Genomic DNA, 72089 nt, shown 5'->3' on the forward strand with positions numbered 1-72089 from the left:
GTGAGGAGGGAAACCAGAAAAGAGAAAAACTCAATGCGATAATAAATTAAAGACTTTTTTAAAAGTTGTGCAACTCTTGATCTTCGCACTATTTGTAAAAACCTTAACTTCATGACTGGATACTTAAAAGTAACGACTGAAGTCCCTTCAGTCTCAGCTAGACTTTTTTTTTTTTTTTTTTTATAAATATTTGCCATAAAATCAAAGTTGAAATCTGAAAATTAACATAATGGGACATTATAGATTTTTTTTTTTTACAGTATTATTCAATCTCCTAATGGCCTTAAAGGTTAAATTACAGGTAAAAAAAGATTTTTTTAAATACATATTGCTGAATGCAAAATTATAGCAACTTTCTGTATTTTTTACAGCAAAAAATAGTTAAAAGTTACTGTCATATGAAAATAAAAAAAGTTAGTCTACAGATATTCACTGTATATTATCTTTTTGGTGCCCAACTTTTTAACTTTTTTAAAAAAAATTCTTTACAATTTCTACTGGTAAGAAAACTAAGTAGTTAACTTAATTTTACATTCAGCAACATGTGTATCGTTTTTGAATTTTCGTTTTTCTTTTGTCAAGTCACATGCAAGAAATCCTGCAGTCGTGCAGGACTCGGAATTGAAGTTAGTAAATCACATGAATCACATAACTAACTTGTCGGGTTGTGCGGCTGCACGCTTTTAGTCCCGTTAACATGCTTTAGGTCATCTGGAACTGGCTTGTTGTGTGTCCCAAGAACAAGAAATAAGCGGGGGGCAGCTTTCAGTTATTATGCTCCTCACCTGTGGAACAAACTACCTGTAGATCTGAGGTCTGCCCAAATGGTCAGCTCCTTTGAATCAGGACTAAAAACACTATCGTTTACTGCAGCGTATTCTTAACTTTAACACTTATCTGCTGTACTCTACTGCCCTTACTTTTTAACTATGCAATGTTTGACTTGTGCTTTTAATTAATTTATCTATTTTCTTATCCTGCTGTATCTTATTTGTATTTTTATTTCTATTTCCCTGTTTTAATTGACTGTTTTTACTGTTTCCGATTGTGTCTTGCCATTTTTAATGTTTATGTAAAGCACTTTGAATTACCTTGTGTTGAATTGTGCAATACAAATAAACTTGCCTTGCCGTCTCAATTTAATCCTGCCTGTGTATTAACCCATTAGGACCCAGACCTATTAATCCTTGAAGGAAAATTATGGGGGATATACCATGGACAAAGTGGACCACATAGAACACATTTATGTTTTTTTTTTAAAAATACTACCCCTGAATGTCAAAGATCTGTGATGTGACATATGTCACATTGGGCGTTATATTTCTTATTTTAAAATAAATAAACTAGACACCTTTTCTGCTTACAGAAACACAAATTTGCCTTTTTCTTTGCTTCTCCACAACATATATCAAAATTGTGACAGGATAGGATTATTTTTTGTTTATAATTGGTCAATTGTAGTTTAAATTCAACAGCAGAGCATATATTAATTTAGAATAATTTAAACAGTGAAAATAATTGAGTGGCTTATTACTATTATTGTTATTGTGACAAATACGTCACATCAGGTTTTGGATTTTTAGGTTAAAAGCTTATGTGACGTATACGTCACAGCGATATTTTTGTATCTTGTTTTAAATTAATTTGTTCAGGAAATATGGTCAAAACAGGTTAAATGCACAGGACATTAACGGAGTAGAATTGTTAAATGGGTTTTAACTTAGCCTAGTAACAAAAAAAACCTTTTTGAAATGAGTTACTCTTTCACATTTCTGTTTCCAGTCACAGCCACATTTTGAAGAAGTCACTTGTCACAGTCACACAGTCTTGCTAAGGGACTTAAAGAGTTAAGGTGACGCATAAAGCTGTATACTGGAGATTATAGAAGATTTTAAGTGTTTGTTACACGCGTGTCACCATGAGTTCTTATGGGTTAATAATGAAGAGCAAAACATATTTAATGGGCATTCTGTCAGGGAAGCTGCTTTTAGTTGGACAGAGAGAAGTTCTTCCATCTGAAAGCAAAGAGTAAGAAATAGTTACTTTTTAAGAAAGACTGCCACGTGTCCAATAAATATGAAACATTTATTTGGTTTGATGTATTATGAGCACACTGAATTATAAAGATATTATCCTGTTAGTGAAAAAAAAGGAGTTATGCAACTGAGAAGTGTCTAAAATAGTAAAACCATGTGCATAATATTGATCTGCTGTTTCAAAAATAATTTCATAAATGTAATTATGCTCTTGATCTCCACACAAGTTTTGGCAGTGAAGTTGAGACGACAGAGCCACAAATCATAACAACAGAGAGATGACAGAGTTGGACATTTGAGAAAACTGAAAAAATTAACTGATCCTCATGTGACAATTCAAATAAGTAAAGTTAGTAAAGTTTTCTCCCCACTATTCATTCTGGCCTTCATGTTTGATTTTCTGTCAAACACCATTTTTAGCAGCTGAACTCGATTCTGTACTGAAAGTCTTGTTGGCTGGAAAACAGCAGAGATGTTCACTGTTTAAAATCCTCCAGTCCACGTCACCACGTTTGGTTTCCTCTAGAACATGACTTGGGCCCTGAAGTGCTTCTGCCTGGTGGCGTTGTGGCTCATGCCCATCTTCAGCATCCACTTAGACTTCATCATTTGAACATACTGCATGTCTCGCTGTTTCTGACCAAAGGCGCCGTTTCCTAAAAGAGAGAAAGAGAGACATGCGTGTGTAAACAGTATCATGATGTTGTTTAGGAGCAGTTTGACAGTTTTCATGTGAAAAATTAAATCCAAACACTAGGGGGAGCTCTTTCTACACCACCCACTGTGGACTGGACACAGCAGTAGGAAAGAAAATGCACTTAAATTAAAGGGACAGTTCACCAAAAAACATATGCCTGTACTCGCTCTCTTACCCGTACTGCCCTAAGTACAATTTTGGTCGAAATTGAGTTATAACTAAAAATGAACTCCTTGATGTCTGTTTTAACTTTGACAAAGTTTAGACAAAGTTTTAAATATACAAATTTGCATTAACTACAAAATACAACTCAAAACCAAATCTGATACAGTGTAGCCTTATAATTTCTATTATTCTTGTCTTCACAATTCAACACAATGAAGAAATACAAGTTTATTTAATAGGGAAATTAAAGTCTAGATAGCGATGAAGTAAAAATGTGAGATAAAATATTAAGACCAAAATATAGTATTACTTTATAACATTAAGTCTAAAATACACAAATCTTTGAAAAGAGTTGAAAAGAGAACACTTGTAAATACACTTATAACAAAATATATTTTAAAATGTTTATTCACTGAAAACTAAATATAAAAGCTGAAAGAAGACAACATTGCAGTTACTGCGCTCAGTTTGTGCATTACTATTTTTTTATTTTGGGGTGGACTGTCCCTTTAACAGCTCAACCCCAACAAGCTGTTTCAGGGTGTTTTTAGTTCTTTTTCATACATTTTACTCACTCCCATGGAGGGAGGACAGACACACAGACACACACACAGACACACAGACACACAGACACACAGACACACAGACACACACACACACACACACACACACACACACACACACACACACACACACACACACACACACACACACACACACACACACACGAAATGTTGAGAATAAAGTCACTTTTTGAGTTGGTAACGTAGACTAATAATATTATATTATTATAATATTAATTAATATTGTGGTTACTGCTCATTTTATGGTTGCAGCTGCAGTAACTGTTTGATGGAAAACAATATTTCCCTGATGACTTTGAATCTATAAATATCTTTACAACTTTACACAACACAAAAAGTTCACTTTATTCTCAACATTTCAACGCACCAATCCTCTTCTGTACACTTTTAACTGAATCCAGACGATTTCTTCTTACTCCATCACCCTGACCAGCGAGTTTTCTCAAACGGTCCAGTCGATTTGGTTTTTACAAATGAACAGTTCATTTTTTGGGTCAGGACAGGATTGAAGCTCCTGTGAAACTCCCCATTGGTCTTTTTATTATAACGTTTTGTGTAATCATGGACTCAGATCTTCTAGCTTCAGATGACATCAATATCTTCTCTACAGCCTTAAAATTGAGCCTGCTAGCCTCTGAAAGAAAACCAGGGGATTTAAGTTTGTCATCTCTTTGCATTATCATGAGTGTTTGATTTTAATTTGACTTTTCTCTCCTTTCCCTTTCCTGTCTGTACTGTAAAGCATTTGTTGTGTTTAAAGTGCTGTATAAATAAAGTTAGGATGACTAGGTAAGTATGACCACACTATAATCTCTAGTTTTACGACTTTACTTTCAGCTGCAGAAACACCTGACACAAATAAAACGTGTGGGCTTTCTTTTAACAGCAAAGATAGTTCATAGAATAAACGAATCAGGTATGAAGCATGAGAGTGCACCCACTCACCCTGCCTGGGACTCTACCTACGACTCCACGCAGCAAATACATTAAAAAGGCTGAAAAGAGGAAGCTGGTGGAACTGATTAACAATAGGAAATAGCATTATCAATAAGCCCAAACTGCCACAAATATGCCATCTCCACAGCACAGAACTGAATAAACGTCCACACTCCGATCCTCAAAACACAGCAGAAAAATAACACAACTGAAAAATTGAGCTCCCCGGGCAAAGAGCTGACAACGACTACGAGACTCAGACTTCCCAAGAAGTGATAAGAGATTCTTCATTCCCCAAACTCTTAAGTAAACACAATAAATCAGAGGTGGGATGAGGCAACACTGTGGGGGTCAGAAACATGTGAACGGAGGAAACTCTGCACCAACAGTACTGAACTTCAGTTCCACTTGGAGAGAATTCTACAGTTTTGTCTTGTTGTGGAGCTTCAGCATGAAGCCTTTCCATGCCAAAGACACACCTGTGAGTATTAGAGATGTTCTGATACCATTTTTTTCCCTCCCGATACTGATTCCGATACTTGTGCTGTGGGTATCGGCCGATACCGATCCGATACCAGTATGTTATAAAAAAAATATCATCCTACACCTAAATCTGAGATTTTAATTTTTTTGCCCTAAAAGCCTAAATTTGGTGCCTCTCGCACATCCTTATGCCACTATTCCATCGTAATTATTGCATATTTTAGATAATTGTTGTAAAGGAGAATAAGGGTTCTTCTATGTTTTATTTAAGGCATCTTATTTTGACAGTCTTCTTGTAAATTCTGTGGTGGACTCTGCTGACAAATCCATGTGCTCTTATTTTGAAAGCTACATGTGTTTGCTTTTATTTTGAAGGCGGGTCTAACACTCGAAGTCAGAACTTGAAAGTCGAAACTTGGAGTCAAAAATTCTGACAGTCGTGTAGACCTTGAACGCACCATTAGCCACCTGACTTTCTATGTGCACTGCAATGTAAATAGTCTAACAGAACATTAATAATCCTGTTTTACCAGCAATGTTTGTCGCTGAAAATGGGGGGGGGGGGGCGATCGGGATCACTTTGAATCGGGGGGGGGCATATCCCCCCTGTCCCTAGTGCCATCTGCGTGCATGCTGGTGGGTGAGATTCCAGTGTGAAATATTGCCACACCGCCGACATGATAGTGCTACTTAGCTCAGCTCCAAACCTCGCGTCAACCTGCTCTGACACACGCGTGTCTATTGTGTCTGTGTTACCTAATCAATTCCTCCTCGTCCCTCTAAAACAGCAGCTGCAGGTTGCAGCACTGCGCCACTGTTTTAATAGCTCATTTAATAAATTACGTGGTATCGGATCGGTGGCTAGACTCCAGTACTCGCCAATTCCAATGCCAGCATTTTCGGCAGTATCGGAGCCATTTTCGATACTGGTATCGGAATTGGAACAACTCGGCCGTGTTCACTACATCCTCCTGTACCTTCGTCTAATGAAAGAACAGGGAAAACTGTAAGTAATCCTCCTTCTTCTGCGGCTTCCTGTGACTCCAGCAACACCTCAAAATGAATAGGAATACATTTAAATTTAAATGAGGATGGAGGAGTGTGTTTGATTATCTCACTGTGTGTGTCCCATTTTTCACAGTTTTTTTACAACTTCCTCCCCAAGAATGTGTGTTAGGTATAAAGAATACTTAACCCTTTCAACCCCAACTATATATTTCACTGCAATGTATAAAACCTGTAAGTCCTGCAGCTCTATGGAATCAGCATAATTATGGCTAGAAGTGGGAAAACATTTTCTGATTCATGATTTGTATAGATTTTTTTGTCTCGTGACCAGGCCTGGAATTTCATCTTTTTAGGGCAAGGCCTCTTGGCCTTTTGTGTTGTCAATTTTTTGAGGGCACAAAGGCCAAAAGCCAGGGCACAAGGCCATAAAATAAAACAATGATTTTAAGTCCACGTCCATAATGAAATTAATTTAAGGACTAGTAATGACGTTTCTGAGGAAGATTGGAGTCTCAGTCAAAACTGTCAAGCTGGTAAAGAAACATCTCCCTGTAAAGTAAAATGCATCAATCTTGTGCTCTTTGAGAGCTAAATGAGAGCAAACACCTCACAACATTTTTCACAGTCGGTAGATACCGTATTATAGAATCTTTGTTATCCTATACTGTGTCATTTTTAATTGCTGTCAACATGCTTTCCACTAGGACATGGAGTGGCCAGTGTGGAAAAATATTATTATTTAAATATATAAATATTAACCGTGTGTGGGTAAATAAAGGTGTGAGTCCTGGTTGAATCTTACCTCCGTCTCCTCCCCAGCCCAGAGCTTTATATTGCCGCAGGACTCTGCCAACAGCGTTCCTGTTGTGGCTCAGCACCACTGCTCTCTGAGCTCCGAACCGCTGTTTGTAGTACCTCATGAGGGATCGGTGACCGATCCTCGCACCTGAACAAAGACACAACAAACAAAGACACAAAGAGACGACATACAATCTGTAAGAATATGAACAGATTCACCGTAAACTGTAAATCTATAACATTTTTACACCAACGAATGAAAGCAGGGAATTTATTTGAACAATAAATCTTAAAAATGTTACTACTATATAGATTATACTATGAGCATTTTTTTCCAATGAAAGCATGTATAGAATATAGAAGCTTTCCATAAAGTAACACATTTCCAGTACACAAGAAACTAAATTTTTTTTGTCAAAAATAAAGTGGAACTTCATCCAGTTTTTAAGTAAAAGGGAAAAAAAGAAAAATTACATTTAAATGTTCATTGTTGGTGTATACTGTAGCTTGAATGACACTAAAGTCTGAGTTTTTGTATGGAACACTCAAAGTATTTAAAAGACCAGGTTTCATGTTTACTGGGGTTAAAAAAAAACTTTCATAATCATCAAAAATATGCTTCTCTTTGTTTAAAGGATCATCACCACATTTTAATATAAAAAATAATGTCTACCAAATAGTAGAGTGCAACAAATTTTCATGATTAAAACTACTTTATAGTAATATTATAGAAGAAAATAGTAAAAATGTTTGATCACAGTTTCTCATGTCTTTGGATTGTTTGTTTTTATCTGACTTACAATATGAACACCCAAAATATTAAATTCAAAATGATTTGAGATAGGGAAAAAAGCAGCAAACCTTCACATCATGGAAGTTAGAACCAGATCATTTCTGGCATTTTTGAAAGAAAAAAAAAAACGATTACAAAACTGTTCACAAAAATTGGTGTGTTGTTGTCGTGTAGAGTACTACATCACAACCGGCTTAGCGATCTATCCAATCAACAACCAGGCTGTTTCAGGGGAGAAAAAAGACCCTGCTCTTCCACAGGGACGCCTGGTTCCTGATTGGATAGATCGCTAAGCGGGATGTGACGTAGTACTCTACACGACAACAACACACACCATTTGTTGAAGCCGGCGAAGCAGTGTTCCCAACTTTGTTGCTAAATTTAGCGACTTTTTAGCTACTATTTTTCAAGAAAGCGACTGGAGAAAAATACAGGAACTCCTTCTTACTCAGCCGCTAACGAGCCGGAGGTCGGCTTGTTAAGAAGAGCCGCCGTTAGCGGCAGTTAGCTACAGTTAGCTCTCTAGCAGTACAGTGTGTATGTGCTGCTGCTACAGGAGGTGTTCACTTAGCGATCTGTTTGTTTACAACAAGCACCAGACACTGTGCACAGATGCCATTAATTCACAATCACTATGTTTATGATCAGCGGAGACTCTGCATAATTAGCCATGCAGCTTTCAGCTGCTGACATTGTGCACAGTTGGCGACGGTGAAAACCATACGTCACCTCCAGAGTCTCTAAATCCCTCTGGGGGCTAACTTGTAGTGGAAACACGCAGAGTGAGCGGACTTTTGAGAGGGTGTGGCCTGAGACTTTCCTGGTGTCACAAAAAAACAACGGATGGAAGCGTCGATAAGAGCATGGTTGTGTTGCGATGCAACAAGGAATTCACATATCACCGCATATCGAGCCTCAAGTATCACCTCAATGCAAAACATATGTCAGCTAGCGGCTAGTGTGGTAGCTAGCATGAATTGTGTTTTACTTAAAAAAAAAACAGTATTATAGTTTACAGAAGGTCTACCTACCTACACTTAATGGCAAAAATTGCACTGGTCTGTTGGACTTGAACAAAAATAAACAATATTTTTGTTGCTTAAGCTTATGTATTCAGTCATTATTCAATGGTATATTAATAATCCATGTGAAAAAAATTACTTCTCACTGTTCTCAGGTCAAATATTTATATGCAGTTAAAATGCGATTAATTAATTACAAAGCCTCTAATTAATTAGATTATTTTTTTAATCGAGTCCCGGCCCTAAGTTTAAAGCCTATTATTGTCTGTACTTTCCAATATGTTCCACTCTTGATATTTGCTGATTAGAAAACTCACCTGAAGGGAGAGTCAGCTCCAGCGTGTCGTCATCGTACTCCAGGTTCTTGTCATCAGGCAGCTCTTCCTCGTCCATCTCAGCATCCTCTCCCTCCTGCCTGTCTGGGTAGCTGCTCCTGTTTGCAAAAAAACAAAATGTTTCAATCAGAAGAACAGCCTAAACACCATCGAGTTGGCTTTAGATATCATTATATCTGAAGGAGGAGATATAAATTGGCCACAAAATAAGGTTAAATTAATCACGTTATCAAACATGTTGAGCAATTCTTTGAAAAAAATCACTTTATTACCTGAAGTCGTAGAAGTCTGCAAACTCCAGCGCAGCATCTCCGTCTGTGAACAGTTTACAGTGGCTTTTGTCTGTCATGTGACTCTGAACCGCCTCTGCCGAGTAGAACGAACGACCTTTCTCGTTACACCATAAACAAACGTTTCCAGCACCAACTTTCTCTCCTGTAACACAAGGAAACCTCATAAAAATCACATTTTCATCCATATAACATGAGCAATACAAAGCACCTTTACCACACATTAAATATTAACAAAAAATATTGTTTTTTTTTTTTTTTTTAAATCGGGATGGCAGAAGATTGTTTTGGTTCAGCAGAATAAATAACTAAATCTAAGCTTAAAATAGTCCCATTTTGTTAAATATCAATAAAAAACATTTGTCAATGTAATAAAAATCTGAGTCCATTGAAAATGCATTAACACCAAGCACCTTTAGATTTCAAGAAGCTATTGAATGCACTTGTGTGTCATGGATACCTCGTTTGTGAAAAACGGATGAACGGTTCAAAAGTTAATAAACATTCAACTTTGACCTGTTGGTGGCGCTAGAGCTCTTTTTTTTTTTTTTTTTTAAAAGATTATTTTTTTGAGGGGAAGACATGCGGCAAAGGGAGCTCAGGCCGGATTCGAACCCGGCTCCGCCGCAGCAAGGACTCCGCCTTAGTGGTAAGCGCTCTACCAGTGTGAGCCACCGGGACGCCCGGCGCTAGGGCTCTTGAGCTAGAGTTGCCTACACAGTATCACCACTTGAACCCAAGTAATGGGTGGTCTGCTGTTAAATTATTACAATATTGGGGAATTATTACATTATCAGGACTTGCGAAATGAAGGCTAACCTGATAATGTAATAACCTCCCATTAATGTAATACTTTATTACATTATTGGTAAAAAAGTGTATTACATTATTGGGAAATGCACTTTATTATATTATCGGGTAGTTATTACATTATCAGGTTTTATTACATATTCAATGGACTCAAGTGCAGATTTTTATTACATTATCTGGAATTTATTACATTATCAGGTTCTACAAGCCTTCATCTGCCTGAACGGCGGCTGGAGTTTCCTCACATGGACTCACCGAGGTAGCGGACCAGGCCCTTGACGTCGACGAGGAACTCCACGTCGGGGATGAAGAAGCTGTGCACTTTGGTCATGTGGGCGACGTTCTTCATGAGAGACTTGGAGTGGTGGGAGCAGAAGAGGCAGTCAGTGACGGGGATTGAGCCAGGCAGAGCAGCGGGCAGCGATGCAGCCGCAGAGTCTCCTTCCTCCTGATCCATCGTCTCCTCTTCATCCTCCTCCTCCTCCTCCTCCATCTCATCGTCTTCCTCCACCTCAACATCCTCCCACTCTTCTGGAAGAGTGTTATCAGAACATTATTTAACAAAACTAATAATAATAACAATACCAACATCCTTAACATTAAATGCAGCTCAATCCATATAACATGAGGGAAAAAAAACTAGGACCGGGACTTTAACGTGTAAATTAAGATTAATTACACAAAAATGAACGCGTTAAAAAAATTGACACATTTTAATCACACTTACTTTTGCACCGCGGAATGTTTCTCACTGGATGAGTTTCAGGCGGACCGATTATACTGGAGCACCAACTAGCGTTCATGAGTTCAGACAACAACAAACCATTGTGAACATGAAGGAAGAAGCTGATGAGAGCGCTTTGGTTGGCCCCGTGGATGATGGGACATTTTGTTACAAAAAACCAACGGATGGAAGTGTCGATAAGAGCATGGTTGTGTTCCTATGCAACAAGGAATTCACATATCACCGAAGCACATCCAGCCTCAAGTATCACCTCAATGCAAAACATACAGCAGCTAGCGGCTAGTGTGGTAGCTAGCGTGGATTGTGTTTTACTTAAAAAACCAAAGTATTATAGTTTACAGAAGGTGTACCTACCTATAGGCTACCTGAATTTCCGAAATGTACTAAAAATCCATGTGAAAAAAATTACTTCTCACTGTTCTCAGGTCAAATATTTATGTGATTAAAATGCGATTAATTAATTACGAAGACTCCAATTAATTAGATTATTTTTTTTAATTGAGTCCCGGCTCTTAAAAAAAAACAATAATGCAGATATTTCATTTTTGATGGGAGTTTATTCAAAACCTTTTGTGCAACCAAGCCTTAAGGAATGGTCTGAAGTAAGGCCTGACCCATTTTTGAGGCTGATACCAAGGCCAATTTTAGAGGAATAATGAAATGATTAATACAATACATTTTTAAGCTGGAATGAAAATAGACCTTTTCGATGTAGATTTTGCATTGATATGACTCTGAAAAACGAATCAAAATTCTGCTTTCTTAAACAAATAACTTTCTTAAAGCTATTGAACATCACAGAATATTATACTGTTCATTGTAAATACAATGTATCACAAAAAAACTTGACCATTTCAACTTTTATTTAACAACTGATGAGTTTCTATATTCCAATTAGTCTCCTTTAGTGTCGGCTCCTCTAAAAATAAGTCATTAACAGCTTGCTTTCCCTCCTCAGCTGAGTCTTTTAGCTCAGCAGAGGAATAATGTGTTAACTTGGCTGGGAAATAATGCACCTGTAATGTTGATGACAGTACAGTGGGAAACAATTCCTTGGGCTGAACATAAATTATACATAATACTGATTTATTTCATAATCACCTAGCCTATATGGGAGTTCTCTTTACATAATAATAACTTCATATAGCACCTTTCAAAAACGAGTTACAAGGTGCTGTACAACAGGAATAAAACATATTAAATAAAATTAACGGACAACAAAAAAAACACAAAAAGAAATGACATTGGACCTCAAATATTTAAAATCACCATTCACAAGCAGGTAATCATACAATGATAATAAAAGGAAATTAAGAAGAGGCCAATGGATAAAAGTGAGTCTTTAGAAGAGATTTAAAGTAAGCCACTGAGCTTGCCTGCCTGAGATCTCCGGGCAGGGAGTTCCACAGCTGTGGAGCACGGACAGCGAAGGCCCGCTCACCCTTTAATGAGACGGGACCTCGGGACCAGAAGCAGAGCTGTGCCACAGGATCTCAGGCAGCGTTCAGGCTCGTAGGGTAAAAGCATCTCATTGATATAGGCAGGAGCCTGACCATTCAGGGCTTTAAAAACAAGTCATAAAATCAGTTGGGGTCGCGAGATGATTTCTGGGGGTTGCCAAATCATTTTGGAAGTCAGCTCTGTCTCCACTGTGTTAAAGTGTTCATGTGTTTTAGTCTTTTTGGTAATTTTGTGTCTTTTTTTGGAAATTTTTTGTCTTTTTTGGTCATTTTGTTTCCTTTTTTGGTCATTTTGTGTCTTTTTTAGTCATTTTGTGTGTTTTTGGTCATTAGGGACCGAGCACTGAAAGTGCGAGGACCCAATTGTAATTGAAGGAATTATTATTAGTGACCGAGCACTGAAAGTGCAAGGACCCTATTGTATTTGGTCCGTTTGTTATTATTATTTTTCTGACAAATGAATCGCCTTTTTGGGGCCTTTATCATATTCAAAAACTCTCCATATTTGGAATATACATCTAACCCCCGTGAAATTTACATATGGTAGTGTTCGCAGGAATGGATGTGCAAAAATGACTCACTAGCGCCCCCTCAAAAATTTCAAAACAGCCTCACCATTAAGGATTTTTTCACGTAGCGAGACAAAATTTGGTACATACGTGTATCAAGAACTCTAAAACGTACAGGAAGTCCGCCATTTTTCATCCAAAATGCCATTTCCTGCTGTTTTTGCCCATTTCCACGTCGCATACTTTAATGAACGCCTCCTACAGATTTCTTCTGATTGACTTCAACCTTGGTCAGTACCATCACAACGCCTTTGGGATCAAATGTTCTATAAATATATATATATTTTGTGTCTTTTTTGGTCATTTTGTGTCTTTTTTTAATCATTTTGTGGTCAATTTGTGTCTTTTTTGGTCATTGTGTCTTTTTTTAATCATAGTGTCTTTTTTTGGTCATTTTGTTTCTTTTCTGGGTGATCTGAACTGTGCGTGTGAGATTGTATTCAGTGCGCGGGGGTCGCGGACAACATGCATGTTAAAATGGGGATCGCAACTCAAAAAGGTTGAGAACTACTGGTCTAATCTTTGAGATAAAAGCATGGACAACCTTCTCCACGTCAAATGGCACCATCTGAAGAAAACTATCTTAAGAACAAGCAAACTTTCATTGATGTCTTTGATAGTTTAATTCATCCTCCTTACCTTCCACAGCTGTAGCTCCCTCTTCTTTCTCGCGCCTCTTGGCTTGTTCTTCCAGCCACATCATCCTGGGAGGTTTCTCCATCTTCTCCACCTTCTGCCTGCTCGGTGCTTGTGGCATCCTCTGCTGCTCTTTCAGCGCCTGCTGCAGGGCCTCGTTCCTGGCGTCGTGATCCACCTTCTCATCGCCGAGCCCCTTCTCCAGGTTCTTCTCGTTCATCTTCTCCACTTTCTTCTGGGCGGCGAGCACGGCCTGCTTCTCTGCCTGCTGGTGTTTGTGGGACTGCAGGTGGTTCTGGTAGGCATTGGTGCTGGAGAACCTTTTGTTGCAGACCGCACAGCCCTCGGTGGCCGCTGTGTCACTCAGCTGCTGCTCAGCGGCCACTCGCTGTGCCAGCACGCGCTCCTGAAAGTTCTCAGCAGTGATCGGGGGCATGTCAGCCACCTTGCGCTTCAGGTTGTAGCGGTGCCAGTCGGTTTTGTAGTGCGCTCGCTGCACCTCGCCATCTGAGAACGCCACACGGCAGCTGATGCAGGTGTAGGAGGCCATGCCAACCTGAAGATAAGAGAAAATCACATTTTTTTCAACTCGGAGGACTTTACAATCCAACAGGGTGATTCTCCTGAACATGGTACAGCTCATAGCAAAAATCCAAGAGCATTGAATACATATTTTCTTTGACCCATTATCACATAAAATCTAGTCACTGTTTAATATGAACTTTAAAATTTTAATGTATTTTCTGACATTTTTAGAGACACTGTGAGCAAAATTCATTACCGTAACACATTTTTAAATAGAAATGTAAAAAAAAACAAAAGGTTTTTTTTTTTCTTTGGCAAGCACTTAAATATGCTCAAGGGTAGCTGGTAACACCAAAATGTATTTTATTAAAATATACACATTTAATGCAAACAATTCTATCATTACCGTAACATTTAACAATTTTTTCTCATCCATTTTCATTCAGATTTTGTTCTTGATACATGTTTGATTATATTCTGTTAAATTATACAAATATAAACAGTTGTATATTTATTTTATAAAGTTTATTAAATATTTATTGTATACAAGTTTGGGGAAACCATGAAATTCTTATCTGGACGCATTACAGTAATGAATTTGTGAATCAAAAATATGTTTAGGGAGGCAGACACACTCTTTATTTAAGAGTAAACTTAAAACTTTCCTCTTTGACAAAGCCTATAGTTAGCGCTGGCTGAGGCCCAATGTGTCGGGGGACACCATACACCGAACCCTTCTTTTCTTCTCTCTCTGATGTCCCCGTAATAAATGTCATAAGCTTTTATTTTCCCAGAGTCCTTCACTTTTCTTTGCTCTCTCTTTCACAGGGTGTGGAGCTGTGGTCCTGCTCGGCATCACTCAGAAAAACCCCGAGTCTCCCCCATACCAGGATGGTTCGACCCAACCTGTCATATGCCACCTGGCATCACCTGTCAATCACTAGAAAACTCAAAGATGGAGTCGTGGTTGAAGCGTAGCAGTTATAGTGTTAAATGGTTTTATGCTCACTGTTTTTACTACATTAGTTTCAATCACTACATTTTAGTGATGAGAAATATTGGCAATACATTTAGTCATGGATTATTAACATTTAAAATGTTTGAATTGTATTTATTATTTATTTATTTATTATTATTAAAGTGTTTATCAGTTCCAAAGTTTAATAAATCAGACACTGATGATGCAGCGCTTCTTTTTTTTTTTTTTTTCAACCAAAAATCCTCTGCCCTGGTTAGGGGGTACTTGGCTGAAAAAAATTGTTCACAGGGAGTACATCACTGAAAAAAGATTGAGAACCACTGGTCTAGAGCATTCAGAGGACGGATGGCTTACCACACTATAGTGACAATAAGGTTTCTCTGCAGGCAGCAAAACACAAGTTCTCGACATAGAATAGCACAAAATACACAATTCTTAAATGTGTGCAACAAATGTTCTGAACCCAAAAACTGGTGCAACACCTTATGAATAGACTTCGGAAAGCCAAACATTAATGTTCTGAACCATCATAGACCATAATGGGTTTTTTTTACTGATTAATAGTAATTAATAAAAATAGTCATTTTTATTAGAGATTTACTTGACACACAGTGCTGAGCTGCATCTCAGATGGATCTTCGTGTTCCAGCTGCCCAACTGCCCACTAACCCTGATTCTCTATAAAGGGGTCAGAATGATGAGGGTGACCAGTTAAACCGTAACACCGGTAACGTTAATATCGTCTTTGGGTCGTTTGTTAGCCTAGCCTAACCTGGTTACACACTAACTCGCTTCACTACTAGTCAGTTACGTAATAAACCAGTTTTAGAGCGATGCCTACCATCACAAAACTTAACTTAAATTAAGTAAACTTAATAACGGTTACATCATGGTGCTGCGCCAGTGTGCTAACATCGGCTAAGAACTAGCATTCTACTGTAAACATCTGCTAATAACGGCTGAAAACTCATGAAGGGATGATGAACACGACGACAGAAGAAGGTTAAACAAGCGACTGACTTTCACATCTTTACCTTATTATTCAGCGAACTGTCTCCTTTAGAAAATGTGTTTAAATCTGTTTTTTGGTGAGTTGTTTTCTGGTTTTCTGTCACAAACCAGCACACGAGGGTAACCCGTGAACTTTGAACTTCTTCTTCTTCATGACGTCTCCCAAGGCGGTTTGCAACCAGTGTTTTATGCGCGGTAGCGCCACCCACTGCCTCCAAATGTTTTTACAAGACATTACCCATTTATAGGGTTGTTTTTATTTCTATATTTCTTTATACTTTTTTTTTTACAGTGTAAAAAATATTTTTTACAGCCAAACCCATTGAAGTATAATATAATCATCGATTTAAATTAATATTTTATAGAATATTAGAATATTTCTAACTCTATTGTGGAAACTTAGTAGGTTTATATGGCTGGGCTTTGATCAGGGCCAGATTAACCCTTTGCTGTACCCTTGGGCAACAATATTCAAGGGCCCCATCATCACAACCCCAGAATCACCATAATCAAAATACAGAATAAATTACAGTAATATACAGTAAATATACTTAATACATCAATAACTTACTGTCATCAAGTGCATTTTCATGTACAGATGTGCAAACGCTCATAGAACTACAAATGCACCACTATGTCCTCTTGTCAAGGCCACTCACTCACATATGATGTTATGAAAACAAAACACATCAGCATCATTATAATCTGGCTAGATTGACCCACTACATAGATAATAATAATAATAATAATAATAATAACTAGAAAATTTCCTCTGGGGGAAATTTTGAAAGGGCCACTGGGGCTACTGCCGGTGTGTGTACACTATGATGAGATTCTTCAGAGATTTCAAACAATTAATACTAGTAATGTTATGATACTATTCCTCTTCAAGTATTTATTTATACAGCAACCTATGCCCTTTAACCTCAAAATGTGTGTGTGTGAAACATTTGTATCTGGAGGAGTGTGCACGCTTACGCGCGCATATGTGTGTGTGTGTGTGTGTGTGTGTGTGTGTGCGCGTGCGTGTATCTTTAACTGTTATTACATTAAATGACCAGTGTGTGTGTGTGTGTGTGCGTGTATCTTTAACTGATATTACATTAAATCACCATTGTGTGTGTGCGTGCGTGTATCTTTAACTGTTATTACATTAAATGACCAGTGTGTGTGTGCGTGCGTGTATCTTTAACTGTTATTACATTAAATGACCATTGTGTGTGTGCGTTCGTGTATCTTTAACTGTTATTACATTAAATGACCAGTGTGTGTGTGCGTGCGTGTATCTTTAACTGTTATTACATTAAATGACCAGTGTGTGTGTGTGCGTGTATCTTTAACTGTTATTACATTAAATGACCAGTGTGTGTGTGTGCGTGCGTGTAAAAATGTAATTTACGTATTTAATTACTGTGCAGCCCAATTTATATATGACTATGTTCAACAAAAGACAAAGACTGCTCTTAGTATTTTAACTCCTTACTATTGCTTGCTATAGTTGTTCTCGATTTTCTGTTTTGGAAAGCATCACGAGCTGATGGTCAAGTACAGATGCATACTTGTGGCTGTAGTAATCATATTTTTGTTTATTCACTTTGCTTTAACAGCTTGCAATTAATGCTAAACTACCTGAAAGGTTGTATGTGTCATGCTTGAATGACAATTTGCATGCTTGACCTGAATTAACAGCAGCAATTTTGAAGAAAAAGAACAGTGAAGTCAAAATAAAAAATGAGAAATGTAAAGAAATGAATGATGTCTAAGAATCTTGTAAGGATTTTAAAGGAAAGCAAGAAGCTGTGGAAGCTTCATAGTGAGTTCATGAACACATCAGAAGTGTTTTGAAGTCGATATGTAGAAAAACAAGTGAGTTATTAAAAAATAAAAGCCTTAAGTATGAATAGAATATACACGCTTATTGCTCCTTATATCTAAACAACTTGTAAAGGTTTTGCTTGAAACTAAAGGGTTGTGACTGATTCAAACAGCTATCAAATAAGAAAGGCCTTATATATGAAAGAACTATACACACATATTACTTGTGCCTTTAAAAAAGGGGGTTTATTGAAAATAAAGGGTTGTGGGAAATCCACAATGAGTTCATGAACACATCAGAAGTGGTTTAGTGTTGATATCTATAAAATCAATTGAGCTATTACAAAATAAAAGCCTAAGATGTGAAATAATTATATATACTGATTACTTATGCCTTTTAAAAAAATTGAAAGAGTTTTTAATGACAATAAAGGGTTGTGGGAAATCCACAATGAGTTCATGAACACATCAGAAGTGGTTTGGTGTTGATAGGCTATCTATAAAAACAAGAGAGCTATTACAAAATAAAAGGCTTAAATATTGTACACACTGAATAAAAGGAATTGAAAAGGTGTGTATTGAAAATAAAGGGTGTGGGAAGTCCACAGTGAGTTCATGAACACATCAGAAGTCGTTTGGTGTTTATTAGATGAATTTCCAGTGAGTTATTAAAAATAGAAAAGAAAGACGTTGCACTTTTGCGACGGTCCCTAAGCACTCTGGCTGCCGTTGGGCACTAGGACGTATATTCGGCCCGGTTACTTTAATCTTTCGCCAGACTCGCTGATTTTGGGGAGTTGATCAAGCCTGTGAAATGTCAGTCTTAGTTTTCTGTACAAAATAAAACCATCCTGGGGGAAATTGGTGCGGTTTTCGTGACGCTATTCCAGTTAGAAGGCCGGAAAATAGGCGAATATCGCTCCTCCATTGCTCCTCTTCTTTCGTCAGTATCTCGGGATCTCGCAAAACTATCTCGGGATCTCGCAAAAGTAACTCGGGATCTCGCAAAAGTATCTCGGGATCTCGCAAAACTAACTCGGGATCTCGCAAAACTATCTCGGGATCTCGCAAAAGTAACTCGGGATCTCGCAAAAGTCCGTCCTTTTTTTTTTTTCACCCATCATTTTTTTTTTTTTTCACCCATCTTTTTTTTTCCCCCGTGTCCCCTGGGGGGCTCCGTAAAAAATAGCTTTGTTAGAGCGATCTTAAAAAACAGTTAAATCTCACTTTTTCCGAAATCTTCCTGCGTTTTTAATATGGGACCCAATGAGGCTGTTGGTGGTTTTGGTGGCGCATCTTTGCGTCGTACGCCCAAATTATAACTCTGACAGCTTTACCAGAGGATTGTGAGTGAGAAGACAAATTTTCTACATTTCTATGTATAAATTATTTCTGTAGAGTGGAATTTGCGGCCTGGAGTGCAGTTTTCAAAATTATTTTTTGACAGTTTTACCTCTCCCTCTACACTCTGAGCGATGACATCACACACTCTGACACGAACATTCCGTGCAATACACACCCATTATAATCTCAGAATTTCTCCAAAAATTATCATGGTCATTGAACAGGGATTGATAAAAAACTATATGACCTATCGAAACGCAAAGTAATACACCAATACACAAGACTTGTGTCTACTGTTTAAAGTTTAAATGGAGTCTCTAGGTGAAATTATGCCGGAGAAGTAGACGTCTGAAAATCTTCAATTAATGTTCTTTTTTGCTCATTTTCTTTCGGCCGTCCCATTCATTTCAGTGCTTTGCAGGCTTTGCCCTATTGCTGTATGGGACCAGTGCTCGGTGCGATTGCCCCGAGGCCCTAACTAGAAAATTTCCTCTGGGGAAATTTTGAAAGGGCCACGGGGGCTACTGCCGGTGTGTGTACACTATGATGAGATTCTTCAGAGATTTAAAACTATGCCCTTTAACCTCAAAGTGTGTGTGTGTGTGTGTGTGTGTGTGTGTGTGTGTGTGTGTGTGTGAGAGAGAGAGAGAAACATGTATGTGGAGGAATGTGCGCGCATACGCGCGCATTTGTGTGTGTGTGTGTGTGTGTGTGTAGCGAAAATCGCATAAAGTTACCTGTGTGTGTAACTAAAATCACAAAGTTACCTGTGTGTGCGTGTTTGAAGCAGGTGTATGCATGTGTGAGGAGTGTGTGCACTTACGCGCATGTGTGTGTGTGTGTGTATCTGTAACTGTAATCACATCAAAGATCAAAGGCAATCAAATCAAAGCAATCAACTGAATTAACTGACACCACCTGTTAAAGTTCCGAAAGAGTGACAGCAGCCAGAGGTGGACTGGAATTTCTGGCCTCGAACAGAAAGCATTTTTGGCAAAACCATAATACCTATCATTGATTCGACTTCACTTTGAGCGTCCTGAGTTCTTCCTGAACGTCTACATATGTTTTTATTTCAGAAAAATGAAAAAATAGCTTTGTTAGAGCGATCTAAAAAAACGTTTCCATATCCCTTTTTCAAATATCTCCCTGCGTTTTTAATATGGGACCCAATGAGGCTGTTGGTGGTGTTGGTGCCGCATCTGTGCGTCGTACGCCCAAACTATAACTCTGACAGCTTTACCAGAGGATTGTGAGTGAGAAGACAAATTTTCCTACGTTTCTATGTATAAATTATTTCTGTAGAGTGAAATTTGCGGCCTGGAGCGCAGTTTTAAAATTAATTTTTTGACAGTTTTACCTCTCCCTCTACACTCTGAGCGATGACATCACACACTCTGACACGAACATTCCGTGCAATACACACCCATTATAATCTCAGAATTTCTCCAAAAATTATCATGGTCATTGAACAGGGATTGATAAAAAACTATATGACCTATCGAAACGTGGATTAATACACCGATACACAAGACTTGTGTCTACTGTTTAAAGTTTAAATGGAGTCTCTAGGTTAAATTATGTCGGAGAAGTAGACGTTTAAAAATCTCCAATGATTGTTCTTTTTCGCTCATTTTTTGTCGGCCGTCCCATTCATTTCAATGCAAAATTTTGAGCAGTTTTTCGCGACTTACGTCGCAAAAAATTCATATTCTGTAGAGAAAAGTAATAGCACACCGATCCCGATCAAACCGCACGTTTTGATATATAATTTGTCCTGCAACTCTTTAAGTTGTAGGACTAGTAGCGGGACGAAATTGCGTCCGCAAGAGGAATAAGAAGAAATCCACAGTATAACAGTTAATTATTTTCTAGTTATTATTACTACAGCTATTGCTGTATAGGACCAGTGCTCGGTGCGATTGCCCCGAGGCCCTAATAATAATGATAATACATTTTATTTGGAAGGTGCCTTTATTGGCACTCAAGGACACCGTACAAAAAGATAGAAAGAACAACACCTATTACCAGCAGCACAAATGTATTGAATTGATAGAGCCATCACAGAGGAAGATAAGACACAAACAAAAATCTAGAATCAAGTAGCATTTTGGTCCTCAGCTCATTTTAAAAAGAAATCACCTGTCACCTCAAAATTCATTTTTGAGCTCCAATGGACAGTTTAACAAATAAGCGAGAGATAAGCAGATATTTTGCTTGTGCCCACACTTGAGGCCGTGGGCCTCTGGGCAATTGCCCAGTTGCCCATATGGTTAATCCGGCCTTGGCTTTGATCCATTTACTCAAGTGAAGTATTGGGTTAATAACCCAATAGAAATAAAAATAAAAATTTGTATTATTTACATTACAAATTTATTTTGAAATTAAATTATGTTTAAGTTGTTTAGCCTATTTTTGGTACATAATTGTATCATGTTATAAGTAAAAAATGTGACCTTTTAAAGTTGTTGCAGTAAGATGGTTTCTTTATGTGAAAAAGTAACTTTTTCATATTCCTGGTACCACAAAATCTATAGAGATAGGGCCCCGTTTTTGTATCAAATTGTACAAAATAAATTAAATTAAGTTTTTTGCTTTTCCTTTCCCAAAACAATCCTTTTGTCATCGACCTTTTTTTCTACATTAAAACGATCACCGTATAATTACGTCTCTCTATATAAAAACCACAAAGACCAACTGAGGAATAGCAACAGAGAACAAAAGCAAAGCTCCTCCAAAGTGGTGTAGCACTCCCAGCTGGGCCTTTTCAGAAATTGCGGCTGATGTTGTCAGATTGGAAACATGTTCTGAAGCATCATACTACTCACATCTCTTTCTATGTCAAATGTTAATACACAAGTACAATGTTTGTTTTGTAGTGAAAAGTTTTAAGGAGTAGCAATAAAGTGGCAAAAATGTAAGTATACAAGTAAGCACTTCAATACTGTACTTTTCTTTTTGTGTATGAGTAAACATACTCCGTAAAATCATACTTACGCAAAAAAAAATCTTAAAGAAATCAGAAGTGCATGTTTGAAGCAACAAAAACTTGAACCCTAACCTTAAATCAAGACTTAACACTAGAATTTAATCATTTACATTCTCAAGACTTTTGTCCCCAGAAAGTTGACAAGTCCCCATATGTCAATGTGCAAACCTGTGTCCCCACAAGTCAGTGAGACATGTTAGCCAACACACAATGCGGTCAAATAAATGACGCTGTGCACTGCGTTACAACATTTTATTGACATTCTTGAGTTTAATTACATAAAAGTACATTTTGTTAATAATGCATTTTGGTTCTGACCCACCAACATGTTGGTTTTTTTTTTTTTAAACTAATTCAAAATGAATTTCTTACTTTGAGACAAATGCACTGGAGCCACCATGAAATCAAAAACATCAATCATCTTAAAGGTCTGGATTTAGTGGAGCACGAACCTCGAAACATTTTGTTTTAAACAGTTATCACATGTGAGCTAGAATTTAATGCAGCCACTACAACATCCTCTTAGGCACTGATGAACAAATATTTCTATTGTCACCTTTACTAATACAAGGCATTCATGATTAATTCAAGAAGATACATCATACATTGCTGTGTCTTTATTATAAAAAAAACAAAGTCTTATAATGTACAAGGCATGTTGAAGGAAACAGTCTTTCTTCATTTGGTGAATCCACAACTGATGCTTGTCACAGCAGACCGCCATACTTAGGTGCATTGCTAAATAATAATTAAGGTGCATTTGGGGGTACGCCATCGCATAACATTTTACTTTCAGCACATTCAAATTTCATTTTGAGCTTAATTTGGGTACAACTTGAGGATCTGATTTCTTTATGGGTTCACATGGGCCGAGACTTGACTTGAAAGAGGGACAACCTGACAGCTTCCCAAAAAATGAGACCAAAACATTTGCCCCCTGGCTGCAGTACAGGTTATAAATATATATAGTCAAACTAAAAACACAAAGTAGAGAACAAATAAATGTTCCCCAAAGATGTTTTTTGTCATTCTAGGCCGTTCCTATCACCGTGATATTTGTTCAGGAGTTTTTTTTTTTTTTTATGTGTTTGGTTTTAATTTGTTATTTGATTCTATAAAACCGGGTTGTGATGTCATGATTGACAACTGTAACTGACTCCTGATTGATCAGACTGGTGTTTGGGCAGGAAGTTGATATCTTTGTCACTACTGCGCAGACTGGCTCCAAATCACTCCACCAGAACAAGATAGCAGTGGCTGAATTGGGGATATTTCTAGAGATGCTCCGCTCATGTTTATACAGTCCTTAAGCCAAAACCGTTTACAACTATAATTCTCCTTCACCGTCATTGTTTAGATAAAAACGGGGCACATGTGCAAATTCTTGGGCTGGAAGTAAAATGTTTTAATGTTTAAATATATTAACGTCTCAAAATGAGATTTCCATGCATAGTATTTTGAGACCTGCTGCATGTTGTTATAAAATAAGTCTCTCGACTACATACATGTTTCATGAAAAATAAAACCTACATATAAAATAAAATAATAATAATAATACTAATAATAATAATAATAATAATAATAATAATAATAAAAAGGTTTCCTACTTTGTAATCCTCACAGTCAACTATCCAAACAGTAGCAATATTTCGAGCCTTAAAGGTGTTTTGATTGCCGAGTGATTGTCAGCTGATTTGATGTCTTTGGAATTCTGGGAAATGTTGGATGATTCAGCGTCAAAGTGAGGTTTGTGAACTGTCTACATTGTGTGTGTGTGTGTGTGTATATATATATATATATATATATAGTTATCCATATTACCACCTCACAGGTTAGTGGTAAATGTAAATGTATGCTGTCCTTGTTTGCTAATAACTAAGTAATAGTATGTCACCATCTACATCAACAAGTGTTTCTATGCTGTTTATGTTAAATTGATTTCACCATAAAATGTGATGAGATTACAAAAGTTATTTTTGAAAAGACCACTGTTACCACAGCAACTGATTAAAACGACCAGTACGACTCCTATTCCTCAAATCATCAACACATCTTTACGCCAGGATCAGACTACACAATATTTCTTTTTTCATAAAGGTCACTGTGTTGGATTAGACGGTCACAGAATCCGAAAAAAAGGACATTTTTTAATTAAAAATGTCAGCAAATAGGAAGAGAACGGACCTGTGATAAATATGTAGGGGGCGCACTACAAATATATGTTCATAAATAAATAGATAATTAAATAAATAAATATGCAGGTTGCTTGGGCAAAAGCACTCCATGTTGAAATGTTTTAGTAATACCTTCTGCTGCTCACACCAACTAGGTGTCATCAAAATCGGCGACAACCACGTCGTGTTGTTTGTACGGCAGATTATTACAAGCTATATTTATGTTTGTAGTCAGCGGCGCCCTCTAGTGGCCTTAATAATCATGAAGGATGCCAATGCAGAAGTGACGAGTGTGAAAGCAAAGATTGAGTTAAAAGTTCATGTTCCATGCAAAAACAAAAGTCAAATATTTTATTTGAGCTGCTTCACTTCAGTAATTGCATCAGCTTTGTAACTATTATAACTTTATTATAACTTTTCTAACCATTGCCTCACCATGTACTTTTCTTCCCTGACTTTAGGGAAGTAGTCTGTTGCCTCAACCTAATGAAACCACAGATTTTTCACAACATTAACACTGTGTTTAAACTACACAGTAATGTATGAAGACATGTTGATCTCCTTACCCAAGAGGTAAGGGCACTATTTTTAGAATCACCCTTGTTGGACATATTTCAAGGAACACAGACATATGAGGTTGCAGGTTTGGAGGACTTGTCGGATTAAACAAGACACCCATTTCTGTCCCCTCGTCTGTCGCGTGAAGTCATCATCTGGCTGATATTGTGCAGTCCGATCTCGGCATTAAGCTCAGAAGATTCTCACTTTTCAGCTCCATATTTGACAAACTGGTCAATTTTTAAATGTTGATGTTAGCTCTACAGAAAAAAGTAAATGGAAACATAATTTTCTTATAACCCCAAACAGTCTTCTGTGATCACACCACCTCCATCTCCCCTCCACATGTCCTCACTAACCCTGCCGACCGTCCTTTTCTTCCATCAGTGGCGTCTCAGGAGTTTGGAGAAGAATCCAGAAGAGGCTGGCTTGTCGCTCTCTGTCTTCTCCTCTTCTTTGGCCTGGACCTTCTCCTCTCCCAGCCCCAGCTCCCCCTCCAGTTGCTCCAGCTCCGACTGGTCCAGCAGCTCAAAGTCCTCCACCTCGCTGTCCGACTCCTCGGCCAACTCCAGCAGCCTGGAGGATTCTGGGAGTCTTGACCGATCCAATTCCCCGCTGAGCGCCGTGAAGCCGACTGCCGCTTCTATTCTCTCCTGGATGGCGGCCGTGACGGCGGCCGCGATGACGTCACCCGCCATCTGGTTGACTAACTCGAGGGCTTTATCAGTGGGTTGGTCTTTGTGAGAGGAGGTATGCTTGGATTTGATCGGCAGCTGAGGCGGAGGGCAGGGAAGACCGAGGCTGAGGTCGTCGTCGTCGTCGCCATTGGTCGTTGCGCCGTTATCAAGTGAGGGGAATTCTGGAAGGCCTCCTGTAAACGCTTCTTCTCTGTCGAGGTCTGTAAGAAAAAAAGAAAGATTTTTTTAAAAGCTATGGCAATTACACTTTGATGAACAGAGGCCACAAAAAGAACAGGGAGTGTAGAACCTGATAATGTAATAAATTCCCGATAATGTAATAACCCCGATAATGTAATAAAAATCTGCACTTGAGTCAATTGAAAATGTAATAAAACCTGATAATGTAATAACTTCCCGATAATATAATAAAGTTAATTTCCCAATAATGTAATACACTTTTAACGTAATAAAGTATAACATTAATGGGAGGTTATTACATCATCAGGTTAGCCTTCATTTCGCAAGTCCTGATAATGTAATAATTCCTCAATATTGTAATAATTTAACAGCAGACCACCCATTACTTGAGTTCAAGTGGTGATACTGTGTAGGCAACTCTAGCTCAAGAGCTCTAGCGCCACCAACAGGTCAAAGTTGAATGTTTATTCACTTTTGACCCGTTCATCCGTTTTTCCCAAAGGATGTATCACTGGAAACCTTGGGCCAATCCGAGCTCAATGGGGTTTTTCGGCCATATTGGATTTTCCGCCATCTTTGATTTGATCAAAAACCTTCCATTAATGTTATACTTTATTACATTATTGGTAAAAAGTGTATTACATTATTGGGAAATGCACTTTATTACATTATAGGAAAGTTATTACATTATCAGGTTTTATTACATTTTCAATGGACTCAAGTGCAGATTTTTATTACATTATCTTATATATCTTATATTATCTGGGTTATTACATTATCGGGAATTTATTAAATTTTCAGGTTCTACAGGGAGCAAGAATAAAATAAGACATTTAGTATAAGCTATTCATTTTCCTTAGTCCTCATATCAAAATTTCCAACTTTTCTAATACCATTTTTGATATTTTATAAATTCAACATTACTGATACTGTGAGCAATGAAGGTACAGAAAATGGCGGGGATAAAAAATTAGATTTTGACAAAAGATAGAAAATCAAGTAATAAGCCCATTGTGCTTGAAACTAAATGTATACAGTAAGAGGTTAGGGAGTCTGGAGGTTTATTATTTGTATTTGCAATATATACCAATAAAACCTAGGGACAGCAAACACCGAAACATTCATGCCAAAATAAACATGTTTTTAAAAATTGTTGCATTAGTAATCTGCATCCATTAAACAAATGGTCAATTAAATATTTCTCTCAAGTGCAGGTGAAATAAATTGCATGATAAGATTTCTTATACTGCGAAAACTGTATCGCCGTCGACAGGAGAGGAGGAGAAAACGTCTCTCAATCCTGCCAGTTATGGCAAAGTCTTTTCCTGTACCATAATTCGAGAGCAGAAGAAGAAAAAAACGTCCTGTCATTGATACGAAGGTCCGAACTATAAAAAAAAGTTGTTTTCACACTGCAAAAGGTTCGGACCTTGGGTAGTGTGGTCCGGTCCGAGACCAACTCCTAAAGTCCAGACCTAATGAGATAGGTGTGAAAGCGCCCTTAATTACTCAAAATATAAGGTGAATAAAAATCGCAACCACATTTCAGTTTTGGCTGGTGTTTGGCTGTGCATGTTGAGCCCTGATAGGTGAGGATAGTTGAGCTAAACCCTCAATATTTTATGTTTTAGTACGTTGTCACACCCATCAAGTAAGACACAGCTTTTCGTTCAGATACGCCTCCATGTTTCCATTCTCAAAACGAACATCTTTATTTTAAGGACGATGTGGAGCTGACGTACCCTCTGAGTTCTCCGTCTGTGGTGTGTGTCCCTCTGACAGGTTGAAAGTGCCGTTGTCCGTCCACGTCACATCAGACACCTCTGTGTCCGATACAGACATTTCCTTACACACTGTGGAGTCGAGCTGAAGGAGGGGAAACACATGGACACTTCAGATTTTAGAGAGCCAAACACAGGCGGAGCTGACTGCCTCAAACTTGAGTGGGTTAGTTATCTTGCAAAAGGTAAACAACTAAAGAAATTTAAAACGGCATAAATGTGCATGTCACACTGTTTTTAACATTACTGCAATAGGGCTGTTTCCACTATCGGGTAATACCCGGACAATACCCGGAATGAGGCGGGTCTCACTTGCCGAAACGCCCCTAATTTGAATACGAGCAGTCAGGACTTTTTTAGTCCATGTAGACGAGCAGGATCTTTTTTCTCCCCTGAAACAGCCTGGTGACTGATTGGATAGATCGCTAAGCGGGATGTGGCGTAGTACTCTACACGACAACAACACGCGTCATTTGTAAAAGTCGGCAAAGCAGTGTTCCCAACTTAGCGACTTTGTTGCTAAATTTAGCGACTTTTCAGACCCCCTTAGAGACTATTTTTCAAGGAAGCAAGACAAATCCAGCGACTCCTTCTTACTCTTCCAAACAAGCCGTGGGGTCGGAGGCTCTTTAAGAAGAGCCTCCGACCCCGCGGCTCATTAAGAAGAGCCGCCGTTCAGTTAGGCAGTTAGCTACAGTTACAGTGATCTCTGTTTGTTTACAACAAGCACCAGACACTGAACAGTTAGCGATGTTGTTAATTCACAATCACTATGTTTATGATCAGCAGACGTTCTGTGCATAATTAGCCATGCTGCTTTCAGCTGCTGACGTTGTGCACAGTCAGAAACGGTGAAAACCATACGTCACCTCCAGAGTCTCTAAATCCCTCTAGGCGCTAACTTGTCGTGGAGACATGCAGAGTGAGTGGACTTTTGAGAGGGTGTGGCCTGAGACTTTCCCGGTGGCCACTTTCCCCTCCTAGTCGAAATACGGCTTTTAAAATGCTAATGAAAAAAGCCCAGATTAGAAAGAGAGATGCACTTAAATGATGACACTACAACAGTAATTTCAACTCTTAGATTTAATCTCAGTGCAACAGTACTGATCATTTCTGGGGATAAAGTATAAAAGAGCTGCCATGTGTAGTCTGCTGTGTGGAATTAGCAGTTTGACACACGTTCTTAGCACAAGGTCGATTTACTGGAAAGTTTCTGGAATAAGTTTACACTGGGGATGGAAAAGTACACAACATTTATGGTTCAGCATGTGCCTAGTTTTCGGGTCATGGTTTGGTACTTTCCCAATAAAACTTGCACTCTATAACTTCTGTTCTGCGTGTGTGAGTAGCAGACATACACTGATTATTTAGACCCAATTGTTTGGGTCACAGGACATACCAATTGAAGGATGTTGCATACCATTCCAAACATCTTGTACCAAATGGTTCGGGAGAAATGTAAATACCATTTCACCCCCAGTGTGCTCGGTTTTGATCAAAATACATCTGCTGATAGAGTCTGCAAGATGAATTTTAAATCTCAAACAAAATAAATGTAGTCATAGATATGTAAAGTAAGTGGAGCTTTGTTTTCCAGTCTCAGGTTAACATGCAAGTCAAGTTTTAGAGCAGTCAAATAAAAATAAAAAAATGTTGTTGCTTCAATCTGACGTAAATCCATACCTATATTTTCAACCTATACTCATGATAACTCACTGCTCTTAATTACACCACTTTAGTAATACATTTCTCAAATGCAGGACTCAACCTTGTGACTTTTATGGGAAGAACACTCAGTGAATTTAATCTGTAACCAGGTGTTTGGCTTGAAAAGCAAAATCTCTTTGGCCCAGGCCTTGATGCTGATGTGGATCATGTGCACTGAATGACAATTAGCTTAAACTGAATTCTGTCAGTAAACGGAAGCATCATTAAGAGAGAGAGATAAGACGATCAGCCAACCTTGGGAAACATGGAAGAGAGGTCTGACTCGATGCCCTCTTTCTCAGTTTGAGCCTGCATCATTCTTTTCTCTGCAAGAAAGAAAACATGAATGCAACTTATTTTGTTTTCTACTCCAATATTGAGTACAAGTAAGAGAGAAGACACTGTATGTTAGGTTTATATGGGATTAGAACACTGACATAAATCACACACTTGTGGGGCGCCCCGGTGGCACACCTGGTAGATCGCATACCATAGAGGCACCGTCCTCGTAAGCGGGCGGCCCGGGTTCGAATCCGACTTGGAGCCCTTTCCCACATGTCTTCCCCTCTGTCTCCCCCTTTCACTCTGTTTCTCACTAACAATAAAGCCTTGAAAATGGCCCAAAAAATATCTTTAAAAAAAAAATCACACACTCATAATGAGACCACACGGGTCTCATGTTTGCTTGTAAGCAAAAACTGCATATCGCAGTACAGATATCCCAGTATCACTGCGGTACTGAATAATAAAACTCTTTTCAAAAGGCTAAAGAGCCTTTACATCACGGTTTACGTCTCAACTCAACTCAACTCAATTCAACTTTATTTGTAAAGCACTTTAAAACAACAACAGCCGCAACAAAGTGCTGTACATAAACAAACAGAACAAGAGACAATAAAATAAATAAAACAGGAAATAAACACTAAAATAAATAGATTCATTGCTTTTTAAAAGACAATTTAAAAACAATAAATAAAAGCAAACCATAAAACATTAAAACAAGAGCAGAGTCTCATGCGTGGTTAAAAGCCAAGGAATAAAAATAGGTTTTAAGATGACTTTTAAAAATGGACAGTGAGGAGGCTTGTCTGATGTGCAAAGGCAGCTCATTCCATAGTTTGGGGGCTGCAACAGAAAAAGATCTGTCCCCTCTGAGCTTCCGTTTAGACCTCGGTACCTCCAGGAGCAGCAGATCAGCTGACCTGAGGCACCGAGCAGGAGCGTAGGGGTGGAGGAGCTCAGAGAGGTACAGTGGGGCGAGACCATTTAAAGATTTAAAAACAAATAAAAGAATCTTAAAATGGACTCTAAAATGCACAGGCAGCCAGTGGAGGGAGGCCAGGATGGGAGTTATGTGCTCCCTCTTACGAACTCCAGTTAAGAGGCGAGCAGCCGCGTTTTGCACTAACTGGAGCCGTGCGAGGGAGGACTGGCTGACTCCAAGGTACAGTGAGTTACAGTAATCCAGCCGAGATGTAACGAAGGCATGGATTACTGTTTCAAAGTGCTTGTGCGTAAGGAAAGGCTTCACCTTAGCCAGCTGCCCGATATGAAAAAAGCTTGACCTCACAGCAGCGCTAATCTGACGATCTAATTTAAAATCACTGTCCATCTTAAAACCTAAATTTGACACAGTTGGTCTTATAAAATCTGCCAGAGGGCCCAAGTCAAAAGGAGGGGTCACACAAGAGCCACTAGGGCCAAAGACTATCACTTCTGTCTTCTTCTCATTAAAATTTAAAAAGTTCAAGGCCATACAGGCCTTGATGTCTTTGAGACATGACAGGAGCGGTGTGAGGGAGAAAGCATCTTTTTTCTTCAGTGGCACATATATCTGACTGTCGTCAGCGTAGCAATGGAAAGGGATGCCGTGCTTTCTCAAGATGGAGCCCAAAGGCAGTAAATACAAAGAAAAAAGCAGGGGCCCTAAAATCGACCCCTGTGGAACCCCATACAGCAGTGGAGCGGGGCTGGACTCCGAGGTACCAAGGCTTACACTTAAACTTCTGTTGGTCAGATATGACTTGAACCACTCTAGCGCAGTACCACCGATGCCCACTAGGTGGCGTAACCGAGCCACTAGGGTGCTATGGTCCACGGTGTCAAACGCTGCAGTCAGGTCCAACAGAACAAGAATTACATGGTCACCGGAGTCATTAGCCAGGAGGATGTCGTTAAAAACTCTGAGTAGAGCTGACTCTGTGCTATGCATAGTTTTAAAACCAGATTGAAACACCTCCAGGACACCATGTACATCAAGAAAAGACTGTAGCTGACCATATACGACCTTCTCCAAGACCTTAGAGATAAAGGGCAGCTTGGAGATAGGCCTAAAATTGGCCAGCACGCTGCGATCTAGGCCAGGTTTCTTAAGTAGGGGCTGCATCACTGCATGTTTAAAACCTCGAGGAACAAGACCAGTAGACAGGCTACTGTTAATTACATTTAATACAGACTGCCCTTTACTGGGGAAAACCTCTTTGAAGAAACGAGGGGAGACAGCATCACAGGTAGAACCTGATGGTTTAATATGGCCAACCAGGTCCTCTAAAAAAGCCAGAGACACTGGCTCAAAACCATGAAAAGCTGCAGAACAAGGAGCAGTGACTGAGGGGTCAGATGCAGGAGCAGAGATGAGGGCCCTAGCAGTAGCAACCTTGTCAATAAAAAAGTGCAGGAAGTTATCACACATTTCAGGAGATGTCTCCAAGCTGACAGGCTGTGGAGCATTTAGAACAGAGTCAATGGTTTTGAATAACACACGCGGGTTGTGGTGGTTGGTCTCAATGATGTTTGCCAGGTATTCTCTTTTAGTCTCTTTAACGGTTGTCTGGCACCTCTCTGCAAATACATTGACAAGAACGGCAGACTACGTCGTCTCTTTATAAATGTTGCTCCTGTCTTTATAAGCCTGCATTGGCACCCAAACACGACATGTACAACACATCAGTGCTTCTCACCTTGATTGCTATGGACGGCGATTACATTCTTATTAACACTGAACGTAAGATCTTAATGTTGACGTTAACGTTAGTACGCTACCGCTAGCCCAGGATGAGGATGAATGATACATGTTTTAGTTTGTCTCTCGTAACAGCACTGAGTTGGTCTTGTTGGTCATGATTATCATGCTTCGGGCTACTCCTGGGTTTGGGAGCAGAACAAGTTTGTTTTAGAACAAACCCATAAAACGCAACTCGAAACTGCCGATATTTACAAGCGACATTTCAAAATAAGAAGCCCAAAGTAGCTTATAATAAGCAGACCTGGCGACTATAGCTGCACTTTGAACCCGGCTTCAGTTACAACAGTATGAGAGCGTGAGTGGAGACACAACAGGGATTGGATCACCTGCCTGGACAGGTGCGCGCGCGCGCACACACACACACACACACACACACAGTGGCCTGTGAAGCATCAGTGCAAAATGAATTGCAAAACCGAAAACCTATGGTCCATAAGGGCCTATTGTTCTATGCAGAGCGGACCAAAATGTTCTTTATTTTACCGCGTACTGCGTACCATCCCTACTATACAGGCAAAATAAGCAATATTTTTTTACGTTTAACGACATGTAATTCAAATATTGCCACCTTAAATACAAAGACAAAGCTGTTTCCCTGATGTGACGTTTAGAAAGTTAAGTGTCAAGGATGCAGATAAAATAGAAAACATATAACATGTTTTATAGTTACCATGGTTCTCTTTGATTTTCTGAAGGAACTCCACGATGCCAAAGTCCAGCTTCTGCAGAACTGGCTCCAGCCACAAACCAACCTCTTGAGATGAAATCAGAGGCCACAGGAAAACACCCAGCACTGCACAGAGAGAAAAAATTAAGGCAAAATAAATATTTGTTTTCTATCGTTTATCTGTATTTTGTTTGCTCACCATGTTGTAATATCTGATGGGATGTAATATCTGATGCTATTTGTGGCTATTACTTATAAAATCTTAATGACAGCCTCTAATAATTCATCGTTATGCTGATGACACACAGTTATATCTCTGATTTAAGTGCCATGACTCCGAATGTAGACACTTCTTAAATTTTAAACTAAAGTTTTTTTCCAATGGGATAAAATATACCTGGTTGCCTTCTATGAAGACACAATCATGGAATCATGTCTTTGCTGGTGGTGACTTTTCCTTTACTCGCCTTTGGGAGACCAAAGTCTATCCGTGGTACATTTTTTGTATTTGCCAATAGATCACTGCTCTGACTAAAAAGGTTAATTTAACCAAAACCAGGATAATAAACATGCAGCAACCCTCCAGCTGTACTGGATCTACTTATCTAAGCATATAGGTCTTATAAGCATCATCGAAATTTTCTCATCATGTGCAAAACTTTGGTTTACTCACCTAGAATATATGAGATAAAAATCCCTGGAATGTAGCGTCCTAAAACAGCAAAGAAGGTGCACAAACTGCAAACCAGCAGGCAGAACTAGAAGAGAAAGAAAGTAAAGCACCAAAAAAAGTTAGTATCAGTTACTTTCTTAGTAAAAATTTAACTGGTGATGCCCAGAACCAAAAATGTTGAAATAACATTTTTCTTTGTGTACAGATTAGATAAATTGATTAAAAGCATTGAACTTTGGAGCGAGCCAGGCTTATTTATACTAGTTATTCAAGTAAATCAAGAACTTGGTCTTGGTCAACCTCTGTAAGTAGAGGATTGCAACAAAAATAGTGGTTTCAGTGCCATGGCTTCTTTTCAGCCAAATCTGCTCACTGTCATGTAAAGTCCCAGTGAGTGATAAAATCTGTTTGGGCCAGATGCCTGAAAGCCTGACAACCACATGCTTCTCTGCTCTGCTGTGGTAATTCAGTTGTTGAGATTAGTGTGAAGCCATTGGCTGACTCTGCCTCACCTTGCCAGGGTTCTGCTGTTTGAAAGCCGACGTCTCTTGGAGGAAGAGTTTGAGAGAGTCGCTAAGCTGAGGTCCGGTCCCAGACTGGCTGTCCTGGCCTGAGTCAATGATCTCCCAGCTATAAGATAAGACGGGCAGATGCAATGTTAGTCACCTTTAAGGTAAATCACCTTGAAAGTGTGTACTGCTACTAAAAGTCTGAGGTAGGAGGTCAGGTATATGGAGTGTCTCACTAGTTTTGTTTAACAATGAAGAAAATCTTTCTCTATTTAAGTAGTTTTAGATGCTTGAACTTGAAACTCATTATGTGCATTTTAATTTTATTTGTGACTTTATAAACAATCAATCAATTAATCCAAAAAGTAATTAATTGTGTACTAAACAATGAAGATAATCTTAAATTACAGCGATATGTTCGCTATGCTGATGACGCTCAGATTTATCTTCAACCCCGACAACAAAAAAATTGGGACACTATATATAACGTGAATTAAAACACTGCTTGGTTTACAAAAAAACACCACCTCATCATTTTGAACATTAAATAATTCCCTTTGTACTGTTTTCAGTTGAATATTTGTCAAATTTTTAACTTCTGTTTTATTTACGATGTTGCCCAAACTTCTTTGGAATTGGTGGTTTGTACTACTAAACCCAAAAACTGCCCCTAAAACTGGAAAGATTTGAAGAGTTTCCAGTGTTTAATAGTGTTATAGTGCTTGGGGCAAATTTCAACTCATTAAAATAATTTATTATGTCACTCTCCACCTCTGTTTCATCTCTTTTGAGTCTTTTCCCGTTCTCTGAGATCATCTGACCTAAAGCTGTTGTCGCTTGCTTAGTCTATATTTTATTCATATCTCAAAATTTTATACAGCTGTGCTTTCCAAATAAAGTGAGTTGACTTGTTGGTATCTGTAGACGGTCAGCATGTTATTGCTGATTTGGTATGCAGTGACTCCACATTAAAAATAGTATCAACATTTGAGAGAGACTGGAGACGTTTATTTGGAGGCTTAGAATTCTTCCCTTTGAGAGTCATTGATAAAAATTAGTCCAAGAAAAAGCCTGTCCAATGCAAATGTCATAGTCTAAATTAAGAAGTCTAGAATAAAACAGGCCAGATGACTAAACAGACAGGTGGCAGATGGGAATAGGAACGTGAAAGTCCTTTCCATGCTGTGCTGCTGCTGGGAATACTGGGGATACCAATGGCAAAACACTGGAGGTTTGCTTCAAGATGATGTTACAGGTGGTACATGTACTGTATGTTCTACTACTCAGGCTGAACAAGGATATAACAAATACTAATTTAAGCATTCACAAACAATCTCACTTTTATCTGCAGCATACCAATGACTGATGTGATTCAAACAAAAGAGGCAGTTACCTTGTGACAGGGACAAGGTAACTGCCTCTACACCTCTCATCAGATAAAATGACAATGTACTAAATTTAAGTCCAACACAGGATGGAAACATGTCCCTGTGAGTGCAGCTGTCCTGGAAACAGCTGGTGTGAAATCACCATGGAGATCTGGTTTCTGCCTGTTCACACAGCTGTGAGGTTCCTGTGCTAATTGGAAAATGTGTGATCAGTGGACATTTCTTTCTATAAGAAAGGGTACTTCATTTTCGAAGAGTTATTGACTTACTCAGAAAAAAACGGGGCAGCAGCTGGGGGTTGGATAAGCTCCAGACATACATATTACATAAACATGTCAACTGTCATACATTTTGCTAAATATAAACCCAATTAAAATCATAGGATGTCAATGTTGTGGTAGGAAAGTTGGTTAATCACCAGTATTATTAGAGTACATCATCTGAGAACCATAAATGTAAACCATGCACTTTATTTTTGGGGCAATCGATTTAGTAGATGTTGAGTATTTGGGCTATTTGTTTTTGACGCCTTATCATTCTGCCTGTATACACTTAAAAGTTGTTTACCATGCCATGTTGGTGTATTGTTTTAGCACAACCTCACGTATATGACCTGATTATTATTATTTTATTTTGACAAAAGAAACAAAACAAAAAAAACCCCATCAACTTAAAATCGGATTTAAAAAATGATGTCTTTTTTACTTTAAAAACACAATCATGCTCACTGAAGAATTCTAAATGTGGGTTATAAATATAACAAATAAGAGGTAAACATCTAGTTTTATATTTCTATACAAAATATATTTTACCTTATCACCAGGTTTACTTGGCCTATCATCATCAAATACAAACTGGCATGGAGTTTGAAGTCAGAACTTTAGAGGGAAGCTGGTAAATGATGGGAATAGGAAAGTGAAAGTGCTTTCCATGCAGGTAAACACGCTGCTGAAATTTATTACAGCATGACGTCATAAAAGAGTAAAAATGTGCGTAAATTGTAATGTTTTGAAGACCCCACATCCATTTTATCCGCTGAACCCTGAAAACCTGATAATGTAATACACTTTTTACCAATAATGTAATAAAGTATAACACCAAGCACCTTTAGATTTCAAGAAGCTGTTGAATGCATTCGTGTGTCATGGATACCTCGTTTGTGAAAAATGGATGAACGGGTTAAAAGTTTATAAACATTCAACTTTGACCTGTTGGTGGCGCTAGAGCTCTTGAGCTAGAGTTGCCTACACAGTATCACCACTTGAACCCAAGTAATGGGTGGTCTGCTGTTAAATTATTACAATATTGGGGAATTATTACATTATCAGGACTTGCGAAATGAAGGCTAACCTGATAATGTAATAACCTCCCATTAATGTTGTACTTTATTACATTATTGGTAAAAAAAAAAAAACGTTATTACATTATCGGGAAGTTATAACATCATCAGGTTTTATTACATTTTCAATGGACTCAAGTGCAGATTTTTATTACATTATCGGGAATTTATTACATTATCAGGTTCTACAAGACCCTACATCCATTTTATTCCCTGAACCCTATTTTACTCCCATAACCCCCTTCCAAACCTCCCTCCCTCTTAATTATGTGTCTGCCAGGCTACAAGGAACAAGCACGAGAGGCCACGAGAAGCTACAGTATCTGATATACACCCGTCACCCCTCCCACCTGACCCAAACACCCAGCCTTGTCTCATATAACCCTTATGACGAAAAGTCAACCGCTGCTACCCTCTCGACTTCCAGGCACATGCCCCCCCGTAGGAGGCTGATTTCCAGGGAAACATGATGGGTTGAACATGTGACAGTGATACCGTGAAGCAGTAATAGCAGTAAGGGATGGAGAGGATATACATTTCTCCATTCCACGAAAGACAGACATCTCTCTGGAAATGGACGCAAGCCTTCTTGGATAAAGTACCATAAAGTTTCACCACATCACAGATCACTGGACTGGAGGAGTTTGTTGGGGTTGGTTTTCTCACCAATGTAGAGACTTTTCTTGGAGGTGACAAGGTTCATTTCCATGGGGGAAACATTTCCCCAGCGGATGTTTGTTTCGTCACTTTATTTAACCCTCTAGAGTCCACGAAAGCACCTGCACATTACTTCTTCATGATGTGAAGACATAAAAATGAAGCAACATTGAGCCTTGCCATCAGCTTCCCTCTAAAGTTCAGGCGTGAAACACCATGCCAATTTTTTTTTGATGATTTAGTTAAACTGGAGATAATGTCAAATATATTTAGTATAAAATATTGAACCAGAGATTATCCTCATTTTACCTGTTATATGTTATATACGCAACCTGTATTCATATTTGCAATATTTAAAATTCTGTGTTTTGAAACATAATTTTCAAGATCAGATTTTATGTTTTCCTTTGTTTCTTTTGGGTTCAAAATTTTGTTCAAGTCAAAGTTAAAAATTAATTATCAGGACATATAGGTGAGGTAAAACTGAAAAAACTGATACCAACATGGCATGGTGAAGATTTTTTAACAGATTTTTTAACAGACATAGCCGAAGATTTCAGAGGATTAACAAGTAAAGGTGCAGGGCAAGACGTGTGTTCATGTTAAAGCTCAAGCTAAAGTGAATTGTTGTTAAAAGCCTCTCTGCCTATGATAGAACACCGACTGCTTTATGCAAGACTCCATTGAAGAATCTTAAAGTTTAAAGTCTTCATGCAGCTCAACAGGAATCAGTGCAGTAAAAATGCAAGCTAACATATTTATTGAATCAACTGAAATCTTATTCCGGCATACATATAATCTATTAATGAGCAAAATTTTAGCCTGTTTCAGGTGGGACAGTAGAGTTAAAGGTTTTAAATGACAAGGTTGAAAGTTCAATCCCTGATTCTGCATGTCAACACTGAAGCCAGACTTGATCCCAATGGGGCTGGCTAGGGCCGCTGCGCCACCATCAGTGTGTGAATGTGTGAAGGAAATGCAAATTGTAAAGAGCTTTGAAGCTTATGTAAACAAATTATATTCTGAAGAATTCATGCAAAACTTGGGTGTGCCACCATGAAACCAAAACAAATACAAGATTTGATTTGGTCTCGAAGGAGAATGCAGGACAAGTGATTTATGCTGTAAAGAACTAAATATTTAGACTCTATGTCAGGTGGATTTAAATATCTGTTTCCCTGACTGCCTCTGTCCTCAGAGACTATCCACTGAATTACACCTCACTAGTTAAATCCAGAAAAATTTGCACACTTGAGAAGAATAACTGTCATCCGAATCCAGAGGGGGTGCAAATCCTGACATTTTTCAGCCCTCGTGTCACATGCATGTCTGAGCTGCATCAATACTCTGGATACTGAGAAGCGAAATATATCAAATTTCATTGCTCCAGATCATTACAGACCACCATCACCACCCACTGGCGCACACTTCAGTCGTCACTCCAGCAGAAAATGTCCAACTTTCACCAGTGAAGTTGTCACGTCAGAGGCCCGCAGGTGGGGCAGGAGGGCCGGGGCACCACACCAGCAGCTGTCACACAGATGTCACTTTTTACCCAACAAGTCTCTCTGAAACAACACAGGGAGTAGCATGTCTGAGCTTCTAACGAGCCCGTTGATTTAAAAATAGAGCGAGACGAACAATGCGAGGAATGGCGGCAAAAACATCCCAGCTCAGACCCAGCAGAGTTGTAAATAGGTGTAAATATGTTTACCCACCTGTCTGTGTGGGTATACGCCACAGAAAGTCTGAACTCTGACCTAGGGGTGTGCCATATTGTATCGTTCACCATAATATCGGTAATTTTTTTTTATGGTTAAAAAAATGCATATCATGATATTGGCAACGTTCCTACTTCTTGATGTAGTGCTTAAATTTGTTTTAATCACAAAAAGCTACTTACTCCCTGTCTCAAAACACATGCAGCTTTCAAAATAAGAGCACAGTGTGTTAAGAGAATCCACCACAGAATTTACAAGAAGACTGTCAAAATAAGACGCCTTAAATAAAACATACAATAACCTTTATTCTCCTTTACAAAATTTCATTAAAATATGCCCCCGGAACCCCTAAATGGTTATTTTTATTATTTGCTCATACTCAAGAGTCAAGAGTACATTTTTTTGTATGTGGCAACTGTTGAGATTTGCACTTCAAACTACATTTTAGATTTTTAATTATTTATACAGACTACAAAAAAAACATATTTTCTATTTTTTTAAGTATTTCCTAATATCGTCAAGAATATCGTTATCGCAAAAATAGCCTGCAATATTGTGATATTCTTTTAGGGCCATATCGCCCACCCCTACTCTGACCCAGCTAATACCTGTTTATGTTCTGCGTACAGCCACGTATACAGTGAACTGACATTTACAGGGTGGGAAAAAGCGGAGTCCCAGCTGATTGAGTTTACAGTCAACGCCAGTCCACCCAAGACACAAAGCCAAGTACAAGTAACATAAGACTCCAGTGATACAGACACTGTGCAGTGATGACGCAATGATGTGTGCCGTGTTGTTGATCTGTTTATAATGAAATTGAGAAATGTAGTTCTCATTGTTCAACATACTTTCCTCGTCAAAGTACATTAAACAAACAAAAACAAAGACTGCAGTCCTCTCTGTGATACCTTATTAAGTTGCATTAAAAGCCATAAAGGACCTGTTCACTCAAACTTCCAAATAAAAACAAAAAAAGATAGCATTTGTGTTTTCTGAACTCCATCTTCACATAGAAATAACCAGGGGTAGCAGGGACATATTCAATTATTCAAGAATCAAACAAAAATGTCCATTCCCATTGTTATGGCACAGAAGATATATTTGATGCATATCTGCAAGGCAAGATACCACAAGAGTTGTGTAAGAAGGTATTTTTTGTGTGTTTTCGGAAATGTGACACACAACTTCAGTCATACCTGAGTCCTGCCCCACGATCTTCAGGAGACATCTCAAGAACTTCGAGTACCTTCAGAAGGTTTGATGACGCAATCAAAAAGCAGGCAAACACTGGAGAGTCAAGATGATAGAGACAGCTAAAAAGTTGTCTTTGAAGAAACAAAAAATGAAATAATATTTTTTAAATGCCAGTACAAACTCAAGTTTGAGGCAAACTCAGGTTTTACGTGACAAACGGCGTGAGAGCAGCTTGTGTTTATCCTCAATGAAGCCCCGGTTGGAGTATTTCAAGTGGTCCGGTCTAAAAATAACCTGGTCACACTACATTCCTACTGGCAGCCATCAGGAGGACAGAGGGACGGGGTTTGGGGGGTGTAGAAACAGCAACACCCTCCACCACCACCAAGCCATCGCGCCTCCTCTTGTGTCGGTGACATGGCGTGGACAGCAGGATGACAGAGGACATGTGACTGATGAGGACAGTGTTTCTTTAACACTCAACATTTTTGACTTTTTTGATCAGACATAGATCACAAGATTGATATTACTCTAATATTAGTCTGACAAATATCAACCTACTGCCGGCAGCTGCCTAACTTAGACTGGAACACATTGCAAAAAGTCAGCTCTTAAAAAAAAGGGAAAAAAGTACAAAAAAGTACATAAAAAATAAGCAAAAAGTAATTTGCTTAAAAATAGCAAAATTGTCTGCCAATGGAACAAGAACATTTGGCTTGTCAAGACTTTCTAAAACAAGTAAAAATATCTAATCTCAATGAACCCAAAAATACCTTAGAATTAGTGTATTCTTACTAATAACACGTGCTTTTTTCTTGATTCTAATGAAATACATGTGACCAATTTTCTCAATATGTCGAAAAATATTCTTGAATTAATAATAAGTAAATGCTAGAGCCATCATCTTGACATAATGATATGCATAGGCATTACATTTCTTGAAACCAGCAAAGTCAGACTAATAACTAGTGAACTTTTCTTGATATAGTTACAAAGATCTTTATCTGTATGTAGAATATTTTTCAAAAAATTCTTAAAATAAGGCAAAAGCCGTGGAATCTTTATATCAAACAAGTGAAACAGTCTAAAATAAAAACTGCTTACTAAGAAGAACTATTTTATCAGACAAAAAATAAGCATATATCCCCTTAATCCAAGATATTTAATCTTACTTAGATTTCAGTTTTTGCAGTGACGCCAACCTGACTATACAACTATTTCTTGGTACTTCCATTCTTAGCTATTTTATCAATCTTCTCAACATATTCTCAGCAAGAAAACAAATAAGCATTTTTCCTGAATTAATAGATAATAAATAAGCCAACGAGAAAGAAAGCCAAAGAAAGGTCATATTATGTAGTAGGTATAAAAAACACCATTATATGCATAATTTTCAAAGACATTAAATACTTAAATTTACATAAATTATCACAGCCCAATTATTCAATTGAGTTCTATATAATTTAGTACTATGGCTGCTTATTTTCCTTAAAAAATCTCAAATTTATCAGGTCACTTCTGTCTAAATATACGAATATCTGTCCTAAACTTTACTACTACTTAAAAAGTAGAAAAATCAGTATACACCACTTAAAACTGTTTAAATGCCATGTTGGCATATTGCTTTTTCAGCACAACCTCACCTATATAACCTAATAATAATAGATTTTTTATTCCGACTTACTGGATCAACATTTTGAACCAAAAAGAAACAAAGAAAAACCAACATAAATGTGATCTTGTGATTGTGTGTGATCCTGTCATTCACTTTTTGGTAATTTCGTGTCTTTTGTTGGTCATTTTGTGTCTTTTTATAGTCATTTTGTCTCTCTTTTTGGTCATTTTGTGTCTTTTTTTAGTCCTTTCGTCCAACACAAAATGTGATTGTGAATCTTTTTTTAATTTCAAAACACTATCATGCTCAATAAAGAATTTTAAATGTTGCAAATGTGAACAAAGGTTGCAAATACAACATATAAGAGGGTTACATCTGTGGTTACAATTGTGATTGTGTGTGATCCTGTCATCCAACTCAAAAAACTCAAAAACAACTGGTTTTTATTGCAGTCATTTTGTGTCTTTGTGGTCATTTTGTGTCTTCTGTGTTATTTTTGGTCATTTTGTGTCCTGATTTTTTTCTTTTTCGATTGTTTTGTGGGTTTTTTTTGTCATTTTGTGTCTTTTTGTCATTTTGTGTCTTTTTTGTGCCTTTTATGTCATTTTGTGTCTTCTTTTAGTCATTTTGTGTCTTTTTTGGTCATTTTGTGTCTTTTTTAGTCCTTTAGTCCAACATAAAATGTGATTTTTAATCTTTTTTTTACCTTTCAAAACACTATCATGCTCATAAAGGAGTTTCAAGCCAGAACTTTAGAGGTAAAGGCTCCATGCCACATAAAACAGCTCACAGGGATGTGATTTCTTGCAGACCTGTCATGACAACTATCTTTGTTAGACTAATATTTTGTTCCATAAATACCTTTCATAATAACAGTGACTACTAAAATCTACTAAAATAATAAACACTTTTTGATTACTTTTTTTTATACATGACTTGCATTTAACTGTGATGAAACACTCGTTGCCGGTTTGTTGTTTTGTTTTCTACCAGTCAGCTCTGTCCAATCAGAGGCTTCGCTCTCAAGCACACACCCCTCTGTGTCAACTGATGTGATTGGCTTGGCCGCTTCATGTCACAGCTCTGAATCAGAGGGGAAACAGCTGAGTCACACACGTACACACACTGCCCTCAGGTTTCACAACTCTTAAGACACTTTGTGTTTGTTGTGGGAATAAACAGCAGCAAAGCCAGAAAAACAAAATCCATTTAAAGTCATGTGACGAACGTCTTTTCATATTCACACACATTCGAGAACAAATGAAAACAATCACAATCTCAAGAAGTCAAAACAAAACAACATTTTTATCATTCCCAGAAAACAGAAAACAATACGAGCATCTTCTTATCTGATCACCTGCTGTCCTAAAACAATCAAAACTATAAGATTATAAAGTCATTAAAATAATACGTTTATGGTTAAAATGTAGTTGCAAACAAAAGCTGCTGGGTCAAAGTTATTGGTCACGACTAAAAGAAAAGAATGTCTGTGACTGCTGAAAACACAGGATGTGAATAAAAACAGATACATTATCTGATCAAAAACAGAAAACTCTTTTATTTTATGCTATGCTTTAGACTACATCCACCACACACACACACACACACACATACACACACAGAGTTGGCTCACACAGCCCAGCTGTCAGCTCGCATTTTGGGTCAGCAGCTAATCTCCCACAAGCCTTTGCCCCGAGACTTTCTCTGAGCCTGTTGTACAACTACCCACAAGAAGCCTCTGACAGACAACAGCAGGTGACAACAACACAATCCAAAACACCCTGCTGGCCAAAATGTCACAGAAACAGAGGCAGAAAGAGAAAGAGAAGGAGGCAGAGGGTAAAGAGAGATTTTTAGTGCTAAATATGCTTCTGTTGAGTTATTTACAGTCATTTATTGTTCATCCCCTTCCCTCGTTCAGACCCTTCAATACCTGCAATCTGCTTTTGATGTGGTTCAATCCCAGACAGACAGACAGACAGACAGACAGACAGACAGACAGACAGACAGACAGACAGACAGACAGACAGACAGACAGACAGACAGACAGACAGAGAGAGAGAGAGAGAGAGAGAGAGAGAGAGAGAGAGAGAGAGAGAGAGAGAGAGAGAGAGAGAGAGAGAGAGAGAGAGAGAGAGAGAGAGAGAGAGAGAGAGAGAGAGAGAGAGAGAGAGAGAGAGAGACATTCTTTGTTTTTTGTTCAAAGATGCAGACATAGTGCACTATGGCAACCCAGCAAGTGCATGTAAGCATTCTTGTTTTACTATAAAGTTCATGCATTTGTTGATGTGACACGGCAAAATTAGTCTCAAGGAAAACTAAAACTGCACCAATATGGAAACATTTTTGGATGAAAAAGGCACTCTTCTTGCTCTTCTTCTGTTAATTGGCAGTTTGCAAACCAGCTTAGTGGTACATTCCCGCCCCTAAGGAGAATCTGATTCAAATCAGATTCCTACTCAAATCCGGCTGACTGTCCACACTGTTTTTAGTCCAAATCGGATATGGCTCTGTTCAGACTGGGCCACATTATTGACTGATCTGACAGGTTGCTGTAGTAACGGTGTCAGAGCGTCTGACGTCATACAATTGCGACAGCGACAAGAACATCAGATGCACCTCGTGCCGCATAGAGTCGTCACGGACAGTCAAAACCGATCTGAGTGTTTGGAGTGGTTCAGAGTGAGACGCATCTGTCCAAATGCGATTTGAAACTACCTCCCGAAGGTGGTTTTGATCCGGTCTGCAAAAATCGGATTTCATGTGATTTGTGACTGTTCGGACGTCAAAAGAGCCATCCAGTTCCAATCTGGATGGGCTAAAAATCTGATTTTGGCTGGCAGTCTGAACAAGGCTCAACTCTATCTCACAGTTTCTCTCATTATGTTCCACTGATTTTGGCTGCTGAGTCAAGTGTGACACCTAGTAGTAAAATTCGATATACCAGTCCTGTCCTAGGAGTTTGGTTTAATATCAAAAAATCTTCCTTTCAGTGTGTTTTCATTTCATTTTGGCAAGTTACATACATAAACTTTACCCTGAAATAACTCAATATCAACTCACAGTCCTTCAAAAAAAGCATATTCACTCTGTCAAGGTTAATAACAATGTGAAACCAGTAGAAAATCAAGTGTCTATTCAATGAATAAACAACTTTAGTCAGTCTCTCTCTCGTGACAACTGAACAAATTCAAATTACTGATGAAAAGACTGTAAATATGCCTCAGTTTCTCTGTTAATATATTTTTACAATAACTAAACCTCTTCCTCCATGCAGGCTTCCTTAATACTGGCGACAGGCAGTACACTGTAAAAATAATTTTGTTTTAGCGGTAAAAAAAAACAGCAGCTGTGGTTGCCAGAACTTTACCTTAATAAATACACTAGAACTTTTTTTAATATTATGGTAAAAACATATTGGCACTGTTGATTTCACGTTTAAGATTGCCATTTTATTAAATTTTTTATTGTAGAAATAAGAAGTTTTCCCATCAAAAGAAACGTTGTTCTGCCATATAATTGACAAGAAAATACTTTTAAGATTTTACCATTAAATATTACTGTATATTTTTGTTAGAGATATGGTGTTTAGTACATTTAACAGTGAGAAAAGTTTTTTTTTTTAAAGATAAATGCAAAAATGACAGTGGTGGCTTGTTTATATATATTACATTAAATACATATTACAGTGTATTTTACAATGGAGTAATGTATTTTATCTAAAAACAAAACTGTAAAAAATACTGTTTTGGCTGATATATACATTTACAGTGTTTCATTGTTACTGAAACTGAATTAACCCATTTCTCATTTTACGGTCATGGTTATCTACAGACATTTCTTACAGTGTAGCTCAGTTCTCCACATTGCATTCATTTTTTCTGACCCTGGTCATTGGTTTTATTGTGAGATGGAAGCAGCTCGCTCCAGTCTTTATCATGCTGTCGCCCCTGACCCGCACTCAACCGCCTCTCAGTTATATAACTCAGATGTGTTGCATCCAGCCTGGCGCCCACAAATCCCTCTCACCTCCACTAAATCCTATGAGCCTTCAGGGTTGGCGTCGAGTAACAGGCAACCTCACACACACACAAACACACACACACACACACACATACACACACACACACACACACACACACACACACACACAAACAAACACAAACACTCTGAGAATGAGGGTAGGAGTGTAAACCAGGTTTGCCCCACCTTCTCCTTGACCTCCTAATCAGAAACAGGACTAAGTAAGGCCAATTGGGTCAGAAATGAGCTACATGGATTGCTGGATTACAAAGTATAATAGTAACATACAGTACACTGGTGCACTACAGTGCTTCAAATTGAGACTTGAGTTTTTGTTTGCCTGTTTTTATATTAATATAAAATGAGATATTATCTCTCCTGCCCTCTCCTCTCTGCTCTGTGTAAACAGATTTTCATTGGATATTTGTCACATGACCGTTCGTCCCTGCAGAATCAATCATGGCTTCACACTAGTCATGTTTCCATCAACAGGGTTCTTGAGAAAAGCTTGATGGTAACACTAAAAGTCGATAAAACAAAAAATGTACATAAAAGGTTTTACGCTCGCTTGAGGTGTTTTTTTCTTTTTCTAAAAATAGTTAATGCACTAAACAGGAGATTGAAACGCTTTTTATGAATATGTTCTGATGTAGCCAACATTTAACTCACATGAATGATCAGCTGTTTTCTCTGAGAAAAAAGAACAGTTATAAGTTTCCCAGTTGAATCTAATTCTTGAAGACATATTTCTCTCATGGTTGGCCAAAGTTGTCCGATTAGCAACACCTTTTGTTATTGTATTTTCTCTCTTGCTCAATCTCTTCTTCTTCAGTTGACTGATGGATTAGCCTACAGCAATACATTACACTGCCATCTGCTGACCAAAGTACGATACTGCAGCTTTCTTTATTTGCTCTGAACCAGCTGATGGACACTCACTAATTCTCTTTTTCTTCAAAGGAACATTTACATTTTTTGCTTAAAAATGTATTTGATTTTAATGGAAACTGGCTAATGTCACTAAACAGCAAAATTTAATATTTTTAACAGGATCTGGTTTGTGCAAACCCTTTTTTTAAGAAGTTTTAAATGACACATGTAGAATAAAATTATTTGGATTGAAATATCATTATTTTAAAAGCTGTCATGGTCTTTGTTATGGTCTTCAAAATCTTGAGATATGACCAAAAGCTGTAAAGATTTGTTTGGTCAAAGTGATATTTCCAAGTTCAAGAATTAACTTTCATGCTCAAATGAAGGTTTCTTTTAAAGGCAATGAACCAATATTATATTTATTTATATTTAACTGCATATTATTAACCATGACCTTTCCCAAAATAACTGACTTGGCATTTTGATCCTGTGTTGTTATCATAGACTGTATATAAATAATGGACGTAGTCACCGTGACGTCACCCATTGGTTTGTGGACTGCCCGTTGGAAGCCTCGAGTTAAGCGTTATACTCGTCGCCATCTTGCGTCGCCATCTTGTTTCCGATACGCGGAGCAGACCATATTTGGACTGTGGCGGAGCGCGAGGGATCTGACGACACTGACTACACGCCTCTCTACACTGGCAACCCGACTGGGGCATTAACTGGGATGTTAGTTTTGGCTATCAAAAAAACCCAAAACAAAATGTATCTTTCTTATCTCAGAAAACTGAGCAGCGACTCCTTGGAGTGTCTGTTAGTCCAACCAAACACTGAACAAGACATTGCTACTGAACAAAACGTTCAAATAAACTGTCATTAAGTGAAAATACAGTGTGAAAGGGTCAAAGTTATGAGACCAAATCGGTAAACATCCCCTTTTCTATCCATATAACGTTATATATAACTTTATTGACATGTTGCCGTGGATACGCATTGCTCTGCTTCTCTCCTGGTGAAGGCTCGCCTTGTCAGTGACCTGTAGCCGCTCCCCAAATCATACGATTCTATATCTTCTATTTTCTTCTAAATGGGGCCATTATTAGAACTATTGACATCAAATTGTCTTGAAGATGATGTTTTACTAGCGATTGAGACCATAATGTTGTCCTGAAAAAAATTTCTGAGGTAATAAATCAAGTGAGAAGTTTTCAAATTTTGCACTGAAATGAATGGGCAGATTCTTTTTGCAGCCAAACTTAGCACCCCCTACTGGAATTTTTGGTGAATTGCAGGCTCAATGAACTTCCTGGTTGGCCTCCATGCTCATGCATGGAGATTGCCGCCTGGTTGTTATTCTAAAGCCCCTGCTCACCCTGCTGTTTAATTTTATGTGGGGGGATTTGTAAACTCTTTCCCCTGAACAGACTGAATGTGCTCCGGCTCCACCAAGTGGTAACAGTTCAAATGTCAAAGAATGACAAGCTCTGTCTGTTTGTTTGTTTCTCCAGGATGCATACTACTGGGAAGCTTCGGGACGTGTCTGTGCGTGAGGAGGAGGAGGGGGAAGAGTTAACATTTGATTGCCTTTCATCTCATTTTCAGAGAGTCATTAAGTCTCCAGGCTTTAATCACTTTCCAATGCCATGTCTGCACTATTTGCTCACTGCTAAAACCCAAAACTTCAGGTCAGCCTTATCACTCATCTGGCACTGACCGACTGCTCTCACCTATTAGGGCTGTTTCCACTATCGGGAAATAACTGGAAAATACCCGGAATGAGGCGGGTCTCACTCGCCGAAACGCCCCTAATTTGAATAGGAGCAGTCCGGAACCGGCTTTTGTCGGGACTTTTTTAGGCCCTGTAGAAGAGCAGGGTCTTTTTTCTCCCCTGAAAACAGCCTGGTTACTGATTGGATAGATCGCTAAGCAGGATGTGACGTAGTACTCTACACGACAACAACACACGCCATTCGTAAAAGCCGGCAAAACAATGTTCCCAACCCCCTAGACTATTTTTCAAGAAAGCACCTGGAAACAAAAACCCTCCATCACCTCCAGAGTCTCTAAATCCCTCTGGGGGCTAACTTGTAGTTGAAACACAGAGAGTGAGAGGACTTTTGAGAGGGTGTGGCCTGAGACTTTCCCGGTGGCCACTTTCCCCCCCTAGTCGAACACGGCTATGTAGTACGACAGAGTAACAAAATATTACAATTTTATTCTTAAAGATCTCACATTTTTCACTGTGGTGTAACTAATACTCCATCACAGCTATCACAAGGTGAGCACAGTATGTGATTTGTGACTGTGAAACTGAGCCGTCACATGGTTCGGCCTCGGAGAGGATTAGATTAGACAGTCATGTGTGACCAATCAGCTGTGCAGGGCTGCAGCTTGTCTGCAGTCTGGTGCACATTTGGGATGAGTGTACTCTCAGAAAAGGATGTCATGTTCAACACATCTGTGCATTCAGGACATGTATCTCTGATGTAGTTAGGAAAATTCAGCATTCAAATTCTAGAGAGCAAGAAACAATGAGGACAGAAGTTTATTCTTCACTGTAAATTTGCATCTGCTTTGTTTCAAAGACTTAGACTTGTGTCCGTAAAAAAGTACAATATCCAGAAGACTTGGTGTAGAAGAGTCATGTAGAGCTGCAGCAAATTCAGAAAGCTTCTTGTTGAAATAAGGAACAACGCTGCATCAGAGCAGCTGAACTTATCCCACATTGACCCAGAATCTCTCAGGAGTGTAATCTTTCAGCTCACTGTTAGTGCCACGTTTAACTTTAAAGCTATGTAATCAAATGTTCCTTGAGGAAATATGTAATGGACTAATATTGTTCTATTTTAATGTACACAAACTTTGATTTTTTTCTCAAATAAATAGATGTTTCTACATGCTTCACACTGATGAAACATGACTTATTAAGTTAAATGAACTGATTAGCGAGTTTGAGTTAGGGCTGCTTGATTATAGCAAAATTCCAAATTGCAAATGTTTTGGTCATTATTAAGATAAAAAAAACACTTAAGAATGGATTTCTTTAAATTTAAATATAATTCAAATTAAAAAACAATTACAAATTTTAAGGAGGAAGGGGATAAATAAAGATATATTTCAATAAATAATATAAAAAATAATATAATAATAAATAATGAAATAAATAAATAACATCAAGTGAGGTTCCATAGCCAACTTAAAAATGCTAAAAAAAAAAAAAAAAAATACATTTCAAATAAAAATAAATACATAATAACATTATATTAAGATAAAACTATTGATCAAATGTGTGATAATGCACTGCCACAACCAGCTTAAAAACTAAACATATACTCAACATTTTGGTCAACAATATTCAACATATTCCTTTCAGTAATGCAACGAAAACTGATCGATTATGTTCTTTTCATAATCGTTGAAGAACAAAATTGTAAATGGAAACTACATTCCATGAATCGCCCAGCCCTGTACTGACTTCAACTTACCCCTCTAGCCGTAGCTATAAACTAGAACAGTGATGTAGCCTGTAGTGATGTAGTGATGTTACCTCTAAATATTTTGGTACCCCTAATGGAGGCAATGTGTATCTGAACCAGTTACCCCTACATTATTATAATGTAGGGGTATCTGCTTCAGATACACATTGCCTCCAGCAGGGGTACCTAAATATTTAGAGGTAAAAGCTAATTTAGGTCAATTTTGCTATCGGAAATTGACTAAATTAATATTTAATACTTTAAATGAATTAAAGTTACTCGATGGGGCACCACCTATTCACTTAGGAATAGGAAAAGATAGCAAATCATAGTTAATCAGTCTCATAAAGTTAACAAATTATCAATTTGGAACATTGATTATTAATTATGAATATAATTATAATCGAATTACCTTATTAATATTTAGTAACGGTTGAAGGAATTTTGAGTTCTTCTCATAGCAGAGGTTTAGCAAATCATTCATTCATGTGCAACATTAAAGGGAGAAGCATATTAATCCAAAAACATATTTATTCTAAATAAAACAAAGCAAACAGAACACACAATAACTAATCTAAAAGACTATTTACAGTGGAAATGTGAGTGAGGAAAAAATGTGTAACAAAATGGCTACCGAAAGGCGGTCATTTAAATAAATCAAAATGGCGGAAGCCCTTTTGTTCTTGAAGAACAATAGACCATGCGGTCTTGAAGGTCTATGTGTTGTTGGAAGCCAGATTAAAAGTATATTTCATGTGGATTAGTGTGTGAGCAAATCAAATGAGTTATAGTTAGTTTACATGTACAACTTGAGATATGTAGAGCAACATTAATCATACAACTTCAAGTGATCTAGCTACACAAAATATCCCAACAAATATACTTAAACACACAACGGATCAACACCATTGATTAAAGCTTAACAAACTTGTTCTTGCTTACTAACTGCCCAGTACTGTACCACAGAGTCCAGAGTTGAAAGGGAAAGCAGAAATCCTTTTGGAGAAGAATCTGGTTCCTGGTTGGGTTTTGGTGGTTGTAGCGCTGGTTGCTGTTGGCTCCAGAAGCTTGGTGAGGGTCTCTGTGATTATGTCCAGTATAGATCACAGGCAGGAAACTTAGAAGCGTGGTGGTGGGCCCACTTGGTTTGGGTTTTCACCGGCCTTCCCTTAGAGCTGGAGACAGAGGGAAGATGTCTGATCTTCCTCCTGGAAGATCAGACCAGGACAGCAGACATGCTGTTCCTCAGGGAGTTGAGAAGAGAAGAGAGAGAGAAGGGGTGGCTGCAGGACACTTTTGTGTCTCAACCTGGAAGTTGTATTTCCTGTTGGTATCAGCCAATGAGACGCCTTTAGGTATCTCCAGATACCTGTGGGGGTGGGGTCGTTTGTCTTTGTTTGGAGGGGGACAAAGAACGACCTCCATCTTGAAGCATGGAGAGAATTTGTTGACAATAATAATCACTGCATTCAGTCTTTAATCCAAATGAATCTTCTGGAGTAGCTGTGAGCCCTACAGTGATTACCAACAAGGGGGGCGCCAAAGATCCACGGGGGGTCGTGAAGTCCTCTTGATTTTAAGGGATGTAATTGTGGAGGGGGCGTGGTGCATCAGCTGCAGGAGAGAGGTGTAGAGAGGGCTCAGGAGAGCAGCGCCAGGTGAGAGTGATTGACACAACTGCATGGCATTAGCTAATCACTCTCTCCCTTTTAAAACACAGTAGCGTGCTGGACCTGGGAAGGAGATGACTGGAGCACACACACTCCAGAGCGGTGTCAAGCTGACAGAGCACGGCAGCAATAAGCCTGTGAACGGCTCTGTACTATTGTTGTAGTCTGTATTTAATAAAAGTAATCTGAACTGTTATTGTACTCCGTGTCATACCTGCTGAGGGGAAACTCACGGTGGCTCAAACCACGCCACAGTAATAAATCTAATGTGTTAGATATAGATGAGTCAGCATTTAATTAATTAGTGGGACAAAAACAACTAAATAAGGGCTACATTAAACGTTCATTCATTTATTTAAATAGAAAAATCACGATAGAAAAGTTTAAAAATAAAGGCTATATCGCGAGAATAAGGACATGTGTAACATCCCTCCTGCAGTATACACAGGTAACCTCACCTAGTGGTAACCTCACCTAGCGGTAACCTCACCTAACAACAGAAACACAGAGCTAATTGAAAAAAAGCGTCAGGGAGACGAACATGCTGAATACCATGAAAGTCACATTGAGTTTGGCTTCATAGAAGCAATGGACAATGGGGGGCTCACCAAAGTTCATTTTGGTAAAAATGTGGGTCCCTCAAGAAAAAGGTTGGGAGCAACTGAACTAGAAGATATAAAACAAGCCTGACTTTCAGGATCTTCACTGTTCAGTTGGACTAAAAGGTACCTTGAGGCGTCAGCTGGTCATTTAGAGGAACGATGACATAGCATGATGTCAGCTACTGATAAACCATAATCCAAGATGCCGAGGGAAACGGTGGACTGCCCCCCCCCTGGGTGGAGAGAGGTACTGTCTCAAGCGAAGGAGTTCAAGTATCTCGAGGTCTTGTTCAGCAGTGAGGGTAGAACGGAGCGTGAGATGGATCTACGTTCCAACCCTCACCTATGGTCATGAGTAGGGTTGTCAAAAGTATCGATACTCAAAAAAGTATCGATACTAAAACGTTGTATCCGGATACAATACTCATTTTCAAAAGTAAACAGAGAAAAGTCGACCTGCAACCAAACAGCAACACGCACCAACACACACACACAACAAACATCCTGTTCAGATGCACTTCTGTGTCCTACCTTGCTGTCATGCTGCGCCATAAGTGAGCTCCTATGGGAGAGAAGAAATCTATTATTCAGCATCACTGAGGAGGTCACGTCACTGGAAAAGGCATAATAATGAGAGTGATATGGCTAATAAAAATACAACTGATGTATAAACAGATAATGAATGACAATATTGAAAAAGACCTGTAATAATTGTTGACAAAAACTGCTTTAAATGGCTTTACAGCGGCTTAACAATGATGTTATACCTTCATGTTTATGCAGTGCTTATAAATACGGTGGCATTAACTACTGGAAGCACACTGTATGCCTGTAGCATTAATATTTAGAGAACTAAAAGGCCAAAACCATTAAAACATTCTACAGAGGGTTCTTAGTCGACTAACGCTCATATGATTTTTTTCACTAGATCTATGAAATTGAGATTTTCCACAAAGAATCACAGAGATGCTGCAGATTGCAGCTAGATGCAAACTGTGGCTGCAACGTGATCTGATCTGCTGTGAGTGTAAACGTAACTCTCTGTGCTTCACACAGATAATCATTTTGTCCCACATCATGGTTATATATCAGTGGAATCAGGCCTCAAAAGTATTGTTCTGGTATTGACAGAAACGTAAACATTTACTGTTAATGTTTGAGGTCACAGACATAAGCCCAGTTATTGAATTTAGATTTTTACTGTTTGAAAAACTGGACGTGGCAGTCCACAGAAAGAACGAGAAATATCATCCTGTGGTTGTATGCCTTAACCAACTACACAAGTTGTAGTTTACATCCGCCTCTGTGCAGAATTATATGAAACCATGACGATGCTACCAATTTTGATGTTGCTTCAAAGAAGCTTCAAATTCTAAAAACTTGGATGCTTCATACACATCTTCCACACAGCATCTAAACAATTCAGTATCTGGCCAAATCATTCCCCGTCTGTTCCTTAGATTAGCTATTCTCAACCTTGGGGTCCCGACCCCAATTGGGGTCGCGAGATGATTTCTGAGGGTCTTCAAATCATTTTGGAAGTCAGCTCAGTCTCCACTGTGTTAAAGTGTTCATGTGTTAATGTGTTTTAGTCTTTTTGGTCATTTAATGTCTTTTTTTTGGTAATTTTGTGTGTTTTTGTTGTCATTTTGTGTCTTTTTTGATCATTTTGTGTCTTTTTTTGTCATTTTGTTTCCTTTTTTGGTAATTTTGTGTCCTTTTTTGTCATTTTGTGTCCTTTTTGGTCAATTTGTGTCTTTCTGTGGTCATTTTTTGTCATTTTGTGGTCAATTTAAGCCCTTTTTTGCTTAATTTTATGTAATTTTTTGGGTCATTTTGTGTCTTTTTTTTTGTCATTTTGTGTCCTTTTTGGTCAATTTGTGTCTTTCTGTGGTCATTTTTTGTCATTTTGTGGTCAATTTAAGTCCTTTTTTGCTTAATTTTATGTAATTTTTGGGTCATTTTGTGTCTTTTTTTGATCATTTTGTGGTCAATTTGATTCTTTTTTGGGTAATTTTGTGTCTTTTCTGACAAATCCCAAAGTATCAAGTTTTTACTTTCCAAGGAGTCTATGGCTTGAGGCTGACTGTTACACACTCAGGAGGTCAGAATGGACCTTTGAACTTATAGCAAAGGACTTAGATTAAAAGTAACAATAAAACAAAAAAAAACATATATAAATGCACAGACAGAGAGATGTTTTACTTGTTGTCTGCTTCATTATTTGTCCAAAATTCGTCATATCAACTGAGTTTGTATGATCTGAACTGTGCGTGTGAGATTGTGTTCAGGGAGCGGGGGTCGCAGACAACATGCATGTTAGTTTGGGGGTCGCCATTCAAAAAGGTTGAGAACTACTGCCTTAGATAATGTTTTTGCAAAACATTACTAGATTCTGGGAATATATGTTCTTATATAAGGTATTTTGGTGTTATTTATTTATATATTTAATCTTTATTTAACCAGGGAATATCCCATTGAGATTAAGAACCTCTTTTTCAAGGGAGCCCTGGCCAAGTGGCAGCACACACAAAATACAGTTACCTGTGGATCTGGACCAGGCGATGTCTCTGGCGGTTACCATGACGACCAGCAGAGCCAGCAGGACGGCCAGGAGGCTGTAGGCCCGGAAAGAGCTGAAGGCCACAAACCTGAAGAGACAAAACAGAAGATTTACTCACATCAGACACCAGTATATTACAATTATATGTTCAGTTTGTGCGGAAAAGTAAAGCCAAGGCAGAAATCCCAAAAACTACAAATCCTCCATTGACCACTGGAGGCTGGCTCCAAAAGAGTCAATCCTCATGTTCAACCTTTTGGAGTTTTAGGCTATTTTGCCAATTTCCTTTTCATTCTGCCTGTATACACCACTTAAAAATGTTTACCATGCCATGTTTGTATCATTTTTTCCAGCACAACCTCACCTATATGAAAACTGTGTTTTTTTTACTTTCAGAGCACAATCATGGTTAATGAAGAATTTTAAATGTTTTTTTTTCAATGTTGTTGTTGTTGTTGACGATGTACAGTTATGGATAAACAAACATTTTTGTAGTTTACAGTATTTAAGTTTTTTTGCAGTAACTGTAACTGCAGTAACAGACTTTGTTTACTGATCATGCGAGCCTTTATCTAATTAAGAGCTATATGACTATTGACTACTAAAGAGGTGACAAAGAATTTTAAATGTTGATTACAAATATAACCTATAAGAGGTAAAATGACGAGTACATCTAGTTCTATATTTAGATTATCTCTGGTTTTACTTGGCATATAATCATCAAACAAAAACTGGCATTGAGCTTAAAGCCAGAACTTTAGAGGGAAATTGAGGGCAGGAAACACAATGTTGAAGTTTTTATGCCGTGACTTCATGTATAAGTCATGACTTGACCACGTCGGCATGATTGGTGACTGCAGAGGGTTAAAATGCCCAATTTATGCCCATTTACAGTCTAGTGCAAAGAACAGTTTGGATCTCTGTAGCGCCCCTTCCTGGCAACTTTGAGGAGTGAATTTTTATATAACTCACCCATTTAATTTATATCAAGTCCCAAAGTTATGCCTCATTAAGGGCGTGGTTGCTTTGAGTGATTCACATGAAGCTTGCTGCTGCATTCGCACCAAATAAAACAAATATGGTATTTTACATACTATTTTCTAGAGACTTGGAAGTGTTAACATACTACTGTATTTAAAACATGTAAATGTTTTATGGCCTGATTGCAGTGTCAAAGTATTTCGTACTTGCCCATAATTGCATTGTTTTATTACCCACAGTATGGGATATAATATGTATAGAAAACTGAATGTAATCATCAGCAGAGTAAATAAAAATGAAAAAAATGTACATTCTTTTCAAACATCTGATTTTTCAATGTCATTGGAATATGACTTATAATAAGATGTAAAGAATATAATTTATTTTGTGAAATGTTATAAAAGTAACCCCCTCCCCAAAAAGTAATTTACCCTTACAAAATATTGTAGGGGCCTTTATACTAAATAGTTTAAAGAAACAAAACCAATATAATATCTGTAAAGCGAATTAAGCCTTATCAATACTATTGTGAGGTTTTGCTGAGGTTTGGGGTCAATCCAAAGTCATAATAATTTGTCCTGTAATGAGCAGGAGCTGTGATATCCCTGCGTCATGATGCCTACCAGATCACCGTGTTGGCTGCAGCAAACAGGGCTGAAGTCCTGCAAGGTCTCTGCCTCCAGCTGACCAGGCCGGTAAGACGACACCCTGCCCGGCCGGAAGGCGCCTCCATCCGGCGGTCTTCCTGGCTCAGCGGCCCCGACGGCCCGACCACCGCCTCCCCGTAGCCCGCGGTTCCCGTTTCCCGGCTCCCCAGCATTGGAAAACGACCGGGGCCCCTTTCCACTGTGCCGCTCCGCTCCTCCAGCAGATCGGTGTCAAGTTAGCCAGGTTGTTTACAATAGTACTTCCGGTGTTGGATTTTTCAAAGTAAAGGTAATCGCCTTTGAAAGGACAACAGCGACTGTGTCTACAAAATGTGACCTAGTTTTAGTGATAGGCCTACTAAGTAGGTAAATGTTGACTGATCAATGTAATTGTTATTAGAGCTGCAACAATTAATCGATTCATTGAACAATAATCGATTATTAAATTAATCGTCACCTATTTTGATAATGGAATATTTGGTTTGAGCAGTTTTTAAAGACAAAAGTCCAAATCCTCTGATTTCAGCTTCTTCAATGTGAATATTTCTGGTTTCTTTGTTCCTTTATGACAATAAACTGAATATCTCTTTGGTTAGTGGACAAAACAAGAGATTTGAGGACGTCATCTTGTGGTTTGGGAAACACTGATTGATATTTTTCAACATTTTATTGACCAAACAACTAATCGATTAATCGTTTAAATAATCAACAGATTAATTGATAATGAAAATAATCGTTAGTTGCAGCCCTAATTGTTATGAATGCGGTCACACTTTGAAGATCATGCCCACAGGGATGACATGGCAATATATAACCAACCAAGGGCTGACTCTCAAAATTCCTGTTTCTGGCTAAAACTAGTAGACTTCACCATATCATATAATTATTTAAGCATTCTTTGTCTACCAGAAATTACAAGTTGTTTGTTAGCAAACTAATGATGGCTATATATGTTAGGGATGTGCATTTCAGGCAAAACTACGATTCGATAATTGTGGGGTATTAATCGATATAATAATCGAAATAATACAACTTTTTTTTCCAGATATGATGAACAATTAAATTCTTTTTATGAATTAATGACTATTCGAATATTCGAAAACTGATGCCAATCCCTAATATACATTATTGCTACATGAGCATTACTCAACACTGACAGCCAGAAAACAAACATCTATGGTCCATTGTCAGTTGGATTGTTGAGACAAATAACATGATTTCTTGTGTTGGTGGTTTAAAAATTAGCTATGGCAGAACTTACTATATTATGTTATGATCAGGAATTTATAAGCAGGGAGCCTTACCTAGCAGTAATGTAGCTAGCACACTGGCGAGTTCGTAAGCTAGCAATACCTAGACTTGGGTCATTTAGCTGAAATGGCCGTCAAACATCCGGAGGAACGCTACCAGACTCTACAGAGCAAAAGAAAAACAGCCCTACTGACGGAAAAGGCAAGAGCGGTAAAGAGAAAGAGTGACAGAAAACGGAGCTAAAACAAGAATGAACTTTGGATGAGCTAACGTAGCCAGTTAGTTATATTATATACAGTCTGCTAGCTATCGCTGCCTCACTTCCCGCCGTTGGGACTCGGTGCAGGTGTTACGGTGTAACTGGTGACCCTGGTAACTGGCCGAAGAGAAGTATTTGATACAGTCTATGAAGAGAACATAAAGCTGTTCTAAATTGTAGTGTTTAAGTTTTTCATTTCAGCAGAGCCGTCCCAAGCCTCCATGGGGCCCTAAGCAAAATTCGAATTTGGGGCCCTTTATTTCTGCCATTAATATTGATTGTTGATCATTCACACACCTACTATGAACACATTGCGACAGTGGCAGTGTTGTTTACATTATCCTATTGTCAGCCTGATGTTTCTTCACACAATTGAGGGAGTGGTCCAGTTAATAACATAAATAATACAAATGCAATAATAATACAAATAATACCAATTAATTAATGATGAATGATGTCCAGGGTGCCACATATTATTTTTAATCTAAAATGTAGCACATTCAGCTACAAGAGCAACCTGGGGTTGATTTACACAACATTCCAAATGGTTTTTATTTTTATTTATCGCCTACTACCCCTTCTGGGGCATAGGCCGCCAACAAGACTTCTCCAAGCATCTCGGCCCTGGGCCAGCATCTCAAGCTGTCCCCAAGTGTAGCCCATTTTCTTGGCATCCGCCTCCCAGTCTCTGCGCCAGGTGTTTTTCCAAATGGTAATGTATAGTATTTACTGTAAAAGAGTAATTTTTTGCTTCAAAAAACTGCAACAGCAATGTGCACAACATAAGTTGGAGTGCAAGAACAACAATAAAGTGTATTGTGGTGAATTGCTGGTGTGGTTTGCACTTCAGGGCCACCATACTTTGATCATATAGAAATCATCAGTCATACATGCAAAATATAAAGGAAAATATATATATACGGTATATTTTTTTCTTTCTCTTGGGGGCCCCCTAGTGACAATGGAGGCCTATGCAGTCGCTTAATTTGCTTATGCCTTGGGCCGGCTCTGCATTACAGTGTCAATTCAAAACATACCTTTCTGATTAGTCTTTTCTTTGATTGAACAAGTTTTGAGTCATGTTTTATGGTGTTATGGAATACAGGAATAGAACAATTTATTCTACCTGCGAACATCAATCTCTAAAAAAATGTTCTAGATCAAACTATTTGTGCATTCTGAAAATGTTTGATATACAATCAATTTACAAAACAGATGATAGACAGCCTGATATGCCTTAAGAAAAGCTTTTGCAATTTTCCGTAGAGGAGGCGTGGTTTATGATCCTCCAGAGCCGTTTATTGGGCGCTATGAATGTCTATCAAAATCGTCTGTACGTAGCTCTTAGCCAATCGTATCAGTTATTCCAGATGACGTATGTCAAGCGACAGAAATTGATGTTTACATATCCAGACTAGCCTATCTCTACTTTGAGACTAAAATGCTCAATTCTTCTTCTGCAACGTTTTCTGCAGTATGTTCTGACTCTGGCTGCTCACAGTCTACCGGCAGTGTTGGTGTGTGTGTGTGTGTGTGTGTGTGTGTGTGTGTGTGTATGTGTGTGTGTGTGTGTGTGTGTGTGTGTTGCTTGCTGCTTTGCTTCTCCAGTTCTTGCTTTCTGCAAGATTATTTATTTTTACGCCTTATTCTCCCTCATGTCATTCAGTCAATAGACGAGCTGCTGCGGGTCTCTGTGCGGCTCCGCTGACCCGGTGTCCCGCTGGTGATCTCGTAGCGAGATCACCGGCATTACAGCAGTGAGCGGTAGCGGGGCTAGCTGGTAGATTAGGCTTTTGCCAAATCCTGTCGGAAGCAAGGCTAAAGCATCCTTTTTGGTGGTGAAACAGGAGTGTAAAGTCAAACGTTGTTCTTCTTTTAAAATCAAATTTTGCTCTAAACTATTTAAAACGGCGTCTACAGCTAGATCCAAAGAGAGTTTCGCGTCTGCTGCAGCCATGTTGGATCCGTAAGAAAACTACAAAACTACAAGCTTCCATCTGTCAAGTAGTACGCGTCATTGTCATGCTGTCCCTCCCCGCTCTGTGATTGGATCCCTAAAACAGGGCTAAGAAACGGCAATAGTTTCCAGACTGCATGCAGGTTCGAAATGAAATCGAGTGTGCAAGGCAGTATGGGTATACCCAGGCTATTCACAGGCATTAAATGTGCATTATAATTTACAGATCAGGTGGATCTAAAAAGGTATACATAATTTAGCCATGTGTGTTTTGGAGCTGAACAACAATAAAGTATTTTACCTACATGATTCAAAAATGTCAAGATATATATTGTTGTATGTATATTGTTTTTCAATATATTTCCACTCCTGAGAATAGTAACTACTGTAATTTTATTGAATTTAATTTATTTCTTCGTTTTTGTTATTCCTTTTATTGTGAAAGATAAAATCGCCATGCTTCCTGTCATATGCAGTGCTGTTCTTTCTGACTTGAAGCAGCTTGAGATCTCAGCTGCCGCTTGTTTTGTTGTCGTCAGGTCATTGACGTCGTGTGTGTGTGTGTGTGTGTGTGTGTGTGTGTGTGTGCATCTTCATGGAGTATGTGATGTCATTTGTTTGCATGATGCTATACACTGATATAAACACTATATACACACATATATATACACACACATATATATATATATATATATATATATATATATATATATATATATATATATATAATTGGGCTATTTCGTCCATTTTAAATCCTTGGAGATTTTTTTTAAAACCATCCTGCCTGTATACACCACTTAAAAATGTTTAAATACCATGTTGGCATTTTTTTAGCGCAACCTCACCTATATGACCTAATAATAACTAGGCCTGCAAGCAGGACTGAACGGGACCGAGCAGAGTGGAGCCGTCGGGGGAGGCCACGTCGGGCGCGGCGCTGTGGGCTCAGTCCCTATGTGTCCCAACTGGCGTGTCTCCTACCACTGTGCTCGGGATAGGTGTAGGTGATAGGTGCGCTATGACTGTGTGTCACTATTGACACATGGGTGTGTTCTGGACTGGACCCTAATCACTTGTGTGAAATTTCGGACAGATTGGACAATGTATGGTCAAGTTATACATGTCTGGTGTTAGATGGCAAACTCCATATTTTGCCACCATGCCACGCCCACATACTGTGAAGGTCAGTAAAGGTGTTGATAAATTGTGTTCCCCAAGGCCCTTTGATGGTACTGACCAAGTTTGAAGGCAATGGGATTAAATCTCTTGGAGGAGTTATGTAAAGTATGCAACATGGTCATTTGATGAAAGGGGGCGTGGATAAAGCATAAGGGGCAGGGCTTTATGAAATATTGTTATTTACAAGTGTTAAGGGCTGGACTCTGATGAAGCATGACAAGTTTGGATCAGATCATACAAAGAATGGAAAAGTTATAACGATCTCGTGTTTTATGGCGAGACGCCATATTTTGCCGCCATGCCATGCCCACATAGTGTGACCACCGGTAAAGCTTTCAATAACTTTTGATCCCAAAGCCCTTGTGATGTACTGACCAAGTTTGAAGTTGATCGGGTAAAATCTGTTGGAGGAGTTTGTTAAAGTATGCGAGCTAGAAATGGCAGAAAACGCTGAATAGAGCGATATTCAAACCAAGACGGCACACTTCCTGTTGGGTTTGAGGTATGGCTCCAAGAGGCTTTTTGGTGCGTCTCCACATGATTCATATGTGTACCAAATTTTGTGTCTCTACATGAAACCTACTGCTCGGGCTAGGCGTAAAACATGTGACTTCCTGTTGCCAGCGGAGGGCGCTATGACTGTGGGTGTGTTCAGGGCTGGCCCCTCATCATGTGTGAGAAATTTGGAACAGATTGGACGATGTATGGTGAAGTTATCCAGTCTGGTGTAAGATGGCAAGATGCCATATTTTGCCGCCATGCCACGCCCACATATTGTAAAAGGTCAGTAAAGGTGTTGATAAATTGTGTTCCCCAAAGCCTTGTGATGGTACTGACCAAGTTTGAAGTCAATGGGATTAAATCTGTTGGAGAAGTTATGTAAAGTATGCAACATGGTAATTTTATGAAAGGGGGCGTGGATAAAGCATAAGGGGCGGGGCTTTATGAAAACATTGTTATGTAGACGTGTTAAGGGCTGTACTCTGATGAAGCATGAGAAGTTTGGAGCAGATGGGACAAAGAATGGAAAAGTTATAACGATCTCGTGTTTTATGGCGAGACGCCATATTTTGGCGCCATGCCACGCCCACATATTGTGAAGGTCAGTAAAGGTGTTGATAAATTGTGTTCCCCAAAGCCTTGTGATGGTACTGACCAAGTTTGAAGTCAATGGGATTAAATCTGTTGGAGAAGTTATGTAAAGTATGCAACGTGGTCATTTTATGAAAGGGGGCGTGGATAAAGCATAAAGGGCGGGGCTTTATGAAAAAATTGTGATGTAGAAGTGTTAAGGGCTGTACTCTGATGAAGCATGAGAAATGTGGAGCAGATGGGACAAAGAATGGAAAAGTTATAACGATCTCGTGTTTTATGGCGAGACGCCATATTTTGCCGCAATGCCACGCCCACATAGTGTGACTGTCGTAAAAGATTTCAACTTTTGATCCCAAAGGCCTTATGATAGTACTGACCAAGTTTGAAGTAAACTCACCTTAGCCGTAACCCTAACCCTAACCCTAACCCTAACCCTAATTAGGGTTAGCCCTAGGGTTTAGGGTTAGGGTTGTGGCTACCCCTAACCCTAACCCTAATTAGGGTTAGGGTTAGGCACAACCCTAAGGGTTAGGGTTAGGGTTAGGGTTAGGGTTAGTTTACTTCATACTCAGTACCATCACATCCCGCCCCTTATGCTTTATCCACGCCCCCTTTCATAAAATTACCATGTTGCATACTTTACATAACTTCTCCAACAGATTTAATCCCATTGACTTCAAACTTGGTCAGTACCATCACAAGGCTTTGGGGAACACAATTTATCAACACCTTTACTGACCTTTTACAATATGTGGGCGTGGCATGGCGCCAAAATATGGCGTCTCGCCATAAAACACGAGATCGTTATAACTTTTCCATTCTTTGTCCCATCTGCTCCAAATTTCTCATGCTTCATCAGAGTACAGCCCTTAACACTTCTACATAACATTTTTTTCATAAAGCCCCGCCCCTTATGCTTTATCCACGCCCCCTTTCATAAAATGACCACCTTGCATACTTTACATAACTTCTCCAACAGATTTAACCTGATTGACTTCAAAGTTGGTCAGTACCATCACAAGGCCTTTGGGATCAAACGTTATTCAAATCTTTACCGACAGTCACACTATGTTTCCGTGGCATGGCGCCAAAATATGGCATCTCGCCATAAAACACGAGATCGTTATAACTTCTCCATTCTTTGTCCGATCTACTCCAAACTTCTCATGCTTCATCAGAGTCCAGCCCTTAACACATCTAAATCATAATCATATCAAATTATGCCGTCTCGCCACAACACACGAGACCGTATAACTTGACCATACATTGTCCAATATGTCCCAAATTTCTCATATGTGATGAGGGGCCAGCCCTGAACACACCCACATATCAATATTGACACTCAGTCAGAGTGCCCCCCGCTGGCAACAGGTAGTCGCATGTTTTATAACTAGCCCTAGCAGTAGGCTTCACGTAGAGACACGAAATTTGGTACACATTTGAATCATGTGGAGACACACCAAAAAGCCTCTTGGACCCATACCTCAAACCCAACTGAAAGTCTGCCATCTTGGTTTGAATTTCGCACAATTCAGCGTTTTTTCCCATTTCCACCTCGCATACTTCATCTTCCGACAGATTTCACCCTGTGGACTTCAAACTTGCTCAGTATCACAAGGGCTTTGTACTTTGGGATCAAAAGTTATTGAAAGCTTTACCGACTGTCACACTATGTGGGCGTGGCATGGCGGCAAAATATGACGTCTTGCCACAAAACTACACATCCTTATAACTTTTACATACTTTGTCCCATCTGGTCCAAACTTCTCATGCTTCATCAGAGTCCAGCCCTTAACATTTCTAAATAACAATATTTCATAAAGCCCCGCCCCTTATGCTTAATCCACACCCCATTTCATAAAATGACCACGTTGCATATTTTACCAAACTCCGCCTACAAATTTAATCCCATTGACTTCTAAGTTGGTCAATTCCATTACAAGCCCTTTGGGAAAATAACATATCAACACCTTTACTGACCTTCGAATTTGTGGGTGTGGCATGCCGGTAAAATATGGCATCTCGCCATAATACACCAGACTCTATAACTTGACCATACATTGTCCAATCTGTCCCAAATTTCCCACACCTGATGAGGGTCCATAACCCTGACCACACCCACATGTCATTATTGACACACAGTCATAGCGCCCCCCGCTGGCTACAGGAAGTAACATGTTTTACACAGACATGCCATTTGGGATGCATAGGGACTGAGCCCACAGTGCCGCTCCCAACTTGGCCTCCTCTGACGTGGCCTCCTCCGACGGCTCCACTCTGCTCGGTCCCATTCAGTCCTGCTTGCAGGCCTAGTTCTATTTGTGTCCTGTGTGTTTAGCGTAACAATTTTGGTAATTTTGTGTCTTTTTGTTGTCATTTTATGGTTTTTTTTGTCATTTTGTGTCTTTTTTGGTCATTTTGTCTCTTTTGTTGTATCTTATTTAGTTATTTTGTATCTTTTTTGTAATTTTGTGTCTTCTTTAGTCATTTTGTGTCTTCTTCTGTGTTTTTTTGTGGTCATTTTGTCTTCTCATTTTGTGTCTTTTTTGGTCATTTTGTGTCTTTTTTAGTCCTTTAGTCCAACATAAAACGTGATTTTAAATCTTTTTTTAACTTTCAAAACACTATCATGCTCAATTAACAATTTTAAGTGTTGCAAATGTTAACAAAGGTGTCAAATATAACATATAAGAGGGTTACATCCAGTTCTATCATTTTATACTAAATATATTTGAGCTTGTCTCCAGTTTTACTTGGTATATCATCATCAAATTGAAACTGGCCTCATGCAGTTTACAGCCAGAACTTTAGAGGTAAATTTACAGTAGGGCTCCACGCTGCTTTGTTTTCTAGTCTGGATGTGATGAAGAAGTCATGATTTGGTGCTTTTGGAGACTCCAGAGGGTTAATACAACACCAAGGAAGTTGTCATGACTACCTGATTTTGACGTGTAGCTGCAGTGTTTTTTTCTGCCCCCTAGTGGTCTTAAAATGTCTAAGTGTAGCTTTAAATGAGCTTTAAATCCCAACAAAATATCAATAAACGGAAATCCTGCATGTATCAATGCGCAAAATTTATTTTACTGAACACATAGAAAAAGACAGGAGTAAAGCAATTGAAACAATTCAACCTAAATTGCCAATGATGATCGTTTGTTGATAAAAGTGTATTTACTGTATTTTAAAAAAGGTCAATATTGACCTTTTTTATTATTGACCTTGACAATATTGGTTGTGAGTAAGTATTGGTTGACCAACAGAAAAAAACGTTTTTTACCTTTTAGTATTTTCTGGATCTCGTTACCACAAAGCTGGCTGTTAGAGACCTAATGTCATTGACCTAATGAGAAAAAGTGACGGTTTGTTCCTGATTCATCACAGCACATAATAGAAGGTACACGACTGTCAAACAGGATGAGGCAGGAGTGGTGGTGACCAATGTCCAGTTAAAATTTTGACAAGTTTTGCTGGTCATTCTGCACACAAAGTAATGATTGAAGTCAAGCACTATTGTAGTACACTTCATTTTGGTCACAATTCTGCCAATAGTCTTATAATGAATTAGAACAAGCCTGCAGTGACAGAAATCATTCATTTGGTTTGGTTTTGAACCTATTAGAACTGACTGTATAAGACTGTTTCTGACTTGTGTGCAGAGTAAGGTTATAATAGTTTTGGATTTTTCATTAGTTTTAATTTCGTTGTGACTTTTTGTTTTCAAATTCAGTTAATTTTAATTAGTTTTTAGGGTTAGTTTACTAGTTTTAATTTGTTTTTATTTTTTGGAAAATGCTTAGTTTTAGTTTGGTTTTTGTTAGTTTTAGTGGTAGTTTTAGTTTTTTTGTAATGGGGTACTTGTTGGTTGCCAGATTCAAAAAAGTCACAATAAATGTTTCCTTTATTTCCTTTGTCTGATCCATCTCAGCCCCAATAACTTTATTAAGTCATAAAACCAGATAGATGACATAGATTTCATATCAACCAAAAAGATTTACGTATGAAAAAAGGACATTTTCACTATAAATTTAGTTAGTTTTAGTTAGTTTTGTAACCACAAAGTTATCGTTTTTTAAAAACTCTCGTTTTTATTTTTATTTCAGTCAACGAAAATGTTTTTTCAATTCTAGTTTTCATTATTTTGTTAGTTTTCGTTAACTATAATAACCTTGGACAGCAGACTGGGCCACTCGCCACACATGACAGAGTCAGAATGAAGCCGTCTCGGGGAGTAACGGCAACGGCAAAAAGAGTTCAGGGTGTACACTCTTTAGGTACACCTGTTCAACTGCTCAATAATACAAATATCTGATCCATACTAATTGACCACACTGCCACATTATTAGGTGGCAGTGAGGTTTTATCTTTTCGTACATAATATTTTTATGTCTTAAAGTTTTCAGTTGTTGAAACGGATTAACAAATGATGACTTTCTGTTTCATTTTTAGACAGTGTTACAACTTTTTTTGAATCAGGGGTTGTACAAGAAGTCCCATAATGTTTAAAAAAGCACAGTGCAAGAAAATAGGAATCCTGACATCTATTTGGCTGTCGAATATTTGTTTAATAACAAAAATCTACATCTTGTTGCAAGGGCCCAGGTTTGAGTACCGGCCCAGAAACCTTTGCTGCATTTCTTCTCGTCTCTCAACCATTTCGTCTCCATCTTTGTAGCCATCTACAAATAAAGCACACAAAAATGTTTCACCAAAAAAAAACATCTAAAAATCTCCATGACAGAGTGATCTGAAACACACAAAACATGTTCGTTCACATGTTTTCATGCATGCATTAACACACAGTCATGAATGCACACTAATTAATTGTAAGCACTTGTACACAAAGTGGGCGCACACACACACACACACACACATGTGCATGTACAACAAAATACATATCAGCGAGTGTCTGCACAATAATGTGTGTGTGTGTGTGTGTGTGTGTGTGTGTGTGTCAGACACTAATTGGACTGAATTTCACTGAGCAACAAAAGATCAGGCTCGAAAATTCCAGCTCTGGTTTGTACAGGCTCTGCTTTGTTGTCCCTTCGCCTCTGTTTGTTCTCTTCTAATGCTGTGTTAACAGTTATCTCTCTCCCTCTCTCACACTCTCTCTCACACTCCCTCTCTGTCTCTCTCTGGTGTCTTTCTTTCAGTATCTCTCATTTTCTCCCTCTCTCTCTCTCTCTGTTTCAATCGGGTCATGAAAGGCTTTTTTTGCCCCAAACGAAGCACCGTTACCCTAACTCCTCAGAGGCAGGCAAGCCCCAGCAGCCAGAACTCACCGGGAACTTCCCTCATCAACTCCCAAATCTCTCTCTCTCTCTCTCTCTCTCTCTCTCTCTCTCTCTCTCTCTCTATCTATCTATCTATCTATCTATCTATCTCTCTCTCTCTCACACACACACACACACACACACACACATACGCATACATTGTAGGGGTGAGTTGGACGGCCACAATGAACCCCAGACCTTCAGAGGAGTGGACCACTGTCACCGTCTCCATCTATGGGAAACTTGCCGTGTCCCTCGGTGCTGAGCCTGGACCCTAGCTTCTGTTTGGATCTTTCTGTTGATCTCAAGGCAGGATAGCGTTCGGTCGGAGGATGATGATCGAGCTGCAAAGCCCTGAGGATGGTGGCCGTGGTGGTAGCTGTGGCCACGTGGACATACTGAACACCGAGGAGCTGGAGTGTAAGATCTGCTACTGCGCATACAACCTGGGGAGCCGAAGGCCAAAGGTGCTCGAGTGCTTCCACCGTCTGTGTGCCAAATGCCTCACAAAGATCCTGGACCTGGGTGAGTCTCCTCCCAACGCTGTGGTGTGCCCTTTCTGCCGCTTTGTCACCAGGTTGCCGGGGGAGGCAGTGAGCAGCCTGCCAGACGACTGCAACCTGGTGGCGGCGCTGGCCCTCCAGAGCAGGAACCACAGGAACCTCCACTTCCACCAGGAGGCAACCACAGAGCTGCTCCTCAGCCCCAGGCACCTCAGCTCGCTGATGGGGAGCAACTTACCCATGACATCCCCTTCCTCCTCCTCATCCGCTTCTTCGTCCTCCACCACCTATTCCTCCATCCGGGGCTCCCCTAACTTTGTGGTGATCACCATCATGGAGCCTCCACCGATGCCTGCATCCACCCAAGAGCTCCACCAGCCGCGTGGATCTCACACATCCAACCGGGGCTACCGCTCATCCAGTCTGGACTCCATGGCGTCCATCACGCAGAGGTGGACCGTGTGGAACTGTGCGGCCCTCCTGTGCCAGACCTCGGCCCGGGCTCTGGTGTGGGTGCTGGGGCTGCTGTACTTCAGCTCACTGCCCATGGGAGTCTACCTGCTCATTATGCAGAGGACAACGCTTGGGGTGCTGCTGGTGAGCCTAGTCCCTGCCAGCCTGGTCATGATCATGGTCTACGGGTTCTGCCAGTGCATCTGCCATGAGCTGTGGGACTGCATGCCACCGTAATGGGAGCAGATGAATGGGCAATGCTTTGCTTTGAATATGCTTGACAATGAACCTCCAGAATTCACTAATGGCGATGTTACTGTGTAACTGACCATGTCAACACTTCAATAGAAAAATGCTTCTTTTCTTTACTGAGGAAGAGACCAAGAACATTATGTACATTACAGATGGCTTTTCATTATTATACATGTTAATTTGTGCTTTGTTTAGCTTGGTAGCCAACTAATAATAGAGCTCTAAGTGTCAGATTTTGCTAAAACTTTTAGGCCATTTCTGTTGGAATCTGCTGAATATCATGCATAATACACTACTGTTGTAGTGAGAAACCTGAAGCTGTTTCAGGTTTGAATAATAACTGTCCTCTTACACCTGTGGATCTCATTTGTTTCAGAATGTGTCACAGCCATAAAGCATCAAATGTGAACTTAAAACATAATGAAGTTCTGTCAGTTCTTCCAATCCACATGCACGCAGCAGTAAACAAAACTTTCTATGCACCAAAAAGGGAGATCAGTATGTTTTTTCACAATGAAAGAAGCAGACAGGGTCTAAGAGGAGGTTTTAGTTTTGATGGAACTATGGAAAATAATTGTATGATTATCTTTATTTGTATTTATAGAGCACAAGGTGCAAAGTGCTTCACACAAGGCAGCAACCTAAAGTTTATAAATTATAAAATAATTAGATTTTATGATAAAACAACTTTAAATGGTGTAAGATGATAAAAATAAAAGGGCAACCAAAGCAAAAATCAATGTACAAGGAGATTTTAGGGATGATACTGATTCAGTCAAACTTATTCCCATGGTAAAAATACATTTAAGTATTAACAAGGACATGGTGAGCCTTAAAAGTAGTCGGTTAGTTCTTACATAAAGGTTGGATAAGAATAACATCTTTAAATCAATTATAAAACATAGTGGTGGCAGTGTAGCCTCTTAGTTAAGTCTGGCAGCTGAGGTACTTCTAATTGATAAAAACTTGGAAAATGCCTTCAGAACTTTTTTAGATGCAGGAGAAGGAGGTCAGAGTGAAAGAAAACTCTATGTTGAGTTCAGTCTGCACTGCAGCTTATTGTGTCGGTACACTAGAAAAAAAAGATTTTTTTTGGCCCTGTAATTATTATTTCAATCATCTATATAAATTCTACAAAGAAATACGAATTCAGTGCTTTTACTTTAAAATAGCAGTTTTTCATGTAGTGCATTACTTAGTGATTGTTTGTTATGAGGTGTCATTAGTTGTGTATGTAAATTGAATCATTCGATCCAAATAATATTCACAAAACTAGTTACAGTTTTTCTCAGTTGCTTTGGTGCATTTCTCACTATCACTATTAACATTTGCACAGTTAGTTCACACAGTTAGTTCAACCTCCACAACATTTAGTCATTTGTGCTCATCATAGTAGCAGCTTCTCATTCCTTTCAACAAATTACAAATGCTTTTGGACAGGCATCAAGTGCTTTCATACAACTCTCTGCTGTTTTATAGCATTATAATATCTTATGTCATGTCAGTCAAAATTAGCTATACTTGTCAATGCTGGATTCCATATAAAACTAATAGTCCTCATTTTGTTGCTTGAGTCATTACATGCAAAATGTTGAACTAGTTGTCAAAATCTGTCAAGCTAATTTTATACATTTTTTAATAACGAAACAACAATCTCTCTGAGGTGAACCTCAGCTTTCACTGATGAGAAGGGCTGTGTGAAGCATTAGTGTGAACCAATGATAAGCCACTTCTCTACAATCACTCACAGCTGAATCCATAAAGCCATAAACACTTTACAACATATATGAACCAAGCAGGACATAGTGAGGACCATTTCTACAACACTGTGACACTGGACTGTCACAGCTCGACCCAAAGGGACGTCATGTTTGTTGTAAATAAGGGTGTTTCTTTTCATTTTGCACAATGCTGTAAACAAATTAGAATTGCAAAGATCATATGCAGTAAAAATATGAAACATATACATATTCAGTGTGTTGTACTCAGTCACCTCACTAAATACAGTAATGTGTAACTTTACTGTAGTTTTCAAATGGCTGAGCATTTTCAGGTAGCGTCACCAAGATCTGACTTTTTTGCATTGTAAAACATTTTCAGTGTAAACTGTTATAAAACATGACAGAGACATTTGACTATCTAGTTCATAAACATGGTGTCAGGACTCTTCATCTTGATGTCTCTGACATTTTCATTGACATGGATACTTGCTTTTCAGGAATGAGCTATCCATTTTGAGCAAGTGACACGCTTTTACAGGTTGTCAACTAAGTTTTGCGGTTTTTGTACTAATTGTTTTGTGAAATGCATTAACTGTTGTGAAAATGTAAATAGTGATGTGAGAAATGCACCAAAGTGACTGAGAAAAACTGTAATTGGCCTAATCAGTTGATATTTCCAAGTAAAATGTAATTGAGGGACATCAGTGAATCTGCAATTTACTTGTGTATTTTTCATTTAAAAAAATAAGTGGTTCTGTTAAATAAATATTACTTAGAAGTAGCCTGAGTGAAGATTACAAACACTTTCTGTGTGGAAAAACTTGCCTAGCTTTTTTTAAGTAAATGTCACTCCAATTTTTACCATGTCATACTAGCTCCTCTTTCTCTGTGGTGTAGTCAAGCTCAAACCACCAGAGGGAGCTGTGACAGCTCTCCGCTTTGCTGTGATCATATAATGATCCTATTCTGCTCCACTAAATTCCCTCTGTCCCTCTGTGTCTCCATCAAAGAAAACAGAAGCTCAATTTAAGAGATATTCCAGAAATCCAGAAACTGGCAGCCTGTTACATGTCAGACACAATCCCCTCTGCTTCAGTGAAAGTGAAACTCTTGCAGATTGTTGAGTCAGAGGATGATACAAAAGCTGCATGCGCGTCCACACAAATAATTTGAAAGTCAAATGAAACTGTCAAGCTGTTATTAAGACTTAATATGACTGTGAGAAGTGCAGACGTCAGTACTAGATCAAACCTCTGTGGCGCCTGGAGTAAAAATGAGCTGTGAGCCCTTTTTCTTCCCTTTCTGTCTATTGTTTATGTATTAATTAGGAATCTGCTTTATTGGCCAAACATCTGGCATACAAGGTATCTAACTCTGGTTATACAATTC

At 38.7% G+C, this 72089-nt stretch overlaps 3 protein-coding genes across 4 annotated transcripts; 1 reads left to right on the forward strand and 2 right to left on the reverse strand.

The window, feature by feature from the left end:
* Positions 1 to 2066: 2066 nt before the first annotated feature.
* znf622 (zinc finger protein 622) lies at positions 2067 to 16030 on the reverse strand. Of its 2 annotated transcripts, none has more exons than XM_059343914.1 (7): positions 15906 to 16030; positions 13371 to 13923; positions 10213 to 10485; positions 9130 to 9292; positions 8840 to 8955; positions 6712 to 6855; positions 2067 to 2692 (listed from the first exon to the last, which is right to left on the reverse strand). In XM_059343914.1, the coding sequence occupies exons 2-7, from the start codon at positions 13915 to 13917 to the stop codon at positions 2559 to 2561; spliced, it is 1377 nt and encodes a 458-aa protein (XP_059199897.1). In that variant the 5' UTR covers positions 13918 to 13923; positions 15906 to 16030; the 3' UTR covers positions 2067 to 2558. The 2 variants fall into 2 exon arrangements, with proteins under 2 accessions (XP_059199897.1, XP_059199896.1); XM_059343913.1 differs by having other exon boundaries at positions 10213 to 10488.
* Positions 16031 to 22549: 6519 nt separating this feature from the next.
* On the reverse strand, positions 22550 to 56940 carry retreg1 (reticulophagy regulator 1). Its single transcript, XM_059343916.1, has 9 exons — positions 56734 to 56940; positions 55111 to 55217; positions 53098 to 53128; positions 34006 to 34123; positions 33494 to 33578; positions 32824 to 32946; positions 29384 to 29454; positions 27383 to 27506; positions 22550 to 25660 (listed from the first exon to the last, which is right to left on the reverse strand). Exons 1-9 carry the CDS (start codon positions 56928 to 56930, stop codon positions 25146 to 25148), a joined length of 1371 nt encoding a protein of 456 aa, XP_059199899.1. The 5' UTR covers positions 56931 to 56940; the 3' UTR covers positions 22550 to 25145.
* An 11056-nt stretch (positions 56941 to 67996) lies between these two features.
* Positions 67997 to 69324, forward strand: rnf182 (ring finger protein 182). Its single transcript, XM_059345170.1, has one exon. It carries the CDS (start codon positions 68104 to 68106, stop codon positions 68962 to 68964), a length of 861 nt encoding a protein of 286 aa, XP_059201153.1. The 5' UTR covers positions 67997 to 68103; the 3' UTR covers positions 68965 to 69324.
* Positions 69325 to 72089: the final 2765 nt, after the last annotated feature.

This window comes from Centropristis striata, chromosome 11 (assembly GCF_030273125.1).
Source record: "Centropristis striata isolate RG_2023a ecotype Rhode Island chromosome 11, C.striata_1.0, whole genome shotgun sequence".
NCBI classification, from domain to species: Eukaryota; Metazoa; Chordata; class Actinopteri; order Perciformes; family Serranidae; genus Centropristis; species Centropristis striata.

Coding starts and splice junctions, on each gene's coding strand:
- znf622 (XM_059343913.1), bottom strand. CDS start 13,917: ATGGCCTCCTACACCTGCATCAGCTGCCGTGTGGCGTTCTCAGATGGC. Junction 10,489..13,370: donor GGGAGCTACAGCTGTGGAAG/GTAAGGAGGATG, acceptor ACACTCTTCCAG/AAGAGTGGGAGGATGTTGAG. Junction 2,693..6,711: donor GGGCTGGGGAGGAGACGGAG/GTAAGATTCAAC, acceptor TCTCTCTTTTAG/GAAACGGCGCCTTTGGTCAG.
- rnf182 (XM_059345170.1), top strand. CDS start 68,104: ATGATGATCGAGCTGCAAAGCCCTGAGGATGGTGGCCGTGGTGGTAGC.
- retreg1 (XM_059343916.1), bottom strand. CDS start 56,930: ATGCTGGGGAGCCGGGAAACGGGAACCGCGGGCTACGGGGAGGCGGTG. Junction 55,218..56,733: donor GCAGCCAACACGGTGATCTG/GTAGGCATCATG, acceptor TTGTCTCTTCAG/GTTTGTGGCCTTCAGCTCTT. Junction 27,507..29,383: donor TCTCTTCCATGTTTCCCAAG/GTTGGCTGATCG, acceptor CCCCTCCTTCAG/CTCGACTCCACAGTGTGTAA.